The sequence below is a fragment of the Pholcus phalangioides genome, unplaced genomic scaffold, assembly GCF_987345545.1.
Source record: "Pholcus phalangioides strain wild (caught in Gottingen) unplaced genomic scaffold, Ppha-v1.0 ptg000014l_1, whole genome shotgun sequence".
NCBI lineage: Eukaryota > Metazoa > Arthropoda > Arachnida > Araneae > Pholcidae > Pholcus > Pholcus phalangioides.
The window spans coordinates 5,471,266-5,532,987 of NW_028301607.1; the positions used below are offsets into that span (position 1 = coordinate 5,471,266).

The 61,722-nt window shown below is 36.9% G+C and overlaps 2 protein-coding genes across 6 annotated transcripts; both read left to right on the forward strand.

The window, feature by feature from the left end:
- The first annotated feature begins 9,236 nt into the window (after positions 1 to 9,236).
- LOC149078024 (uncharacterized) lies at positions 9,237 to 50,810 on the forward strand. Of its 5 annotated transcripts, none has more exons than XM_089241582.1 (12): positions 9,237 to 9,633; positions 13,024 to 17,009; positions 19,068 to 19,260; positions 23,508 to 24,294; positions 25,250 to 25,561; positions 29,057 to 29,221; positions 30,538 to 30,576; positions 33,904 to 34,154; positions 41,971 to 42,135; positions 43,968 to 44,171; positions 47,230 to 48,748; positions 50,226 to 50,810. In XM_089241582.1, exons 2-12 carry the CDS (start codon positions 13,072 to 13,074, stop codon positions 50,426 to 50,428), a joined length of 7,776 nt encoding a protein of 2,591 aa, XP_089097708.1. In that variant the 5' UTR covers positions 9,237 to 9,633; positions 13,024 to 13,071; the 3' UTR covers positions 50,429 to 50,810. The 5 variants fall into 5 exon arrangements, with proteins under 5 accessions (XP_089097708.1, XP_089097710.1, XP_089097707.1 ...); XM_089241584.1 differs by having other exon boundaries at positions 9,237 to 9,455; XM_089241581.1 differs by having other exon boundaries at positions 9,249 to 9,638; positions 13,004 to 17,009.
- LOC149078025 (heat shock 70 kDa protein-like) lies at positions 50,638 to 55,768 on the forward strand. Its single transcript, XM_089242087.1, is given in 4 exon segments — positions 50,638 to 50,662; positions 54,166 to 54,414; positions 54,417 to 54,515; positions 55,752 to 55,768. Coding segments are annotated over 4 exon segments (390 nt in total).
- The last annotated feature ends 5,954 nt before the right edge of the window (positions 55,769 to 61,722 follow it).

A 61,722-nucleotide genomic window follows, 5' to 3' on the forward strand; every position in this document is an offset into this window, starting at 1 on the left:
AACCAACTTGAGCTGACTATCCTAAATAGTGGGGCTAAAACAGCTCTTAATAACTTACCACTAACATTCTATAACATTACCACAGACATTCTATAACATTACCACAGACATTCTATAACATTACCACAGACATTCTATAACATTACCACAGACATTCTATAACATTGAAGATAAACATATATATACAGTAGATAAACAGATATACACTGCAGAATAAACAATTATTCTAACAGCCGAGAGGATAAGGCCATCAATAAGACTTAGAGCGTTAGAGTTTTTGTTCTACCTGGACTAGAAGTATTTCTACAATATTTTGATATAAACAGCTGAAAGGCATTATATATGCTAATGTTTTGCATTAAAATGCTCTTTTCGCAAAAAAAAAGTCAAATTTTTTTTAACACCGCTTGTTCAAGTATCAAAACATTGTCTCTCTCTCAGCACTGAGGTGTTACATGCTTTCGCAGAATTTTTTAAAAATTAAAATGCTGAAAAGAAATTTTGTGGCACAAGATATGGGTAAATTTTGGTTATTTTTGCAAAAGGTTCCATGTTGTTGAAGTTTATATTCGAAAACAAATAACACCTAAAATTGCAAAAGCTCTCGTTCAACTGTATAAATATATCCACAGAATTTGAGGGGAAAAAATCGAGTTCCTAAAGTGAATAGTAAATTTTTAAATGATTTTTAAAAACTGGGATGTTTCTCATAGGAAAGCATGGGAAGCCACGGTTTGTTTGGGCTTACTTGGTCGCTTTAATAGAGCGATCACTGGCTTCATCTGGCAACCCTGATATTCAATGCTTTCTCAACGGACGCACTAGTCGTGCCACCTCCTGTTATTCTTTCCTCCATGGTCATCACCACATAAGGCACTTCTGATTTTGAAAGTAGATAAGAGCACCAACAATATTTTTAAAAATGAATGTCTTAAAGTATTCTAGAGTATTAAATTAATTTTAATTCCCTTAAAATTGTTAGTGCCATTGTGAATTCGTGACAGATGCTGCAAGACAAAAAAAACCCTGCTATTGGCGGATGGCGTAACGTCTCGAGTCACCCGGTATATACGGGACTCATTACTTCCTAGTAGGGATGGGCAAAGTCGTTCTTTTTACGGAGCCGTTCCTTTTGAGATAGATCTTTTTATTGAACTAGTTCAAGTGAACTACATAGTTCATTTTGAATGTGAAGCTACCAATGAATGAGAGCACCTATAAAAACCCGTAAAATTTATCAAACGTAAAGCAAAATTTAATTGCCAACGAAAATCGAATGGTCTTCACTCTTTGGGAATAAACCCAGTGTGGGGGGGGGGGGCTTTCTATTTCTAAGAACAATTTTTTTCTACGGCAGGTAGAATATTTCTTGAGGATGGGCTAAGGGCTTCTTATTTTCTCCCAAGAATTTCATCTAGGTAGTGGGCACGCTAAAGATGAGGACAATAGGAATAATTATTCCTATTGTCATCAAGGGCGTTTAACTGCTTCTTACCTGGTAAAGTCTGGAAAAAACCAATTCTTATTTGATAGTTCACTGAAATTAATTATGAGGAGAGAGAGAGAGACATATATGGATCAGGTTAAGGTGTAAAAAAAATAACATTGTAGTAGGTGCGAACAAACATTTATTACTTAAAAGTAATGTTATGATAATATGAATTTTACACTTACATCACTAATTACTAAAATGATTTACACTATTTTTCACTTGCACACACTTTCAAACTGTTTAAGAATTACATTGGACAAAAAGTATTTTAGTTAGGTTGTTAGTTTGTTATCTATTTCTTTTCTCAGTCATTATTTGACTCGCTTTAGAAAAAATTCTTTCACAAGGAACTGAGCTGGCTAGTATGCAAAGTCTTTTCATTGCTATTTTGTACTAATAGAGGTATATTAACTTTCTTTGATCCCACCAAAGAGTAAAGCGTCAGACAGCATAGGTAAAAGTGGTTCAGATAAGTATTTATCTATTTCCACGATGCTAGCCACTTTACGGTTTTGTCTTGCTGTTTCTTCATCGAATTTCATCCAAATCTTCGACGAGCTTGGGGAACCCGGGACAAAAATTTGTCCGCTCAACCTCAAAGTTCCTTAAGGCACTTTAGCGGAAAAGGGGGGGGGGGAGTCATTTTGGTTTTGATCCATGGTGATTAATGTCTCGATTTTTGTTATTAAAAAAACTACATCAAATTTCCTTGTGTTTTCAAACGCAGACTTTTCTAAAGCGGTTGTCAAGCAACACTCATTCAGGGATTAATTCGTGCTCCTTTGATATCAGCCTGTCACCGATTTCCTTTAGCAGCTTATTGCATATTTCTTTTAATACAATCGGAAAATTTGGAGTTTTTGACAAAGTCATACAAATTCTTGGACAAAACCATTGTTTTAGGCAAAGTTACACTTTTAGCAGAACTCAATTCCTTGGTTACATCAAAAATTTCTAGAGTATTAATGCTATGTTCAATAACAATCCAATCACTCCTCGAAAGTGTTGTTTCGTCATACTATAAAAGTGCAAGAGTGGATAATATCGGGTCGTTATTGCTAAATAATCATTAACATTTCATAAGTGGAGTTCAACGTGCTCTAGTACAACTTAAATTAATTTTAACTCCGACCATTTCATTTGTTTTTGGGTTTCGTGAAGCCTAGCCAAGGCATTTGAGCTTTTTATAAAATATTGTAGAACCGCTTTGCACTTTTCTGCCCTATTCCCCTACCCGCGAACATTACTGATCCCGCTAATATGCGTTAGGAGGTGGGGGCAGGGCTGACATTACAAAGGGCTCCAAAACGTGATCTTGCCCGGCTGACCAAGCATCAACCCTTTCGCAACCCTGCTTGTGGGAAGGAGCCTACGTGAGTCCACATCCAGGGACGTAGCGTGCCTTCTCGGGGCCTCGGGGCAGACTTTCTTGGGTCCTCTTGAAAAGATTTATTATCATGCAAAATAAGTGTATATTTTTTGTAAGCCCTTCCATTTGCTTGGCTCTAGTTGCCCCAGCCCTTTTAGGGACGTAGCGTGCCTTCTTGGGGCCCCGGGGCAGACTTTCTTGGGTCCTCTTGAAAAGATTTATTATCATGCAAAATAAGTGTATATTTTTTGTAAGCCCTCCCATTTGTTTGGCTCTAGTTGCCCCAGCCCTTTTAGGGGCCATGGTCAACCGAGGGGGGGGGGGACTCAGAATAATAGGATTTGATGAACTTTTTTCGGAGCATTTTTCATACAAATTATTAGGTGAGCATTTCCAGCCAGAAGGGAGCGGTTGGGGGCTTAGATATATCACTTTGTTCAGGTGCCAGGACCGTCTTAAGAGCACCATGGACTCCCCGGGTCAAGTGATTTTTCTGGCAAATTTACCAGGCAAATTTACATATATGCTCCTCGAAAATTTCAACTATATCTCATTGTTTTGAGGCCCCTTTTCTCTTGAGGTCCCACGGGCAGTGCCCGGGTGGGTTCACGCGTTAAGAAGGCACTGCTGCTCCAGCCCTGGGATCCGGGACAATAATCATCATTTTTTCCACGCAATAAATTCATTACAGAAGGACCCTTGAAAAGTCTGGCTTGGGGCCAGCTAAAGATCTCAGCCTAGGGGCCGTGCTTCAGGATGTGGGAAAGGGGATATGAAATTCACAAAAATAAAGAAAAACATTCTGAAACACGTTAGAACAGCATTTGAAAATATAGATTAATTTAAAATTACTGCAGCATATTCCGCTTAACGGTCCCATTTAAAAAGTTTTCTCGCTTGGTAAGACTTATTTTCGTGATCTCCTAACTTTTACTAACACTTTATTGAAATTTCCCGTTTAAAACGTTTTCCCAACAACAACGTTTTTCAGGAGTTTTTGGAAAATGCTATAAGTGGGATTCACTGTCTATGAGCTCTTCAATGTTATTACTTATTTAAAATCAAGAGTTTCTTGCCACAAACGAAATTCAAGATTGCAATTTCAATGTTTAAATATTCGAATTCGATATTCAAAAAGACGCTCTGGAATAGGTTGTGTCGAATATTAACAACACTAGCTGCAATCAGCCTAAACCTCAGATATAATTTAATGGTAGGCAATGAACTACCGGGGCTGTAAGCAACGTAGCCTACATCCTAAATGTTCGGAAATTTGTGCTCTTAAATGTTTTTATGTATGAACTCTCTATTCATGAACAGGGTCGGTTCTGGACATTTTTCAAGTGTAAGCGAATGATGTTTTGGTGATAAAAAAGCCACCCCCTTTCAGTTGGTGCCTTTTGCGACCGCGTAGTTCGCAGGATTCAAGATCCGGCTCTGTTCATGAAACAAAATATCTCTAATGTTGGTACTGTACTAGGTGAATAATTCGATTGAGAAAAAAAAATCAGAGAGGAACGTCTTACTTTTTTTTCCGGAAGATCAGTAGTAAAAATTATCAAAATTTGGAATTTACACATTGTATATCCGTCTTCCGGAATATGTGAGAGAATGTTTCAGATGGTAATGTTTACGACTGAAATATTCTCAAGCTTCCTTAGGGAAACATAACAGTTCAGAGGTTTCCAGGAAGGCATGCAATTAACACTCCAGAGGACAGTCGAAGTTGCTTCGCTCCGGGGCAATCGTCATCTAGAGATATCCATGTTACAGTCTACTATGGAACATCAATAGTGGAAGCATCGCCGAATAAAACTACAAACATCATCTTTTGCTCACTATTGGTACCTCCAGACCAGATGGTAACTCCAAAGAGAGAGAGGTTTTCAAGGGGAAAAAATTGCTAGATATCTTTTCTAGTCCCCCTTTTCGTTTGATGCTCTAAGCATGTTTTTTTTTTGGTTAATATAGCCCTGTTATTCTTTAACGGCAGAAAGGAAGGCCAGACTTTTTTAAGGGATAAAGAATGCGACCAACTGCATAACATACACTTTTTTCTTTTAGAAATAAGCTACTGCCATACCTAATAACGCTAAAAATAATATTGTTGGGGCTTTAAACTGAAAGCCTCTTTTCACAATCAATAATAGTTTAATGGGGAAAAAATTAAAAATTTTAATCAAAAATTTCCAAAGCATCTGCTGAGAAAGGAAAAGGTTTCTTTTGAAAAAATTGTGGCCCGGTGCGACAGCACCATTCGCACCCCTCCCCCTAAGTCCTGTCCTGATCGGAGACAAGTTGGAGAAAAGGCTTGTCCCTTAGTTTACTGTTCTTTCCCAACTTTTCGCAGATTTTTGTGTTTACAACAACTTTCTAATTGTGTTTTTTAGGACAGGGTGTCCATGTAAAATCACTTTTTTTTATTTTGTCGCACACTGTATTTTCATTCTTAAAACTGAAACAGAGTGGTTTCTGGACACATTTTTAGCTTTTTTCAAATTGGAACCTTACCTCTACGACAAATAGTTGATGAGATGAAGAGCGATTCAACAGACCCTATATAGTAAATCCATGGTCCATCTAAAAAAGGTAAAATTCACATGCATGTCTCTATCTTGCATAATTTTGAAAATTAATCTTTTAACAAATTTTTCGTGAGAACTTTTCATCAAGAAAAGTACAGAGATAACGCTGAATTTGGGGATGGAAAAACCAATCAAATTTAACATTGTAATTTCGAAGCTAGAATCAAAACACTGAAAGGAAAATTTAAGATGCGTTGAGTTAAGGCAAATAATGTGTAAAAAGAAAAAACCTTTTTGATTGAGGGTCCATTTCCTCGATTAAAGTATGTAGAAATACATGATGGCTCATATCTCTACTAAGTATAGACACAAATGTGGCAGGTAGCATTAGTTTTAAAGAAGTTGTCAAAGACTTTGAACTAGAAAAAAGTATACTTTTTTACTCACTTTAGATAAATAAAGTGAGTGCTCAGAAATATCCAGATCATATATTCAACCTAGGGCCCTTTATTATTATTATCATTATTAGGGCCCTTTCACACGGAGCGGATGCGGGTCCGGAAGAAGTTTTAACAATTGGAATATACTGCGCCTTTCAGACGAGCCGAAAAATCTCCGCACCTAGGAAATGTTCATGCGGGTCCGGACGTCGTCCGCATGTGTCAAAACCTAAGTGCGGGCTCCGCATCCGCACATAGAAGTTTTGACAATAGGTTTATTCGGAGCTATTCAGACGATGCGGATGCGGAGCGAATTCGTCCGCATCTTTGGCTACTTTTTGAAGGTGATTTTTCACGGAATTTTTTTAATTATTTGCCATAAATACCCTTAAAAACACCATATGATGGTCCCTGCTCATTAATATAATGTACCTACATACGTGTATCCCTTCGTTTCCTTCTGAGATTGAGATATAGAAACTTCAACTGCCTTTTGTCCATATTTCACAATTTCATACAATAAAACCTGTCAACAACGGCCACTGACGGGACCAAAATTATAAGCCGTTCTGTTCATTACGAATATTTAATTGACTACATACTTTAATAACTTTTAAATTTAATTTAAAAATTTTAATTTTTTTTTAAATTTTTAAAGTTATTTAAAAAATATAAATATTTGAAATATTATTTTAAATATTTGTTATTTTTTTTAATTTTTAATCTGTTAATTTTTTTAAACTTTAAAAAAAATACTTTTATTAAACAACGTTATCCACGTACGGTGTTCACTCAAGGCCGGATTAAGACGTTTGAAGACCCTAGCGCTTGAATAGTTTTGGTGGTTCCCCGATACCTACAAGTATATTTTACTCGATATTGAGTCTATAAACTAAAAAAATGAAATTTTATATTTCAGAAGTGACTAATCTAAGGATGGGATTTCACTCTAAAAGGTTTATGAAAGTTATTTTATAAAACTTGAAAAAAGCAACTAATAAATTGCAAGTGCAACCAATAAATTTATTAGTTGCTTTTTTAAAAGAATTATTATAAAATTTTTATAGTGTAATCCGTACTTGAGGCCGGGATTATACTATAAAGTTTTGTAAAAGATCTTTTATAAAAGTTAAAAAATTCAACCAATAGACGCATTTGAATGCAACCGGTGATCTTAATGGTTGAATTTTTCACGTTTTATCAAAGAGCTTTTACAAAACTTTTATAGTGTAATCCCGGCCTAAGACAGAATTGTGATGTGAATATTTCTAAGCACAGACATTTTGAAAGTCCCAACCCCTCCTTTTTTTTATACTTGCAAATTCTTTGATATCTGCTGAATTTTTTTTTTTTTTTTTTTTTTGAAACATCGAATGTTTTTGGATTGGATTTTTCGAACATTGGATGTGTTTTGGGAATTTTCTTTCATATTTTTCCGAAAAGACAGATTTTTTTTCAAAATTTTTTGAAAATATTTTAAGATATTTTCTCCCATCGACTACTTGTGAGGGTCGGAATGGAGGCATCTTTAGGCTCAATGATAAAAACCACCAAAGAATGCCTCTAGGCTGCCTATGGGCACTGAATCAGGGGTGAAGGAGAAAAATAATTACAAAAATTGCGAAAAAACAGTTTTTATGCACCAATTACGAAAAGATGCGGGCGATTCGTCCGCATCTTCAGTGCTCGTTTGAAAGGGTATGCGGACCCGCATCCGCTCCGTGTGAAAGGGGCCTTAGACCAAAGCTGCATTAAGAGTTAACTTACAAGCGGCTTTGCCTTAGACAGAGCGATGAGTCAGGAGGGGTGGCTAATTGTGTAAGATTGTAAGATTATCCTGTCTTTTACGGACAGGCCAAGTTTTACCATATTATCCGGATTTTGGGAGGGGTGATTACTCCTCATCCTACTTTTGGATCCACAGTTGGTCTTAGATTATAGTTACTTCTGAAATACAAAGTTTCATTCAATGGTTTTTTTTTCCATTGATAGATTCAACATTGTGTAAAATATACGTATAAAGCGGGGGGGGGGGGGCACAAAAATCATTTAAGTGCTTAGGGCCTTCAAACATCTTAATCCGGCCCCGCGCTAACGTGACATATCTTTAAGTTATAAACCTATATATATATATATATATCGTTATAATATCTTTAAGTTGGCCCTGTATAAATAGTTGTGGTCCTGGACATTGAGAAGAAATATGAGGTCCTTATTTCTCCTCTAAGGTCGCGCATTGTGGCCAAAGGTTAATTTAACCCAAGGTGACTGTTTCTCTCTTGGGAGCTGTGAAGTCAAATTTTGCAAACAAAACACATGAATGACGATTTATGAGTGTTGCAAAAGATATTTTCCAATAAAAGAAAAAAACCCTTCAAATATGGGGGGGGGGGAGGAGAGCATCGAGCTTACATCTCTTTAATTGGGCAATCCTTACCTGTTCAGACGTGAATAAATAAATAAATAAACATTACTGGAGGGAGCATCCAGCCGCCGCGGCAGCATAGCTTCCATCAAATGCAAGGAAATCACGTGACTCGGTGAAAACAAAGTTCGTTTGCCCATTGCCCATAGAAATGTACAGTACAAAAACGCAGACGCGTTCAACACTGTGCAAGGAGCAACTTCACTCCCCCCGACACTAAGATGTTGTTAGCTCTATCTATCTAGAGACACTGACATAGAAACTAACTGCTAGTGCATCGTCCAGCACAAAACGAAGGAAATATATGTTTTTTTAACAAGAAAACTCAACTGAACTTAAAAAGTGCCGAAATCTCTTTTCCAGCAACAAACCCTTAGCTTAATTTTGATTAATTAAAAAAGTCCCAGAAAAAACAGAAAGACGGGTTGTATGGTCACGACTTTTATGTAGAGTGGGAAGACGTCATAGCCTCTTGTTTAGGCTGACCATATTTCCTCGAGAGAAATACGGGACATCGGGATTCCAAATACGGGAAAATACGGGACATCGCCAATTATCACCAAATACAATGCCAAAGCTAAACAAAGTTGCCAAATATTGTTGAAATTACGAAAAACTCACAATGGCGGGAAATGATGCATTACTGCAAATTGTAGTGGATTAAAATGTATTCCACGAGAAAAAAAACGTTTACCAAAGCAAATGTGGAAGATTAATATCCCATATATAGTTGTAACTATCATAAAATAATTTATGAGTTGAAAAATAATCTCAATCTTCGACTTCAGTAAAGAATAAAAATTCAGGTAGGTGTCGTGTGAAATACGGGAAAAACCGGGACACTTTTGCCAAAAAGTCGGGACGGCCAAAAAAAGAGAAAATACCGGGACTGTCCCGGGAAATACGGGATGTATGGTCACCCTACTCTTGTTTGAATGTTTATGCAATAATTACAAAACAACGGTAACAACAACTACTACAAAGAACCAACCAAAAGCATGGATACAATATTTTGTTGTGAAAATTTCTCCGCGTGTAATTTGTTTAGTTTTTTTTTTTTTGTTTTGAAAACGTTTAATGTGCGTTTCGTTGGAAATATTAATCGCGGTCACATTGTAAACACGAAATTGTTTATTTTCTGACTGTCACGTGGTTTCCAACACGTTTTGCATTGTGGAAAAAAAACTACAGTTAGTCTTGCAATGTGGGTTCACACGTAGTAAATGCACTCATGTTCAATTAGAGAGATAAATTTCCGATCCATGTATTTGATAATTACATTAGGATAATCCATGTGTTACAAATGTGCTTTATATTACTTGCTGTAGCGTTTGATGTGTTAGAAGATCTTGCTTCATCATTAGGAAGCCATGACAAAGATTGTAAGGTCTTTATTTCCCTATATATTTAATCCCCTATGTATTTAATTCGAAACAATTAGCCACCAGGTGGAGAATACTGTGGTCTATATGTTATTGGCAATAACTAGTTAGTATGTTACATCTAACTGGATTTCCACACATACACAAGTCCCATTTTGCTAAACGTGTCGACAAACAGAATTGAATTTATTTGAACCAATGGCCGTTAACTAGTTGGTCATGGTAAAATGTATATCATTGCCTTTGTGAAATGGCCTATTGACAGATGTGTTCTTGTTGGAATTGGTTTTCCAACTTCGAGGCACGAATGCAAGCCGGTCTTTCGTTTGAGGAAGTCTTGTCCCAGAAAGCTAGTAGACCCATGACACTTGAAATTTCTGGGATTTGTGGTGTTAACATTTTTATTTAAGACAGGTGGCAGCAGCAGCACTAAAATGAAATAAGCATAGCTCTATCGTTATAGACAGGGCTGGACATATCCCAGGTCGACTTAAAAATTGGTATTGGCACCTAAAATTTTCAGCAACTTAGTGTTGCAGACCGAGAGCAGCACCAAATGTTTGGAATTTATAGCAGCATATCTTCCTACGTGGAAGAGGGTCAGTATGCCGTGAAAACATCAAAAGAAGCATTAGTTTTTACTTTTTTTCACCGTGTAAAACTTTTTATTTTGGCACCTAAAAATGTTTTCTGGTGCCTAGATTTAGTTTTTAGTAATTTGTCCAGTCCTGGTTGAAGGCAGAGGATACATATACGAGGCTGGATGTTTATTGGGTGTACGCGAGAAACTTGCTGTGACGTCATGCACCTTGCCAGATCTTTTGGAACAGGTGCTGTATTATCCAGAGATTCACAATTTTTGGCTACTTTTTTGGCGCGAAACATGTCAGACGAACTGACTAAACTCACCAAAACCATTAGACACTAGGGACACGCCAAGAAAAAAACATTTCCAGCATAGAAAACAATAATAAAACCCCATTCAAATATGAAAAATATCACGAAAGAGGAACAGCTTTGGTATAAGGGACAGATTGGCGATTTTTGGCGACTTTTTTTTCTGACACCAAATATGTCCAACGGTCCGAGAAAAAGCCGCCAGACACTACGTGCGCCGGAAAAAAAAATCGCCAGCATAGAAAACAGCAAAAAACAATAAACAAAAATAAGCTCTGGATTGTTTAAAAAATAAAACTCTGGATAAAAATAAATCAATCAGGGTTTAAATAAAACCCGGGCATTGTTTAAATAATAAATCGATCTGGATTTAAATAAAGCCCGGACCGTTGTTTAAATAATAAATCGATCTGGGTTTAAATAAAACCCGGGCATTGTTTAAATAATAAAGCGATCAGGGTATAAATAAATATGGGCACTGTTTAAATAAAGGAAAAAAAAGGGAACAATACAACCTGACCAGCGACGAAAATGTAATCCAAACACTCGACACAACCGACAACAAGCACAAACGACAAAATGGCTGTATGGCTGTTTGAAAAGACGCGCTACAACAACTAACGCCGCCTGGCAGAATTTTAAAGAACAGCGAAAACCCAGCAGAACAACACCGAACCAGAGTGCGCCAACAATGGCAACTTATAGCCGGAAAAAAGTCGCCAATTTGGCGTGTCCCTTATACCAAAGCTGTTCCGGCGATGTAGATTATACTGATTTGGCAGTCATCATTGTACTGCACCTGTTCCATAGCATCTTTTGAAAATAATAAAACACACACATAATTATCACATCTATATTGAAGCTAGCATAATACCATTCTGTTTCTATTTTGTCATGACTCGCTCAGGGTGGTAGGGTATGTTTTGCTCACCAATCCGCCATCCGATGCAGCAAGTACAAGACAGCTTTGGTATAACCTGGCACTTGGTAACTTTTGGCTACTTTTTTTCTGCTGCCAAACACATCAGGCGGTGGATGAAAAGTTGCCAGGGCTATGGTCTAGTCTACTGATGCTATGTACGTCAGGAAAAAAAAACACAAGCATAGAAAACATTATAATAATGAAAACCAACAAGCATAATAAAAATACTCTGATTTCTGTGTTAATAAATGAATATTTGCATATATACAAACGAAGCAGCGATGACCAAAAAGCATATAATCGTCTTGAGGAATATTTTGAAATCTTCCCATTTGACATCCCTAACTGTCTCCAAAAAAGCATTGAATCTATCATTTTTGTTTTGGTGACTGAAAACCAGTTAATTACTCATATAGGTGCCAAGACCTAGGGTTGCAACCCGGCGCATAACATAGGGAAATAAAATTTTCTACCGCCTGCCTGGTTTTTTTTTCTTCCTTCTTCCTCCATGGTACACACCAATAACTGCCATCTTAATGCATGGGTCCACCTGGGCACTGCCAAGGGGCCTCAGAAAAATGAAAAGTAGTTGAATTTTTCGAGAATTCACCAGGTAGGGCCTCAGAAAAATCACTTGGCCTGGGGGCCCATGATGCTTGTAAGACAGCCCTGACTAATAAACCGCATTAGAAATTGAAATAAGCAGCTGCTATGGTGGTGGAGTAGTCATAGTGAGAGACTCCCATCGCGAGGACTCAGGTTTGAACCCCATCGTTGTCATAGTGATAGTCGACTGAAGTTTGTTTTCTGTGGTTCCCAACTTCAAGGTGCAAATGCGAGTCAATCTCCCCTTTAAAAAGTCTCACCACAGAGATCAACGGACCTACAAACAGTGCAAATGCAATTCAATCATAACACATCACTCACTTCGCTTCTGAAATATAGATGGCGGCAATGAAAAATCGAACACAACACTACATATGGACTCAGACTTAGGTGCACACACAGTTACACTTCCGGCGCAACTCACTAGGTAGTGAAGGGGGTTTATAATGTGATAGTTTAAATCGTCAAAAACCTGCCAACCCTATTCTACAGGATATGGCTTCTAAAGTTCATGAATAAAAATAAAACATTGTAGAAATAGGCAATTAATTTCATTACGGCAGGAATATTTCAAAAAAGGCATTTTCAGAAAAAAAGTAGGCAAAGAACCTGGGCTACGGTCATGACAAAATGTTGTAATCGGGAAAATGCTACAAACAGGAAATCTTGATGAGTATTAATGAAAGATGGGATCATGAAAATCATTTGTACTAGATGGGAAAATGTTCTAAGAGAGATTCACTGTATAATCGTAGGCAGATACGGAGGAGGGCATAGGGGGCACTCACCCCCCCCCCCACTTTCTCTGAAGAATGCTTATTATTAGCTTAAGATGGAGGTGGAAACTCTGCCTTTCTCCCGATTTGAAAAGCCTGTATCCGCTTATGGCGTATATGTTTTAATATTTTTCTTTTGTATTAACTTATTTTCAATTTTTTGAAATAGGTTTCTCTTCCTTTCCAAAGGTCGAGAATTTCTGAGCCCGAAGTCGATAGACAACCATCCATCCTGGTATGATCGGTAGAGTAACATCCTTTTTCGATCATATATATTCATTTGTAAACAATCCTGATGCCCTCGCCAATGTTTATGCAAAAGTCAGTAACTTGAAGAAACAAAACTACATGCTGGATATGCTTCGAGTTCCTAAAACTTCCCGAAAAGTAGAGAAGCATTCTGATGTGCAAAATGTCAGAAAGCGTAAACGCAAAACATCTAACTCTATCAATGTTGTGGAAAACAAACGGCCCAAAACTTTGGTCGGGAATGAGGAAACAACCGATTCTGATACATTGGCTTTACTTAATCAGAATTCCGAACTTCAGAATGGTCACTTGACTAGTGACAGTGACAATGAGGAAGAGAATGAAGATGTTCTTCCAAAAAAGAAAAAAAATAAAGTTGCGTCAAAACAAAATTGTACAGACAAGTTCATTCCGAGAACTAGAAAGTTACAGGCACTGTCGGTTGTGAAGGGCAAGAAACTGAACGGTCAAATTCGTGATATGTCAACCATCAGTGGAACTGAACAAGTACATCCAGAACATTCCTCTCATTTGGGTTTGGGTGATTACGAGATAGAATGTTTCAACTTCGGTGACAGGAGTGTAACTTTGACAGAAGAACTTCTAAATTCATCTACTGTAATTTCACAAAAGGATTTTCTACTTTGGTGGAACTCAGTTTGTTCACAATTTCAAACTTGTGATGGTTTATCCAAGGCTGATTCATTTCCATCAGCAGATTCTTCTGATGTTACAAAGGAGCAAAACTGTGAAAACACAATTTCGGGAATCCCAGAGAATTTAACTTTACAACTAAATGATTGCAATGATCATCAGTGTGGTTCAGATATACATGTTAAAGATGTTGGACAAATATCTGTTGAAAGATACCAGAACTTTGCTGATCCAGGAACGGTGAAAACCATGACCCCAAACAAGAGTATACTTGCTGTCGAATTGCAAGACAATTGCTTAAGCTTCATGAATATATCGGCGTGCAGTTCTATAGACTTTGAAATCGACCCAGATGTAATAAATACAGAAATGATTTTCCCTGATCTCTCACCTGATCATACTGCTCAGGTCCCTAATGAAATGTTGGGAGAGAAAACACTGCTCGAATCTCCACAGAATCACACCACTTCCTCAGTGCAAGAACAACAACAACAACTGAATTGTTTAGGACCCCGTCCATTGTTAGAGTGGGCAAACTTTCCACTCTATAAAAATTTGAGGGTGTCCCTGAAAACTTTGCCGGACTCTATCCTAGGCCCCTGCCTTCTTAGTTACAAAGCCAGTGATAAAGGTTCAGAAGAGTCTGGATCCTTTGTGACTGAAAGCTGTGACAGCTCACCCAACATTGTCCCGAAGCCTTCAGAGTGTGACGATGAACAAATTTGTCCTGTGCGTGAATCTTATTTGACTGGCGTAGCTTGTGGTTCAGGGAGTCGAACAGTTATCAATGATGAAATTATAGGTGGAGGTATTTTAAAAGTTGCGACAGCTTGTATAGAAACTGGCAAGTCGGAAAAAAAGAGCTGTCCCAAAGAGGCTTTGAGGAAGGTAAGCCAAAAGGGAAAAGTACTTAACGCAGAGAAAGGCAGCCAAAGTTCTACTCCCAAAATAATGAAAGTGAATCGTCTTGTAGATCAAAATACTGTAAATACATCCGATTCTGAAAATAGCCAAAGTTCTCAAATTCTGAGCAATCTGGGATTAGATAATCGGGAAAGTTCAAAAAACAATAGTCTGAAGGATTCTACAGTTGAAGATGATTCAGCTGACAAAGAAATCATACCTTTACGGCTGGATAAAAAAGCTAAGAAAAGTACAGAAGAGAGCAAAAGCAGAAAATCGAAGGAACATTCAAAAGAAGATCTTGGTGATAGCCAGTGTTCAGCTTCCAATGTTGGACCAGTTTGTGCCGAAAATACATCTGTAAATAAAACAGTTCATGCAACAAAAGGTGGTGTTGACAACTCTGTACAAACAAAAATTTGTGGCACTCAGGAAGTGACGAGCCCATCCAAAAAGAAATCGAGTAAAACAGATAAAGACAAAGGTGGTGTTGACAACTCTGTGCAAACAAAAATTTGTGGCACTCAGGAAGTAACGAGCCCATCCAAAAAGAAATCAAATAAAACAGATAAAGACAAAGGTGGTGTTGACAACTCTGTGCAAACAAAAATTTGTGGCACTCAGGAAGTGACGAGCCCATCCAAAAAGAAATTGAGTAAAACAAATAAAGACAAAGGTGGTGTTGACAACTCTGTGCAAACAAAAATTTGTGGCACTCAGGAAGTGACAAGCCCATCCAAAAAGAAATCGAGTAAAACAGATAAAGATAAAGGTAATAACAAACTACAAAAAAACGTAACAAGCTCAGATACACTTGCAGAAAAGTCCCCTGGGAGTAGTCGAAGCACCACCAGCCAAAAGGAAAAAGGTAAAACGCCAAAGAAAGCTTCTCAAAAAAATTCCAAGAAAGTAATGGATGTTTCAAAGACACTGTCCCAATGGTCTGAAGCCAAACTAAATAGTGTTTCTGTAGACCAAAGAATTTCTGATAGTTTATACCAGTCAAAACATTCAGAAGGACCTTTTACACACATTCAACCATTTTGTGATGACAATGAAACCTCAAATGATATAAATGGTGTTATTAGGACTTTGTATCCAACACGTGTCGCACCCGAAGCTGCTAATGCTGAGAATAAATCGAAATCAGCTGCCGCTCACGAATCCCACCACTATCTCTCTCCTAAAAGCAATTTCAGGTCTTATTCCGAATTGCCGGCTAGATCCAATGGTAATTCACATAATTCTCCAGCTGCCGAAAGCGCCACAAAAATGGGATCATTACTTCCCCAAACACAATGTGAAAATCCAGGGAGCTTTGAGGCAAAGTTATCTGCTGGATCCAAGGTGACGACAGCGAGTTCTGCTGCTGCTAAAAAAAGTGATTCAAAATCAGCTGGTGCTCAGAAATCTCTCAAAAGTAGTTCACAAGCAAAGAGTTTGAAGCTTGACTCATCAAAATTCAAGAAGAAATCAGAATCTTTTGGACATGAAAACTCTCCCAAGTCAGATAAAAGCAAACAAAAATCAAAACATCTTAGTTCCAGCTCAAAGAGCCCAAAATGTCAGAGGGCTGATTCCAATGCAGCAACATCCAGTCCTAATGTTGTGGGACAACATGATAAGTCTCAACAATGTGATCCTGTGATTAATTCAGAAGTGAATACAGGGGTGTGTGATCAGCCAAATGCTTCACTAGCCAAGAAAACAACAATCAGCAAAGGATCGAAATGCACAGATGAAAGATCATCTTGTGGTAATACAAGACCCTCGTCAAATGACCCTAAACAGATGGAAGTTGTTTCCAATGAAACAAGACAAAAGAAAACTGTCGAAACGGAGCTCGCAACAGACCTCGACAAACATCTTTCTGATGGAGTTTCTAAAGTGATTGGTGGGAGCTCTGAAAAATGTACAGAAAATTCAAACAAACCAACAGGATTATCACCCGTAGAAAATGTCCCGATGGATGTGGAAGAATCGGCTCCACATGATGCAGAAGAACCTTATTTTGAAGTGAATGTGCGTGATGAAGAGAAATGTCTTATTGGTCTGCCAAATAGTCTTGAAGCATCTCCAGAAGAAGATATGGACCTACTCGAAACAGAAAGTGATCCAGATGCTTCATGCCACAATAAATTAGAATCATCTGGGTGCAGCTCCAAAAAATTAGAAAATTATTGTCGCGCTGAAAATGCCAGAAGTAGAGAATATTTGGATCTGTTGAGGTGTGCAACAAATTTAGGACAGGGGAATGCATTGAATTCGGTGATGAATGATGCTTCGAAAGAGAAGAAGACAGATGAACCCAGTTCTGCGGAAGAAAGCAGCGAAGAAGAAGACTCTGACCAGGAAAGATCTTACAAAAGGTAACTAAATAAACAGCATACCAGAACAAACTCAAATTCAAGAAAATATCGCAGTCCCTTAATGTGGATTTGTTGTCTACTTTTTCAAAGGTCGAAGTCCCTTAATGTATTATTGCCTATTTAAAAAAAGCCAATAGCAAAGCAATAGAAAATAACTTATTTCATTGAATAAATAAGTTACTTTATCTTAACAGAAATATCATTAAAAATGGTGATGTGTAACTACATTTCTTTAACCCTTTCAATTACAAACGGGAGATATATATATATCCCAGTAATGTAAAAGAAAAAATCAGTCTTGAAAGGGTTAAAGCAAAATTTTGAAGGTGTTTGGTACTCTGGTTCCTCGTGCACAGGGAGAGTGCTCTACCATTTAGCTAGAGGAGACAGACATTTTCTTTCCTTAGAGCATATGTATGCACTGAATGGGACATGGGCAGCCTTCCAACTCAGCTGTTTGCTTTTAACGACAATAGCCTTTCTCCCTTCCCAGATAGTGATGTGATGCAAAAAATGATGTCACTCTGTGCTATTCATACAAAGTAAGAATGAATTTTCTTTCCGAAACTCATCTTAATCTCTGCTTGGTATTTTGAACTGTGTATAAATAGCAGAATGTTACATAGTGTGTTTCTCTCTGTTCTGGGACTCATTCTGGTGTGGGCCGTTAGCCCCCAAAGCAAATTGTTTTGTATTATCTGCAACAAGCCCTCAGCTGAATGAAAATGATCTGCTGCAGTGAAAGTTCCCATGATATATTTTCTAGGCAAAAGAGTTTTTATTTTAATTCTTCCAGAGATTGTTGTTATGCAGCAGCACTGATTGTCCTATGACACACTTCACTGTTTTTGGCATATATTCTGCTCCTGGGGCACCTAGGTCAATTTTCATTTACAAATGAAGTGTATTGTGTTGTGAGAGGTTTTGTATGTATTGTAGAGGGCAGTCATGTGGCAACCTTTAATTTCGAACACACTGTACGCAGACTTCCTATAATATTCTATTGCAGACATATCTACCGGTACAAGAGATTTCCAATTCATTCAGAATTTTCTTTGAAGACGCTTTTTTTGGCTCACATCTCAAATTATTGCTATTCTCTTCAGCCGACCTGTTAAAGAAGACGGACCTTACTGTACTTTTAATATTCAGAATAACATTTGCTGTTCTTTAAAAAATTGCTAAGCAGTGTCATAGGCTACTTTACCACACACCAACTCTGGTTATATATCGCCATATGACAATTTCCAACCAATGGAATTGAGCGGGAAATGAAGGTACCATCTATCGGTTGTGGCCTTAGGATCGGTAGGTAAAGAACTTGATTCTGATGTTCTTTTGCTGGATTTCAAACCCATGGACCTTGCTGGTAACCTTCATAGTTGAAGATGAGCATCTTACCACTGCACCACTCGGGCCAGTGTCTTAGGCTGGGATTACACTATAAAAGTTTGATAAAAGATCTTCTACTACAACAGCCCATGAGTTACATTCCCTCGAATGTAACTGATAAGCTTATTGGTTGTATTTTTCAAGTTTTATCAAAGAACATTTATGAAACTATTATGTTGCAATCTCGGCCTGAGACATATTTTATCATATTTCTCGAGAAATTAATCCGCATACCTTTTTATATATGAGATAGCCTTTTACCTTGTCCCATCTTTGCAAATCAAGTTTCATGGGAAAGCAACCATGTCGAGACACTCCTGCAAGGGATATTTTGCTGTAAGGACATGCAGATAAGGAAAGTGATGTGAGAAAAGGGGGACTAGTATAGTTCTTTACAACTGCATTACACTAAATTGGGGGAGGAGGAAATATTCACTGAAAAAGTATCGCAAATTTTTTAATGAATTTTTAAGATATTTTTCACCATTTTCATCATTTGTTAAAATTTTTTCTAAAATTTCTGACTTGTACTTTCTTTAATCATCCTTTTTTTTTTCCCATCTGGTCTTATAGTCCCCCCCCCCCCACACTGCAGTGATATGTGTTGAAGAGTTCATTGATTTGTATACCTACATTAAAGAAATGTCTATTGGTTCTTTTTAACAGGTGTAGTAACAAGAAAGTTGATGATGTTGCTAATCATGTTATTTGTTCTCCAACGGATATTGCAATTTGGGGAAAGCGAGGATATTGCAGACAGTTTCTGACCGATCAGAAATGCTCATCAAAACCATGTCGATATTCCCATAAACTTCCACCAGCTGCTGGAAACCCAGACGAAAATAGTGCTCACAATCACGTAAGTTATCTCTATTTTGAGGACTTATAAAGATTTATTTATAATGTTGATTTTTTTTTTAATTCTCTTAGAATTTCAATGAAATTTTTCTTATCTAGAGGGTGCAGTTTCTTTTTTTTTAGTCTCATAGACAGCTTGAAAAATCCCAGGTGCCAGGTCACTACATCAATCAGAAAATCGCTATCAGTGCCTAACATTCTGTATGTGCGGTTGCTAAATTGAGTCTGAATGGCACAAAATTTTCTGATTTCATGACAGTATGTCTTCTAATGTAGGAAAGGGATATAATGACTCGGAAACAGGGATGGTCTCATTTTGCCCAATCCGAAAGAATCTGAAAAACCTACCAAACATCATACCTTAAAACTGCACTTACTTGCAAACACTATGCTTTCTAATCATGTTATAGCATTGTTCTCCTCTATCTAGAGAGAAATACAGTAAAACACCTCGTAATGGACACCCTTCATATGCAATCAACCCCCCCCCCTCCTTTATGACCAAATCATAATGTCTCCTTGTACAATAAAAGTAGCAAAATCATAACATCCCCTTATACAGGATGATTCAGAAAATATGGGGAAACTTCAAGAGGTGGTAGTACACACAAAAACAAACAATTTTCATCAACGAATGCATGGTCTAAAATGAAATGCAAACATGCTAGAGGGTGCACTATTATCCCGTACGTTACAACTGTTAGAACGGTTGCACACTGGAATAACTTCACAGGGCTTTGGCATCTGCAACTTTTATTCACTGTGATGCAGATTTGCACATGGTTTCTTCTTCTTCCCCATTTTACATTTGCACATGCATGGTGTTCTTTTTCTCCCGATAAATTTCAACAGGGATGTCGTTTTAACATTTGTGGAGCGGCCGTTTCGAAATGAGCTAGTGCGTTCACGCTTCATGTTAGATCATGCATTCTTCGATGACAATTGTTTGGATTGGTGTGTACTATCACCTCTTAAAGTTTTTCCCATCTTTCCGGAATCACCCTGCATAATAAAAGTATGTATTTCAAAGCCAACGGTCAGCCCTCTTTTATGGAAAAAATTTTTTGTCCCACAGGTGTCTGTTTTTACATACATTAATAAATTAATGCATTCAATGCTATTTAGATTATAGGGGTTAGAGGAAAAACCCCCACCAAAAATTACACCTTATAGCTGCATTTACTCACAAACAGAAATAGTATGACAGTCCAATAACATCATTAGAAAGCATACTGTTTGTGAGTACGTGCAGTTCCAAGGTGTAATTTTTTGTGGGTCTTTTCAAGGGTTTTCTCTAACCCCTATAATTTAAATAGCATTGAAATAGATAGATTTATTAATGTATTTCTCTCTAGATGCTTTCTAATGATATTGTATTGAAATCAAATGGCTTTCTGGATGCTATGCTTAAGTGAACAGGAAAAATGTGACATTTCTCTCCAATGGGAATAGACCCAGGACCTCTTGCATACGGGCGGGGCAAGCGTACTGGTCATTCTACTATAGAGAGACAATGTTTTTTTCCCCTTTAAACATGCACAGTAGTTTAATTTGCTGAATAGAGACATAGTAGCCTCTTTTAACTTCAGCTAATGGCCTCAAGGCAGCAGTAGAGATGGATGATGATTTTTTTTGCTCGGCTAAGATTCACCTCAACATAACATCCAGAAAGCCTATTGATTTCATGTACCTTAGCTGAGTGAAAAAGAAAAATCATCATCCATCTCTACTGCCACCACCTGGCCATTGAGTGAAATTTAAAGAGGCTGCATCGTCTGTACTCAGCAAGTCATGCTATTGTGTATGTTTTAAGGAAAAAGCATCGTCTCTCTATGGCAGGCATCTTCAACCTGCTACTCACGAGCACAGCAGTGCTTCCTGAAGCACCCATAGTGTTCCATGCCCATGTCAGATTTCCTCCTTGTGAGCACTTAACGTCCTGATTAAACATTTTGTGCAAATAGTATTCAAGGATTAAAATCCTCCTGATTTCATGGATTTGTATGTCAAACTTGTTTCTCACAAGGGTGCTTTTCATTTGATGATGGTTACAAGCAGTGCTCCTGACTAGAAGAAAGTTGAAGACCTCTGCTCTATGGTATAATGGTCAGTGCACTTGCCCGATATGCAAGAGGGTTCCTGGGTTTGATTCCGAGTGGAGAGAAATGAAATTTTTTTCCCCTATTCACTTCCAGAAACCTATTGATTTCATGTATCTTAGCCGAGCAAAAAATCATCATTCATACTATTGCATTGGCATACTCTATTTGGAGAGAAATACATAAATAAATCTATTTGTTACTGTTAAAGCATAATAATTCAGTTATTTTACAGAATAACTGGTTATTTCATGAAATAACTGGTCAAGTCAGTTGAAGTGTGTAATAGAAAAATAATTCCACACTTTAACTAGTTATTCTATGAAATAACTAAAATGATACACAGTTAAAGTGAAAAATAAACAATTTGACATGGAATTATGCAGCATGCAAAATGTTGTTTATGTTATTCAAAAAGCCTTACGATGATGGTTAAAAGAAAGCTAAACATAAATGTGTTTCTTTTTTTTGCACTTTATTGAAGTGTAAATTGTTATTTTATGAAATAACTAGGTTAAGTATGGAATACAATTTAGTTTCACACTTTAACTAACTCGATCAGTTATTCCATGAATTTCATGGAATAAAAGTAGGAATAAGCGTGGAATCTAGATATAGAACACCTAGTTATTTCATGATGAGATAACTAGGTATTCTATAAAATAACAGATTTCATACTTATAACGGTAACATTCTTTTTAACGGTAACATATTCAATGTTATTTGAATTATCTGGGTTAGGAGGAAACCCTTGGAAAAAAAAACCCCACCAAACATTACACCTTTAAACTGCACTTACTCACAAACGGAATGCTTTCTAATGGTGTTACTACTGCATTGTCACTCTATCTAAAGTGAAATACATTAATAAATCTTTGTATTCAATGATATTTTTAGATTGGTTATAAACCCATTTATCATAAGATGCAAAAAAAACAGTTTTGCCCCCCCCCCCCTCAGAATATTTTGTAATGATAACTACTGCCGTTAGTTAATGCCACTGATATAATAATTACATAATTATTGTCATATACTAGGTCTATTATATTTATGTTGGCTACAGTATATATATATAACTTTCCTCATGCTCCAGTATCATAAACCCCAAAATAACCCAAAAACCCTGAAAAAAAAAAAAAAAAAAAAAACATGCACCACGGGCCACTTAAGTGATTTGAAAATATACCATATGGATCACTTGAGTTATCAGAAAATGTCCCATATGGCCATCAGTTGCTCTGGAACTGTACCACAGTCACTCAAGTGATCAGGGAATACTACTTAAAGGATCTAGAAATGCACCATGGACCACTTAAGGGCTCAGGGAAAATGTTCAGCAGACCACTTAATTAATCAGGAAGTATGTCATGGGGCCATTCAAGTGCTGTAGAACTGCATCTTGGGTCACTTTGGTGATCTGGAAATGTGCTGGTTTCAATTTTACTTAATCGGGTTTAAAGTTGTGGGCCACATCAGATGGCTCAGAGGGTCACATTCGATCCCACAGACCATGGGTTGCGCATATATGATGATGGGCCAGCCAGCCTTTTTCAAAGCCGTGTCACAATCAAGATTGTTTTCGATGAAGTCATAACATAATTATTATTTTGAGGATGCTTATCATACTAAATGTATGTTTCACAGCCTACAAGACCGTCATTCACGAGAAAAGGATTGTTCAAAAGTTTGAGAGAATTTCTTTGATTGAAAAATGAAATAGGATTTCCTTAATTTTTGAAAGCGTTCACGTGCCACTCCTGATACCATGGTGTGTCATGGGTTGCAATTTTGCTTATATACCCGGTTTAAATGATAGGCTACTTTAAAAGTCCATCAGAGCGTGGTAAAATGCCTGAGATGAGAAAAAAAATTGTAGGGAAACAATGGTCCGTAGGCCTCAACAATGATCTTCTGAATTTTTACTTCATTTACTGTGGTTCCCCACAATACATTTCAGGCATGTTTATTCCTTTATAATGGTTTGTCACTTCTTTAATGCTGCCAGTACATGAAGAAAACCCCAGGCTGCACTGGGTATTATAGTTAGTTATACATGTTTGTACTTTGTTTATCGATGCACGCTTTTATTTTTGTGGGCTGATTGAATTGATTTGTCTTTATTTATGCCATCTGTATTCATTTATGACAGATGCAGCGGCCTGAGCCTCTATTGAAGAAGATCAAATGTATAGATTCAAGTTTCAAAATCGTAAGCGTACTTGCAGAGTCGATCCAATCACTTAGGAGTTTGCCAACGAAAGCTCAATGTGATGTAACTCTTGGTTTCTTCGAACGTGCAATAAAAATTGACAAGTCTTGTTTGAGTAGCTTATTTAAAGTAGCTCAGGAGTTTAGTGTCTTAGATAATAGTGAAACGTGTTCTGAACTCATTCGCTTGTGCTTTGATTGTGCGGATGATGTACTGTCATTAATAGTAAAGCCTCTTTCCGATTTTCTATGTAAAGTTCCGGAGCCGATATTCGTAGATATTGACCGAAGTCTAGTCGATAGATTCACCAAGAAATTGCATGGATATCCACGTTATCAGAAATCTGTTATGATTTTGGATGAGCGTATGAGAAGATATTATCGAAATGCTTCATCTAATGTTTCCAAACATCAAAGTGAATCAGAAAATCAGATGGCACCTGACGATGGATATGCAGGGCAAATGATTCCTCATGCAACAACGAGGCAAACCTCTGTTCGCACTTGGAATGGAATCAGTAGTTGCAGCTTTCACGGTGCATTGCCTGATATTTGTGCACAAGTTGCCTCTGCCATCAGTGAAAATAATGAAAGTGTCATGGCATCTATTTTTCAACATATAGTGAAAAAGAACAACAGTTTGTTGATGTATGCTTTACAGAAAGCTCTTTGTTCTGACATGCTAAAAGGGCACCAGAGATATAGAAACCTTATTACTTCTGTCTGTGGTAAGTCTTGCTTTTGTTTATTTAAAAAAATTTTTGTGCATGCATACACAGGGGTGGATTTATGAGATTATTTGCCGTCTGTGGGTGACACAAATTTTGCAACCCTTCTCCCATTCAATGCCAATTTTCCTGAATGCTCAATCCTTAAATTTGCATCCTTCAGCTATAGCTCCACTCCCTGCCCCTGTAAATACACCTCTAAATCATTCTTTTGGTCACTTTCATTCTCATCCCCCACAAAGCAATGTTATCCAAACTGGGTTTATTTCAAAATGAATTATTTTTAAGGCTTCAATGTGTGTGTGTGAAAATGTTTATTTTTTATGTTAAAATTTTTTTGTCGCACTGGTGTCCACAAAAACACATAAATAATATTCATCGCCAATAATTCACAGCAAGGAAAATTCAGGCTGAAAAATTTATTGACAAAGGGACATCGTGAATGAGTGGCTGTGCAAGTGAGTGATGGATGACGCGAGTCAGGGAGTTGATGAGTGAGCAAGTCACCCATACTGCCGTTCCCTCACTCAATCTTCATTCCTTGTCACTTCATACTATTTGGCCACTCGTATGGTTACTCACTCACTCTATCACTCATATGAATGACCACTTGTTCACTTATTCGTTCATTCATATGACGACTCACCCTGTCACTCATGAGGACTTACTCATTCGATCACTCATAAAGTTACTCACTCACTCATTCAGCAACTCATTTGCTTGCTCACACATTCAGTTACTTTCTCAATCATCACTTACTCACTCACCAGTGGCAAACTATTATTGGCAAATTTTCTCAGGAGTGATTTTTCTGTCTGTGAATTGCATGGCGATGAATTGTTGTCTGTGAATTTTCTGTAAATTCTACAAAAGAGGGGGTTTTATTGTATTAATCACAAATTGTTTGTGTTTTAACTTGATTTGAAGTTGTTTTCTCCCTCTCCCCTACCCGTAGCTGACAAGAGCGACATAAGCTGTCTTCAACTTCAACCAGAAGAAAGAGTAATGCTTGCACAGATTGGTGTTTCCCTGATGTTGGAAGCATATAGCAGAGAACTCCATGATGTTGCATTCAATATACTTCACAGCCTACATGATGCAAACATGAGCTACTATGAATACCAAATTTCCGTATTGAGCAGGAGCAAAGACTTTCTTTCCAGACTCCCAGACATGCATATAATACACCCATCTGGTGTTGCTCTAGTTGCCATTGCGGTATGTCTGGAATGTTCCAAGCCTTTGGAAGCTCTCAAAATCTTTAGAGGTACGTTCTTATTCGTAACAATCAATTTTTTATTTTTGAAAGAGGAATTCCTGGAGCAAAGGGCCGTTTTTGGTATGAGTTAATTTTTTTCTCAGTGTTTCCTCTGCACCAGTGGTTCTCAATCCTGGAAAACCTGTGACCCTGTAGATTTCTTTTTGTGAGTAGTGCAAGGTCCGGTCATATACACGACTAATAGGAAAAATGGAATGCCAAGTCACTCACGGCCTAGTTTGACTGATCTCAGGGCTCAATGAGATCAGTCAAACTAACTCAGTAAAGATAACTACATCAACCTCTTGTAAATTCAAAAGTAATTCTTTTTTTCCTGGGAGATCCAATAATTACTGTTTGAATTTGCAATTTCAATTTTGTCCAACTTTTTCAAAAACATTGAAAGAGTAGATGGAGATCGACTCTTTTGTTTTTCGAACTCTAGTTTTCGAGTTCCTTATAACAGATTTTTCATTTCGTTATACCAGAATTGCACAATACATTGTTGCTGTGTGAATTGATTGAAGTATTGGGAAAGTTTTCTTTACAACGAGATTTTTGCTTTAACAGCATTCGTTATAACGGGATTCGACTGTATACTCATATGAATTATCTCTCAAAATATTCAAAGACATTTCAACTCAACATTAGCTACAAGATCAAGACTTTTTTATGACAGCCCTTTGGCTTACTGAAAGTGTGATGATTTTTTACATATTTACTGCTAATATTCATTAAATTTTATTCATTTTATACGCGAGTACGTTTTTATTGAATTTTATTAATTTTATATATTAGATTTGTGTTATTTGATACATGATATTTTGTTTACATTACCTGGAACTCGCTGACAATGTGTAAAAACTTGTATTTGCTGCCAGTGATGGTCTGCGGTGTCATTTTCATATTTTGATAGGCCTCCAGAGACACTAGAGGCCCCCATGTAACAATGTGCTGAAATCACCTTGCGTAATAGAGATTGGGTGTCTCTCTGTTCTCTCGTCCTAGAAAACCTATCTTTTTAAAGTCTCAATTTACACTAAAACCTTATCGGTTAGTTTTCGTTCATGGAATCCAATTTCCATATAATGAACACCTTTGAAAAACTGCATCAACGGGGGGGGGGGGGGTTGTTTCAAATTGTTTACTTCAGTAGCTCTCCTAAGATTCAATAGAAATAAACCACAAATTGTGACAAAGTTTCTGCATCAGAAAAAAAATGGTGATGTATAACACAAATTTCACCAAAGCTGAATTGGCTATGGGCTTCTCTCAAATTGCACATCCAATGATTTTGATATGTAATAACACAATACAATGCATGGTGAAACACAACATGAGAAGATAGAAGGGAAAAAATAAATATAGAGAAAAAACAACACAAACATAATAAAACCTCCCAACAATGGCCGCTAACAGGACTTTGAAATTGTGGGCGCTATTGGAAGAGGGTAGTTTTATTTCTGGCAACGAGCAAGAAAAAGTGATATGAACCAAGACTGTACCAGCAACCCCAAATAGCTTTGTTCACACTGGACCTTCAACTAAACCTTCTTTTCAGGGCATTCCTTGTCCAATTGATAGCTGAAGACATAGGGTCTGACATACGTTCTTGTTAAAAAAAAGAAGAAAAAGATTGACACGCACATCCCCTCAAAAAAATTAATACCCTGGACATTTCTATTTGCGAGCGCCATTTTTTTGGACGGAACCATCCCTTGGAGCAGGGAGTGCAGAATTAATAAAGGGTTTCTAGTAATCAGATTACTTGCATATCCCTCTAGTGATTAGAGTGCTACCAACTGGTCTTCTTTTCTCCCTTATATGATCTCTAAGTTTTTTCCCTCTCCACTGCCTTCAATATACCTGTCTAGAATTTGTATCTAAGAAAAAAAATCATCCACAATCTTTTTCCCTCCATAAAGTTCGGGGAGGTGGGAAAACTCCCTTAAAAATCAGCTTGAAAATTCTTTTTTTTCTCATCGTGATATGCTTATATTTTTCTCGACTCCATGTCCAAAGTCGACGTTGTTTGGAAATTGTTGTTTGGAGGTTACTTGTAATGTCAAGTCCATAGGACTCATTCTGTTCCAACAAAATGGAACTGTTGTTTGGGGATTACTGTTGTTCGAGCGTGGCTGTTAGAGGAAATTTTAATATATATATATATATATATATATACAACCTCTGACAATAAAGTTCGGTGAATGAAGTCACAATGGCCGATCTGGCAATACTGGCGAAGCAAAACGCTGCACATACATAGCGGCAGGTGTTGACCATCTGCCGCCACTGTTGTTCAGTTGAGCGTCGTTTGTGTTCCGTGAAAGACTTGTTTTACAAAGTGCTTGTTTAGTGCGTTGGTTCTTAACTGAGAACAGGAAAATCCACAAAGAATTTCTACCTGAGGGAACGACGATGAATGCTGCAAGGTACATTGAAATTTTGACCCATTTCATGAAACGTCTACGCAGGGTACGACCTCAGTACGCACAACAAGGTTCATGGTTTCTTGTTCACGACAATGCTCGCCCTCACACAGCCAATATCGTCAAACAGTTCCTGGCAAAAAAGGGGGTGGTGCAAATTGAACATCCACCATACTCGCCAGATCTCAATCCTCCAGACTTCTTCCTATTCCCACGACTCAAACTCGCTTTGAAAGGAAAGATATTCCTGACATCCAACGAAACGTGACGAGGCTTTTGAACTCAATCCTAAAGAAGACTTCTTGCAAAGTTTCCAGGACATGTATAGGAGATCTCAGCGGTGCATAGTAATGGGAGGTGACTATTTCGAAGGACAGTAAGGTAACTTTCGTTAGCATTTCATCTATGTTAATGTTACAGGACTATTCACCGAACTTTATTGTCAGAGGTTGTATATTTCACCAATACATTAAGGTACAATATTAATATATAAAAACAACGCACAAATACACATACAAAAACAAATGTGTTATAGCACAATGAATTCCTTTATCTGCACCTCACAGGTTACTTTATTCTGCATTACACTTGCACTGGACATAAGGAGCATCTCTGAAAATTGTCCAACAGTGATTCAGCCAGCATTGAGGTTGATCATTTTTCCCGCTAACGTTGTTTGATGGTCCTTACCTCTTTTTCACAATACAATAACGCTTGTAAATTTCTTTTTTCGCTGTTAACATGGTAATACCTCCAAAATGAATGCCAATAAGAAATTTTCATGCTGATATTAGTGTTCAGCAGATCAAAATCATTCGCAGTTGTATATTTTTGTGTCAGATGCAATTTCATTGTTGTCCAGTGTAATTTGCATGTGTCTGCCAATGAATGTTTTATCCTCAGAAGATGACACCTATTGTTTGTTGAAACATACATTTTTATTATGAGCTTCGGATTTTCCATTGGTTACAATAAATTGAATAGTCTAATGGAACTAGACCGATCAGAATTACTTGAAATTGTATCAACTATGCTATTTGCTTGCATGATCATGTTTGTGATTTCTTTTTATTAGAGTTTTCATGGGTGGTGCCAGAAGAATTCGGAGAACAATACAAAACAAAAATTCATCTCGAAAGAGCGGATTTTTTCGAACGTCTAAGTCGAGCTCTTTGTAAAATGAAGCGTTTCAAAGAAGGTGTAGAAATACTTACCAAGCTGTACAAAACAATTCTGAATGGTGTGTTTCTTATATGATTTTGACTACAGTTTATATTTACAGTAAATGCGATATTCTGAAAAGATATTGACTCTCAGTTATTTAAATTATTTCTAAGAGGGTGATGACTTGTGAGGAGATTGACTTGAAAATTATTTAAAGAGCTGTGTGAGAATGTTTGATACAGGGTATCTTGATTTTAAAAATCACTGACTTTAAATCATATACTTTTGATACTTCAAACAATTTTGAATATGATTTTTTTAACTTGTATGATGTAATATAAGAGAGAGTGAGATTCATACTTGAATTGTTTACACCTTAATTAATCTATATACAAAACTGATTTTCTATGCGTGTGTCTGTCTGTGTGTATATTCTGTATACAAATCTACAATTTTAGATGTATTGTTACCAAATTTTGCATGTATACCAAACAGATAAACTTGAACGGTAGGTTACTTTAAAAGTTTGTCAGAATTGGGGAAATGTCCGAAATGGGCAAAAACTGTCGGGTAACAATGGTTTTTGGGCCTCAACAATCACTTTCGGAATGTTTATTTTGGTTAACGTGGTTCCCTAGCAATGCGTTTCAGATGTGTATGTGCCTTTACAATGGTTTGTCACTTCTTTAATGCTGCCAGTATATATGTATAATAATTTGTCTTTATAATGGTTTGTCACTTTTTCAATCCCCCCAGTATGAGGCTTGTTGAATAGATGCCATAATCTTCATCAGCATCACTGAGGGTCAGGCAAAGGATGATCGCCATAGAAATCAGTGTTGAAATTGCAGATTTTCCTGTAGAAATGCAGAAATTTAGTGGGTGACTGAAAATTATATGGGCGACAAATTAATTAACAACATGTTTTAGTCAACTAAAACATGAATTGTACACCACACTAACGTCATAAATACTTAAAAGGCCATGAATGAAAGTAAATATAAATAAACGGAAAACATTCAGGCATGCACCAATATATCGAAATTCCCCATCAGAATATTTATGAGTTGTGGAAGGACTTCTATTGAACCAGAAATACTAAAACCATTTCATAGAAATATTTTTAATTAAAATTAATGAAAATTATGTGCAAATCAACATGACAGTGAACTAGTTTATAACTGGTTTCTGCCATCAAAAACCCATCACAGGCTAGGGTATTTCAATTCATATTTTTGAATATGTTCAGCTGGCATATTCTATTTTCTTGATATTTCATGACCATGTGGTGTTGCATTTTTTTTCCGTTATAACACATTAATTATAAATACTGAAAAAATCTGATTTTCACTGAAGTTTTGAATAAAATTTATTTGAATATTTTTTTCCCAGATGTTACGGTGGAGAAGACTCCTGATGAATTGGCCAACAGTAAGATGAATTTCTCATTTTATTTTTTCTTTCATCATGATCTTTTTCAAGTTGTATTTCGAAGCAGTTGCTTGTAAATCATCTTTTGAATGTCTAGTCTAATTTTATGGCATTCATATGAAAGTTGTAGCTTTAAGTTTTACTGCTTCTCTCAACTTAGCATGCATATATTTGATTTTTTTTTTTTGGCCCATTAATCTATAGTTTTTCTTTATTTAACATAGAAGTGTCGTTGGGATCATTTTGACCCCTTTTCCAATTTCTTTTTTGTTATCTCAGCACAGAATAGAATGTTGAACCAGATATTTTCAGACTTTTCTTCAAATACTTGAGGGAATACTGTGACAAATTTTTATATTTCTATGTTAATTATTGAAATAAATAATCATAGAAATACCTAGAACAGCTGAAGGGTCATTTTAACCCCCATAAGAAAAATGATCGATTTTAAAGTAAATATCTGTGGATGGTTTGTGAAACAAGTAATGGGGTTCACCTGTATTCAAAGAAATAATGTCACACAATTGATGTCGTGAAATCATGCAGTATTTTAGACTTGACGTCTGAAGCATCAGAGCTGAGCACCTGGCTACTAACAGATTTGCTCTCGCTTCCGACATTTAGTACAAGATGACGGAAAACCTGTTATTGTCCTGGACTAAAAACAACCATTGATGAGAGCAATTGTTTCCATGTAAATAATGATGCAAATTCTTCCAATACATAGCAGATAAACCAGACAAGTTTGGCATCAATCTCTGGTTAGCAACTGTGGCATGTGATAATTCAGTTCAATATTGTCCTGTTGCACTGAGAAATGCAAACAGCCCACTCATGATATCCGAGCGTATAGGTGAAAGAGCAAAAAGAATGTAATTTTTTCTCAACACCTTGCACACGGCTGTCGCTGCAGATAACAGTGCAAAAAAAAAAAAAATTCTTCTAACACGCCACTTATTACAATAGAACTAATTGTAGCATTGATGTTGCAGACGAGATGCTAGGATATAATTACTCTGATGTGGAACTCGCAGGTGGCATGTTCATGCATGTTACAACGATCTTGGCATTGTCACACTTAACGCTTGCATACTTTTCAAGGAATCCTCAGGCTCCACAGTATCAGGCTGAGGATTTCTTCTTGTGTTGGTGCTTTGCGCAACAAATCAATTCTCCCACACACCAAAAAACTAAAGAAATGTGCCTTTCAACTGTGCAAGAGACAGAATAAGGCTTCTGTCAAAGACAGCTGCAAAGGATGCTAGAAACCATTTTGGGGAAAACGCACTTCTGTCTCTGATTAGTGCGCATATTTTTCAACTTAAGCTAATGTCGAAGGAACTTTAGAACATATTGTGGATTCATTCATAGATTTTGTTCATAATTTCGCTTTGAAACACGTACTGATTTATAATATGTATTGAATCATATCGCCCCTTTATATCTCTATTATAATTTGTACTCATGCAAAAGCACATCGTGAAACAGTTAAATCTTATACAGCTAGACCTCGATATAACCTCAATTCTAGACACCAAATAAAAATGACTTAATGAGCAGGGTGATTTAATAACGAGTAAAACTTTTTGTCCATTATGCTAGCAAAGCTTTCGAAAACTGATGTTTTGGGTAGATTGACGTTATAACAAGGTCTTACGGTATATTGCCAATTCTCCATCATTCATCAATCAAGCAACAATTACTTTTAATAGGGCTTGAATTTCTTATGGGGGGTCATGCTGATCCCTAACAGCTGTTTTAGGTTAGTTGAAAATTCATCTGTTCTAGTGTTAAGACTACATGCTCAACCTATGGCCTGCAGGCCAAATATGATACTCAGAGTCATCCAATGCAACCCATAACCTCAAACCTAATTTTGTAAAAAAAAAGTTAAGTGGGCATTTCCAGATCATTTAAGTGGCATATAGTGCAGTTCCACATAACTTGAGTGGCTTCTGATATTCAGAGATCACTTAAGTGACCCATGGCGTATTCCTAGATCACTTAAGTGACCCGTGGCATATTCCTAGATCACTTAAGTGACCCATGGCATATTCCTGGATCACTTAAGTGGCCAACATCACATTCACAGATCACATAAGTGGCCAGCAGCACATTCACAGATCACATAAGTGGGCAACAGCGCATTCACAGATCACTCAAAGGGGCCCTACAGCACATTTTCAGTCACTTTAGTGACCCACTGTACTGTTCCATACCACTCAAGTGGTCTGCGGCACATTACTTGATCCCATGGAACCTGTGGAAAATTTTTTCACACTTGAGTGACCTGCGACACATTTACTGATCCCTCAAACAGCCCGTGACACATTCCCAGATTCCTTGAGTTACCCGTGACATATTTACAAATCACGAGTGACCAGTGGCACAGTTCCAGAGTGCTTAACCAGTCAACTGTCCAATTAATTTCTCCCAGCGTTACCCGCAGTGCCCAGTTTTTTTTGAAAATGTGCGCGCTTTTCCCCCTTTTTTTTCCTTTCCTTGGAAGTTTGAAATATTAAAATATTTTTTTTATAGCATGTTTTTTTATAGCTTGAATGTGTCGAGACATAATATGACACCCTAAAAGTGGGGAGGGGTGGTCATAATGTCCTGTGACTAAAAGAAATGCTGTTGATGGATTTATGTGGAACCATAGTAGTTGAACCTTTGCTAAAACATATATGAGTAATAAAACAGATGCATCTTCGCAAGGCAGTTGGAAATTGAAACAAAAGCGTTGGGGATGCAGCTTTGCAAAGCATGACAAAGATAATAGTAATAATAATCTCAGACCTTGAAATATAATTGTCATCTCCATCTAGTGATGAGATAATAAAGTAGAAGGATGGCTGTACAGAGATGGCAGCACATGTATGACAAATTATTTCGTCATATCTATGTGAAAAAGAAAAAAAAGTCTGTGTCTGCAAATGCCGTCGTAGGCAATACCATTACGTATGGCAGCGACGGCAAACGCTGTCGTAACCACTTGACTTGTTAAGCGACCTGCAGTGCTTTTCAAATCACTTGATTAAGTAGCCCACAGCACGTTTCTAGATGTTTGTGTGACGCACAACACACTTCCAGAGAGCACTTAATTAAGTGGCCTGCGACACATTTTCAAATCCATGAAGTTGCACACCCGTGATTTAAGAGAGATGATGGTTTAACACACTGCATTTATTCAGCATTATAGTTTTATTTTTACAAGTTGTTAATCTGAATGAAATTAGAGGTTTTCTGTGAATGGAACCCAAAAAATTTTGTAACCTAAAATTCCATTTAAAAAATTGACGTTAATTTAATGTTTTTTTATTCTTCCAGAAATGAACATCAGTTTCAATTGTTTTCTGGCTGAAATGATCAACGACTGTCAGTATGCTGCAGTAATTTCATTATACGAGAACTTCATGATGTTACTCAAAAACAGGGAAAAAACAGATATGAGGATATTTGAAATCAAAGATTTTATTCGCAGAGGTTTGGTAGTCAGTGCATGTGAGCTTGGAGATCTGTTGAAAGCCAAAGATTTCTTACATTCATTTCTTTTACGGGGCATATATCGGATGAATGTGGTAAGTAGAGAATTTCTTTTCTTCTCATATTTCTCAAATTGTACCTATTTTTGTCTTATTTTAGTTTGCATATTCAATGATTAATGATAGATGGTTTTTGAAAATAGATGTATGAAAAATTGCATGACTAACAAAAAATAAATTTTAATAAAAGTTTTACTTTATAAATTAAAATATTTAATAGATGGAGATTTTTTAAAGGACATTTTTTATGCATGGATTTATTCAATTATAACCTATGGATTATGTGCCTGGGGTGGGGCTTACCTAACCAATATTACGAAATTAAATAACACTTACAACAAAGCAAGAACACTAATAATACAAACATGTAACACGTACGATAACAATATCAATTGCCATACATTGGACATTAGACAGGTATACATTTACAGACTTATAAATTTTGTGTTAAAAAACAATAACTGGTTAAAGAAGAAAACAAACAGAACTTCGGCAAGAATCAAACATGAATTTGAAGTCCCAAAAACAAATAAACACCTTTTTCAAAAATGTTTCTTGTTTACTGCTCCAAAAATAATGAATTCATTTCAGTCGACAGCTCATAATTGTAACAATAAATATGATGCTTTCATGTACGCAAAAAGTGTACAAAATTACGAAAATATATTTTAAGATTGTTTTCATAAAATACAATATAAATAGTGACATCAATGCGAAATATTGGAATAATTTAATCATAGCTGAAATAAACAAACATTTATTATGATGTCATGATACAAAAATAAAATAAATAATAAGAAAATAAAAATAAATAAAAAGGATATGTGTGTGTATATATATGTATATGTGTATCTCTATGAGCATGTACGTAGTCATGTGAGTATGTATGTGTATATATGAAGGTTTTGTGAAACGGAAAGGAAAATTCATTTCATAGACTAGTTATTTATACAAGAAATATCGTGATTCAACAATTTCAGATCTCACAATTCAAATTTTTAGTGTGCATAAATTTTTGAAATAGTCATATACTATTACATAACATTTATTAACATAACGTACGGTACTTAGAAAAAAAATGGCGGCAAAATATAATAATTTAATCCATAGGGCTGCCTGGAAGGACGTTATGTCTCTTGGGGTCCAATATGACTATTTATTGTGTTCATGTGTTGTTCTTTCTATGTGCTTTTGTTCTGTCTATATGTATTTTGTGGTTTTTTTTTTGTTCTTTTTTTTGCAAAAACAATGGGGTCACAAAATTGGGGCTTGAATTGTGTCCCTAGCAGTTTATGTTTAATGTATTTTGCACAGAATTCCCCCCCCCCCACATTTACTATTTATATTCCAGTTTCTGATAAGTCACCACTCCATTTATAATTTTTTTCATCAATAGATTTTGTAAATTTGCTTAAATTTTCATCTATAAAGAAAATGTCCTTCCCCTGGCTGTTTCCCCAGCCCGTTTTTAAAATTTTAAAATGGTGACTATCTATCTTCAAACAAAAATATATTCTTATTTTTGGATCTGTTTTTGGATTTTTCATATTTTTTATCAATAGTTTTTTAAATTACACAAATGGAAAGATATGTACATATACAAGCATGTATGTTTGTATATATGTGTATACATACACAGGAATTGAAAGGAATACACAGGAATTATACATACACATATAAACATATAATGAACACAAACTGTTGACCTTAAAAGACTTGAATATGTAGAATCAAATAAAAACTTTCCTCAGTTTTTTTTTTCATTTGTAACATTTTGAAAACATTGTTTCCTACAATACTAGTTGACATCTATTAAATTTTGTGTCGAAAAGTTTAAGAGAGAGAGAAGAATATATCCATCACACAAACACACTTGAACTTCCTTTCAAATCAATTAGAATTGTAAATTAGTTCATAAGTTTAGTTCATAAATTAGTTCTAATTAGATTTATTCATGGAAAAAAGAAATGAATGCAGGAGTGGAAAATCTGCTACAAACTGCTATGATTTCTGACGTTTGCTACATTCTGCTACAATTTTGACAATTTTCTCCTCGTTTGCTACATACTGCTACAAAAACACAGAAATTATTCAATTCTGCTCCATCTTGCACCACGAACAAAATTTTCTTTTAGTAAACTTTGAAGTTGCGTCACAATAGAACCCGACTTTTTGATGATGCCATTTGTCCTCTTCATAATTTTATTTCTTTGGGGCCCTAAATGAAATTATCTTGAGGCCCCCAGGATTTGGCGCCTAAGCTTCCGACAACGTATAAAATGGGGTCAAACTAAGCTAATTACTGCTCACCACAGAACAACAACAAAAAACAAAAACCCTTCAATCGCTGTTTCCAGCTATTTTTTCAAAAAAACAAAATTATTTTCACAAAAAATTCAATCCAAGTACATGTGTTTTCACTCCCTATTTTTAACTGATTTGTGATTGCTGCATGTATTTTACTTTCCAGCATCTTTAACAGATTTTCAGTCTCTTGTTTTACTTCCAAGTTTTCTCTATTCATTTTCTGCTATTCTTTTCCTGTGTCATTTCCTTTTTACACCATTCACCAGCATGTCTGGTGTTCAATGGAAAATGGTTTACATCTGTGCATTAATTAAAATTACTTTGTCTATACCAGTGATTCCCAACATGGGTGTTAACGTCCCCCCCCCCCGGGGGCGATGGAAATTTCCAGGGGGCAGTAGAAGCTAGAGGTATAACATTGGATCCTATGGGTTTGATTGCGTTAGGGGCGATGGGAGAAAAAAAATTGTGAAGAAGGGGGCGATTTGTACGAAACTGGTTGGAAACTATGATCCAGACCATAGTCATAGTTGGTTTGAAAGGTAGATTCCAGCAAAACTTATTTAAGAAGACAAGCAGAGGTCAACAAAAATTCACAAACATTTTCTTTGGGTATGTGGTAGACACTCTGATAATGAAAATGATACAACAAGCTAGCAAGCATCTGTGATATCACCTTCCAAGATCTGAATAGCATGAAAAAAATTGGTCTGAATTATAAAATACGAGATGATCTAACAAACCTATGAAATAAATTGCCCTGGACCTATCCTTTTTTTTAACAGTCATCGCACATAGGCCACAGTGCTTTTAGATAGAGCAGTTATACAGACAGCTAGGGGCTTCCACATCTGGAAATGTGGTTTGCCTAGGTCGTTATTTTCTATTGGCATCCGGGTCAATTTTTCACAGGTCCCTTTATTAAAAAAAGATATAATAGCCCCTGTGCAATATCATGTGAAGGAGCAGGGAAGGCTTGAGACAAAATTCTCACCTGTGCAAGATATCATTATGGTGCCACTGGCATATAAGCCGCATGATTAAAATTAACTGGGGGAAACCCGCAGATTTGTACATGCCATGAGTAATATGGTGAGAGATCAGGGGCAGATCTAGAGCTTGGTGTTGGGAGGGATGTTTTTTCTCCAGTTAAATTGTTGTGGATGGGGGTGACCATACGTCCTGTATTTTCAGTTCAATTATGGTTTTTTCTCTCCCGACTTTTTTGAGAAAAATTCCCTGGTTTTTCCTTTTTTTATTCCAAGTTTTCTTGAATTTGTTATTTAATCAAAAATATTGATACAAGTAATTTTCAACGGATTTATTGAATTGCAACATTACCATATTTACATTTCGCTTTGGGGATGTGATCAGGGTGACCAACCCCCATTCCATAGGTCTGGGTCTGTGAGAGATAACATAGGCAATTTGGTCATTAAAGCTCTTATCCTGGGTTTTATATTCACTTACTTCATAAACTTACACATATTTATTGTATACTATCTGAGTGGTGTTCCAGCTGGATGAAATGAATCAGAAATTACAATGGTTTCAGCAAATTATCCCATCCAAAACAGTCATAGTTTGAAATTTGCAGAAAAGATTTTAATTTCCATTCTCATTTTTGATTTGGAAGATAGATCACAACACTTGAACACATAACAAGTGCAACACTTACATGAATTATCTTTTCATTCTTTTGAAACCAACCATGACTATGGTCTAGACCAGTGATTCCCAACATGGGCGTTAATGCCCCCTGGAGGGCGATGGAGCATTCTAGAGTGCGGTAGAAGCTGTGGGTATAACATAGGATTCTATGGGTTAGGTTCCGTTGGGGGTGATGAGAGAAAACAGTTTCTGAAGGAGGGGGGGGGGGTGATGGGGCAAAAAAGCTTGGAAAACTATGGTCTAGACTAGGGGTCTTCAACCCGTGGCCCGCCGTCACTATTTTGGTGGCCCGCCGAAACATTTCGATCGATTGACGAAATATCGTTAAAAAATAGGGTAAAATAGCGATTTTTTTAAAATTAGTGATTACCAAGTCTACAAGCTAAATCTAAAAACACTCATTTTCAAATTATTTTTGAAATCTGTCTGTATGTTAAAAGCCTCTCATTTGTTGATATTATAGAGAATGTAAAAATATATAAATATCAAGAGGTCTCTCAAAATTTTTTTATGATTTAAAAATTTAAAAAATATATAATTATTTCTTCTAAATGAAGTCTCTATGTACTTTGTACCTTGTGGGGGCACCCCTTTCTTATGAGCTAAATAACACAGTTTCTTGAAGTAAAATGTAATCCTGTGCATGTTACTGCACAGTACTGTATATAAAAACTTAATTGTCGTCGATCAACTGATTTTTCAAGGAGACACCAGTATCGTTTAGTAAGGAACAATTCTTGGTTATGGTTAAGCAGAGAATTTTTCTCTAATAGGGTTGTTAATAAATGGAATAGCTTACCCCCAGAGGTAGTAAATTCTAACACAATTGACACATTTAAAAAAAAAAACAATAAACATGTTGGGGTAAATCGAGAAGCTATCCATGCTTAGAATAAGGCAACTATAAGTATTCTTTACGGGCATTCTATAATATTTTATCATGTGTATATATATATTGTCTGTAATTGCATTTTTAATTGGATTGCTGTATTTTTGAAATATATGACATCCATATTTGTTATCGGAATCTTTTTATCAGCCACTTCGTTGGGCATTTTTCCTGTTGTGGCATGGTTTTGTGTTTGTATTTATTTTTGATAATTTTTTTAAATTTCTTGTCTAATGTTATAAGAATGACTCACATAATATTTTCTAACCTTATCATCCTTTGACTTTCTGATGGTTTGCATAGGTCTCATAAAAACCTACTCAAAGAAGTCTCACATTTTGTAAAAAAACTATTTTAAAAATGACAAAATGCCTCTGTCATTTCTCTTCCATTAAGTAGGAACAGCTGGACTTTGTTGGTTGACATTTTTGAATTCAGCTTTTTTGTAAATCAAGTCTTCTATCATGTACAGGGTGAGTGTGACATGTTCTGCCAAATGAAATGATCACCCATTTCGTTTGGAACCCATTGGTTTATATTCGGTTATGGAAGAAAAATTTGTCAAGTCTGAAAAGATCCAAATTTGTAAAGTTTCTGAGAGGCCTACAGGCAAACCAAACACATTTAAAAAGAACAGAAAAATTCTATAATATGACACCAACTTCATTGAAATATCTGGATTTAATGGCAGACTACAAGCACTGAAAGATTGAAGTTCAAAGCAAATCTTCATCAAAGTTTTTAATTGCTAATTCCGCAAACACCCATCTGGCTGCAATTGGTCAAATTTACCAAACACTTGTCCATTGCACCAGCTTTCAAAAGAGCCTACAGTAAACCATATCAGTGTTCTAGTTCAAGAGAAATTCTACCTTTCGTTTGTAATACATCACTGAAATTGGCGTTCGTTGAAGTGCATATTTGATGAAAATTCTGAATTGGCTGTTGCATATTTTGGTGACAGTTTGATTTTGCAGAAAAAATCCTATAAAGTGACACCATTTCTATTAGGATACGTGTGATTAATGTTGAGCTACAAGCGCTGAGAGATTGGCGCAGTGGAAAGTCAAATTGTCTGCAAAATATATAAGGTGTCTACTTCGACAAACGCTAATTTCAGGGATGTTTTCCCAAACAAAAGGCTAAATTTCTCGAACGAGAAAACTGATATGGTTCATTGTAGACTCTTTCGAAAGCTGTTGCAATGAGCAAGTTTTTGCTAAATTTTGCCAATTGTAGCTACAAGGGTGTTTGCATAATTGATGATTAAAAACTTTGGCAACAATTCAATTTTCAACTTTGCTAATCTTTCAGTGCTTGTAGCTTCCCATTAAATCTAGATATTTCGATGAAGTTGGTGCCATGTTATAGAATTTTTTTCTGTTCTTTCTTTGTGTTTTGTTTGTTTCTTTGTCTTTTCTTTGCATGTAGGTCTGTCAGAAACATCAAAAATTTGGACTTTCTCAGACTTGACACATTTTTCTTCCATGATCAACTATCCCCCTTTAACTCAAATGGTTTGAGATAGTAAAGGGTTGGTAGGGTGTTTCATGTTCCACTTGCGCTCGTCTCTATCACCTCCTTTCGTTTGGTGGGAACAGGTTGTGTTCACCCTGTATGCCAATGGGACCTCCCAAATTCGAACACTTCCGCTGAAGTTTTTTTTTCTGCTAACCAGGGATTCTTCATTTACTCATTCTGTTCTGGTCTTTTCTAATACGTCAGCCATTTTATTTCGTTTTTGTATCACTTATTGTAGTGTCTGCTGCGATTTTCAGGCTTCCGGTTTCCCAGAAGCCTGAAGAAGGTGCCAGTTGAGTGTGCCTCAGTGAATTGTTGTTAAGAGCAGAAAGTCAGCTTTTGATCAAAAGAACTTTTCTTTCTTTATTCCATCTATTTATGGTTAATGGATTTTGTTTGTACTGCAATTTATGATTTTGAGGCCTGTGCCGTTTTGTCTGCCCTTTGCTTGTGCCTCAAATTTTGTCACCCTTCTCCCCCACCAGTCTAATTTTCTTGACCATTCATTCCTTATATTTGCCACACTGGTCTATAGCCCTCTTCTGTAAACATGGCTCAGTCTCTAAATCATTCTTTTAGTGTTTCGCATGCTGTCACACTTTTTTGTTTGCTCTTTTAATTGCTCACTGACCTGGTCCCTCCCTCCCCCTCTCTCTCTGTCACACTTTTGGCCATTCACATGCTTTTTTATGTTCTGTCACTCTTTGTGTTACACACTAAACTTGACTTTGCTCTCTAGGTCACTCATTTGGTTGAAAACCGACCTGGCTCCTCCCTCTCTAGGTCACTCTTTTCTTTTGGTCAGTCACTACCCTTTTCCCCTTCTCTCTTGGTAACTCCTTTAGCTGCTTACTGGCCTGGTCTAGTCCCTTACTCTATAGGTCACTCATTTAGTCTCCCTCGTTCTCTAAGGTAGAGGTGTGGTTTTAAAGTTTTACTGCCTGTGTGCTGTGTAAATTTTGCCGCCTCTCTCCCATTCTGCTAATTTTTTTGACGAATCATTCCTAAATTTTTCTGCCCTTATCACCCTGCGCTACAGCATCACCCACATAAATATACCTCTGATTAGGAAACTAGAATTCTCTCTTTTTTTTTTATAAAGTAATTTTATTGCCGTGAAATGAAGACTCTAATTTTGCAAATTATGTGGGGGATACAAAGGAATCCTTTTCACGAATTATTTTACTTTTTCATACCACATTGCCATGTCATCCTTGGCTGCAAATTTGTGACTTCCCCCCCCCCCCCCCATGAGAAGAATTCCCATCATTCAAAAGTACGTACACAGAATTTGGCTCTATTTTATTTACCAAATGATTTTTTTAACCTATAAATCACCCAAACACAATCTCTTCGTTTATGACCTCCCTGTAAATGAATTACAGAGATGAGATCTCCTGAACGAGTGCCACAGTTTATGGTAATTAACCTTGTGTTTGAACATTGTTTGAATTTTTTTTTCAGGATGCCGTGAATAGGTGTCCAAGATGTATCCGTTTACACTCATACCTATCAAAACATGAGATACGTTTGCTTCTGGATCATTTCATGGATCATTCCTTCACATTGATAACTGATGAGGTACTTGGAATTCAAGAAAAATGGTATTCAATGAAAATTGTTCTCTTGGTGAGCTCGATTCTTTAGTTTATTTGAATGTAAATGATAAAAAAGTATGAAATTATACATGCTCACACAGTCTCATATTGTGTTTAAAAATGTAGAAAAATACCAAAATTAAAATATTAAAAAAAGTAGAAATGTTCACTTAATAGGGGAAAGTACTTCACATGCAGATCCAGGTCAAAAACTGATTGTGGAAGGAAAGCCTGTGTGTGAAGTACATACCAGGCTTGATGGTAGAATATTCCAGATTCTTCCGGCCCAGTATGTATGCCAGGGTTGGCAGGTTTTTGATGGTTGGTCAAAAACCTCAAATATTGCCTCTCAATATAAAAATTCCTATTAGAAATACACACATTAAATGCATGTAAGTTTGACTATGATATGATATATTTAATAGCATTTAATAATGTAATTAATGGTTTCCCAATTGAAGCTTTGTCCGAATGATTGCATGCAAAATAATGCTTTGGGTTAGCATTACCTACTTGATTGGGTGCATCAAGTCTTGCCAGCTATGCTTTTATTGAAAATACTCTTCAAAATTCGGGATTTTATGCAACCTAAGAAATTTTTAGGTGAGAATAAATAATTTTAATTAGTCTATCTATTAACAGATGCTGTGCGAGAATTTTTATATGGTTTAAAATTTCGGACAGATCAGAAAATTTAAAATATCAAAATAGATATTTTCGTGATAATTCAAAATATTAAACACTTCAATCTTTACATGAGTGTGTTATTTTATTTAACGTATTTATCAGGTTTAAAAAACTATTTGACAACATTGACAATAAGTTTTGACTGTTTTAATACCAAGTTTCTGAGGTCAAAAACCTAACCCTGATGCCCTATCACACATATTTTGCATAAAAAGGCTCAATTTTGCTTAGCAAATTGAACACAGGTAATGAGTAGTTTTGATAAAATGTACCATAAAGTTATATATTATTCTGTTCTAGACTTTTTATGCTGGAAAACTCAATTGATATTTTGTTTTAATTACTGTAATAAATCAATGTTTAAAAGTTAAACATTGTAATTTACAAAGAGATAAGTTCTTCATCTTGTTATGTACCTATTGTGTTCAAAACATCATCCAAAAGCATTCATTTAGGTTTTTGACAGTTTAAACCAGTTTTTTATACTTGTCATGTCAAAAGCCCAACTCTGACCAGGGCTTGACAAATCACAAAAATATTTAGGTACCAGCCAAATTTCTTGGGAGCCAAGCATGACTTTTGCTAAAAGAAAATGGTCCTAACTAATGTTTTTTTTCACCTCTTACACAGCTTCATAACCTCTTCCCATTTGTTAAAAGACGTGTAATGTAAAGAATTTTGTGTCATCCCCTTAGACTCCAATTTAGCAATCACACATGTGAAATTTTAGGTTTAAAAGTGCAATATTCACTGAGATACTCAAATTTGAAATCAGAAAAGTTGGAAAAGAACAGCATAAACTAACGGACACAAGCTCATTAAGCTATTCTGTACCAACTTTTCTCCAATGTTTGAATTCAAAAGCTCATCAAATATTGCACTTAGAAATGTGGATTTTTTTTTTTTGTTAGCCTCAAAAACTTTCTGATTGGTTTTTAAAACAGGGTATCATATAAAAAGAACTTTTTAATTTTAATAGCTGTACAACTCTTTGCAATATCAATGATATATCTGAGGCCTACACATTATTTGGATACTTTTAACTAACTGTAAGTATGCGTTTGCATCAGGGGTTTGCCTGTAATTTGCAGCCTTAACAGAACACTGCGTATATATAGAAAGAAAAAATCAGTTTTAGGCTTTTTAACTTCTCACTCTGATCATATTTTATTCCAGGATCATTCCAGTATGAAGGAAGATCAGACACCACATATAAATGTTATCCACGAAATTCCAACTTCATTAAAGGAAGCCAATCAGAGAGTGAGATGCGTTTTAAGAGAGCTAGGATTAGATATTGACGAAAAGCAGTCAAAACTAATGAATGAGATATACCTGTCATCCGAAAAAGTACAGCAGAAGCATCTTCAATGGCAAGCGGTGAGTGTGCATTGAAGTAACCTTTTTTTTATTTACTTGAGTGAAAGTTTGAATTTTATTACTTCATGCCTTTTATCAAACACAAATTTAATTGTTGACTCAGTAATTCAAACTATATATAAACTGAAGAGCCAAAAAAACTGGTACAGGCATGCGTATGCAAATAAAGATATATGGAACCAATCAGATTACTGCACTGCGGTCGGCAACGCCTATATAACACAACAAGTGTCTGGCATAGTTGTTAGATCGGTTACTGCTGCTAAAATGGCAGGTTATCGAGATTTAAGTGCGTTTGAACGTGGTGTTATAGTCGGCGCACAAGAGATGGGACCGAGATGCATCTCCGAGGTAGCGATGAAATTTGGATTTTCACGTACGACCATTTCACGAGTGTACCGTGAATATCGGGAATCCGGCAAAAAATTAAATCTACGCCATCGCTGCGGCCGGAAAAAGATCATGCAAGAACGGGACCAACGAGGACTGACGAGAATCATTAAATGTGACAGACGTGCAACCCTTCTGCAAATTGCTGCAGATTTCAATGCTGGGCCATCAGCAAGTGTCAGCGTGCGAACCATTCAACGAAACATCGTCGATATGGGCTTTCAGAGCCACTCGTGTACCCTTGATGACTGCACGACACAAAGCTTTACGCCTCGCCTGAGCCCGACAACACAGACATTGGACTGTTGAGGACTGGAAACACGTTGCCTGGTCTGACGAGTCTCGGTTCCAATTGCTTCGAGCTGATGGACGTGTACGGGTATGGAGACAACCTCATGAATCCATGGACCCTACATGTCAATAGGGGACTGTTCAAGCTGGTGGAGGCTCTGCGATGGTATGGGGCGTGTGCAGTTGGCGTGATATTGGACCTTTGATACGACTCTGACAGGTACGTAAGCATCCTGTCTGATCACCTGCACCCATTCATGTCCATTGTGCATTCCCACGGACTTGGACAATTTCAGCAGGACAATGCGACACCCCACACGTCCAGAATTGCTACAAAGTGGCTCCAGGAACATTCTTCTGACTTAAGACACTTACGCTGGCTACCTAAATCCCCAGACATGAACATTATTGAACATATCTGGGATGCCTTGCAATGTGCTGTTCAGAAGAGATCTCCACCCCCTCTTACTCCTATGGATTTATGGACAGCCCTGCAGGATTCATGGTGTCAAATACCTCCAGCACTACTTCAGACATTAGTCGAGTCCATGCCACGTCGTGTTGCGGCACTTCTGCCGGCTCGCGGGGGCCCTACACGATATTAGGCAGGTGTACCAGTTTTTTGGCTCTTCAGTGTATATAGGGTGTTTCAGAACTCCATGTACGAACTTGGTGGGGGCATAGAATAGAGAAGGAATCATAATCACACATAGAAAAGCATGATTGAAAATGCCACCCTCAAATGATAAATTACATAAAGACACAGTAAGAATATAATACACAAAGCAGTGTAAAGCTCTTTATTACCCCCAAAAAAAAAGAAAGTGCATGGTTACAAGCATCACAGAGGAGGGGAGGGGGTGTTAAAAATTTTTGCCTATTGGCATTGATGCATGCATTATGTCTACGCCACATGGATTGTCTTACATTTTCAAAGACTCCGGGCATTTTGGGGGATCGCAGCAGCAGCGATGGAGATGTGTACCTCCAAGTCCATGTCTTAATCTACTGTTTTTTCATAAACAATAGCCTTCAAGACACCCCAGAAGAAAAAAATCCATGAGATAAATCACGTGATCTCTGCAGGGCCATGCGATGGGACCACCACACCCAATCCATCTACTTCCAAATGTCTACAGTTCCACCTGTCCATTTCTGACCATGCTTTCTTATGAGATTATGATTCTTAATGATGTTCTCTACCTCCCCTCTAAGTTTGTACGTGGAGTTCTGGGACACCCTGTATATAGGGTGCATAACAAACAGATATGGCATTTTACTGTTGAACCCTTGATCCTAGAGGTCCACTTCCAAATAATATGTAGCGCTTAGATATGCCATTCATGTTTCTAGCAGGTTGTATAATTATTAAAATAAAAAATTAATTTTTTATACAGTCCTCGTGGGCCCCAAATCCCTGTTAGAAAGTTGTTGTCCTGCCTCTCTTGATACCAACAAATTAAAAAACAGTCCATATTTCTGAGTGCAGTATTCATTAAGATATTCGAATTTAAAAAATTGGGAAAAATGACAAAACAACACTTGATTATGTTGAACAGTTGAGAAAATTTGGGAGAAAAGCAGCATTAAATGCGAATAAAATGACTTACCCATATTTTTGACGATGTTTTTTCCTAACTTTCCTCAATTTTTCAAATTTGCTCTGTGAATATTGCACTCAAAAATATCCAATACAACTCAAAGTTGTGAAACCTCAGAAAATTGTATTTAACCACCCACCACTGTGCATTATTGGGTCCCAAACCCAGATTTTTGGGATGTGGAACTCACAACTGCATAGTGATTAGATGACAAAACTGTGGATAGTTAATTTACGCTTGGAAAATTCTGTATTATAGTCGCTCACATTTAGGTACAAAACTAGATTTTGTTAACCTGCTTGTGGTAGTTCCCCCCCCCCCCCCCTGCAGGGTTTATATATTTTATACAATACACACTACATTACATCAGTGAAAATACGAGAATGCAGCAAAGTAAATGAACCCGCTGCAGCTATATATATTCAGTCTTTCCGGAAATGATCTCAAAATAATTCTTCTTTTGACTTTTTCAAGCCATAGTGATTCTCTTTCACGTTGGCAGATATGCTGCTATAAATTCCAAACATTTTGTGCTGCTCTCAGCAACTATACAAAGAAATGGCTCCAATACCAATTTTTTAGTCACCGTGGTGACCTGGAGTCTGGGATTTGTCCAGCCCTGCACTATGGTGACATAGGGTTCAGTTCCCCCCCCCTAAACAACACAAATAGTTGAATTTGGATTTGTATAAGGAAAAAATAAAAACCTTTTCTACATTTTTATTTTTGTCATTTGATTTTAGATTTTTTTTCTCTTCCTTTCTGGAATGTTTTAGCAAAATGACAACGACATATCTATAGTACAGAATCCTAGTCAAAGATACCATTCCAATCGAACTCTTTTTTACGGCCAAAGTGATAACGATAGCAGCAATTTCAATATTCCTGAAGCTACGGCTCCAAAAGATGTTGGAAATCCTCGAGCAGTTGGTAGCAACTTCGGAGTTCCAAAAACTACACCCTCAACAGAATTTGGAAACCCCGTAGAAAGTATGAAAAAAGCTACACAAAATCAGTGTCCCAAATCATCTCAGATATCTAATCCAGTCGGTACTGAAAATGAAGGCATACATGAAAGAACAAATGCTGTTTGCAACATTGAAGATAATGAATCCTATTCAATCGATCCAGCATCTTGTTCATTTGAGAGTTTAGCGAAAAGTCATGGCTCTAGATCACTGGATAAAGAGAAATGCAACCCTTCTTTGAAATCAAATTCATCACCTGGAAACTTGATGAGCAAGGAAGATATGACTCAACATTCCGAAGTATCTGAAACTATTTATAATCCTAATCCCTCTTTAAATTCTCGTCTGAATGAAGTCATTTTTCGCAATACATCATGTCCCGTGGAAGCAGCGGAAACAAATAGTTCCTCTGAGACTATGGTTGGAAATGAGATACCACCAATCACCAGTTCACAGAAAAAATCATTGGAGGGGATCGACGCTTCCGTTATCAACCACCGTCTGAAATATTCATTGGGCAAAAAAAATGCTGTACAGACAAAGAAGAAATCAATCAAGAAGTTTGATCTGAAAAGCATGGAGAAAATTAGCATATCTATCCCTAGCAGCAGCTGCAACTTTGGTCGAACAGTGACAGTAAAATCACCGAAACTCAGTGGTGCTGACAAAGCTACTTCTTCTGTTCAAACTGTATGTGGTGGAACGACCACTCTCCAAAGTCAGCCTGCAGCAAAAAAACAATTATTAGATATGACTAGTCAGTCATCAATCAGTTCTAAGCCGCAACGGGAGATCAATGATGTCTCATGTAACAACCCTTCAACATCGCCCTCAAAACAGGCTGTTTCGAAACATGTCCAAGCCATGGCATGTTCAGATGCTCGAACAACGATAGTTAGGACCTCTCCCAAAAAATCACAGATGCCACAGAATCCTACTGGTATTTCAACTAGCGACATTAATATTCGAAAAACTAGTACTATCACCAGTCATTCAAATGCTGTGACATTCTCTACCACCTCTCAACAATCTGAGCTTGTATTTTGTAAACCAGACCCGAAACCAAGAAAAATTAACCGAAAGGGTTTGGTTCTGCCGAGTTCATCAAAACTTCCGCAATCGATACCTGGACAGTTCGGATTGAAATCTCCTTTGAAAAGCTCAGACTGTCGGAAGTTATTTTTTACATTCAAGCCTCCTTATCCCTCTAAAGCTCAAACCGGTCCTCGAGTTGATCAGTTCTCGAGTCAGTCCTCGTCTAGCTATTCGTCGCCAGAAAAGTGCCAGAACACGGGAGCCGCTATTGGATTGCTCACGTCTCCTAATGGTGAGTGGTATCTATTTTATATTCATGCATCAATTTATTATTATTATTTTGAATTTAGAGGGATTATGGTATCCATCTTATGATGAAATGATGTGGCCGTGTTAGTGGTCGCAACAGGGGCCAGCCTCCTTGTTGGGCATTTTGCCTGTTGTGCTGTTGTATTTGTATAACTGTTTTCAATCTGTGAGTGGAGAAATTTTTTCAGAGCTTCTTAAATAAAATATATTTAATTTAAAAAAGGAGTGGAGGGAAGAGCAGGTGCAAAGTATATGGAGAAGCGAATTGGCCAGATGACTGGTGAACAGGCTAGCTGAGCGGAGCAAAAAGGCAGTTCTGCATTATTGGAGGATTTTATTTACTCTGTGTTGTGGACTGGGGAGGCAAGTGCTTGGGATGTGGGCATTGCGGTAGAGATATGGGAGGCAAAGGATATGCACATGATAACGGAAAAAAGATGAACAATTTATTTTGTGAGAGCACATTATGTATACAAGTTCTATATAAGCGCCACTTTATGCAAATTATTTTAAAGCACTATTCGTCGATTATGGTCGAACACTCTGAAATTTTTTTATTAAATATTTTCATTAATTCGTGAGTGGAAGGCCGGTCACCGGTGCACATGACTAACAGGAAGTAAATGGGAAAAATAAAATGGCTGATGGCCCTGCTTGACTTGTGTCATTACCTGGTAATGACCTGAAAATGATTTGGAACTGTGTCGTGGGTCACTAAAGTGATATGAAATAGTGTTGCGGACAACTTAGCGATCTAAATGTGCCTTTGATCACTTGAGTGATCTGGAACAGTGCTGCAGGTCACTTAAGTGATAACTGAAAATGTGTTGTGGGCTACTTGAATGTAAATCTGGAATTGTACCACAGGCCACTAAAGTGATCTGTAAATGTGTTACAGACATAAGTGATGTGGAACTGCATTGCAAACCACTCAAGTGATCTCTAAATGTGCCTTGGGTCACTTCAGTGATCTGGAATTGTGATATGGAACTGCACAGTGGCCATTTAAGTGAACTGGTAATTTGCTGCTTAGTTCATCTTCTACAAAATTAGGTTTTAGGTCACGACCCATATCAGATGACTCTAGGGGCCGCCAGTTGAGCATGTATGGTCTAATATTCAGTTCAGTGGTTCCCAAACTTTTGTCACCAGTGGCTCCCTTGCCCAACTCATGGTTCATCCACGACTCCCCAGAACAGTTTGGTAGATATTTTCCCATGTAAAAAAACTACTTCAAGGCCTAAATAGGGGGCACAAATCAATACCTCCAGCTCGCAGCGACACCTCTAGTAGCCGTAATGATCACTTTGAGGAAACACTCATTTAATTTGAAGCATCTATATGACGTTGGGTAGCACTTTCAAAGTAACGCTTTGCAAAAATAAATGTCTTCTTATGCATAATTGTGTTTCACTCGCCATTAGTAATATAAATCTTGTCTTCGTGTTCATTCGTTGCAGAAGCGGGGAAGAAGATTCGAAGGTATCTCTATTCTCGTATGCTTCAAATAAGGAAACATGCCTCGAAATCCGAAATAAACGAAGAAGTAGAAGAACTCGCCAAAGAATTCATGTTCACTAGAAACGTTCCAGAAGGAAGCGAGTTCAAGAATCGTACTATCATGAAAGAGTTGATGCAATTTGCAAATTCCCGAATTCAGTGAACGTTAAGTTATTTTACGTAACTTGTGAGCGATGTTATTTTTCTTTAATATGCAGTATGTGTATTGCATATTGTTTGTTTTTTTTCTCCTTTGTTAAATTGAGCTTACGCATTTCTTTTGTTTTTATGTATATGTGAACAAAACTTGTTGAAATCTACTTTGTGCATTGTCGTTTCTTTTTAAAAACATGCATGTGTTGTGCAGTGACAATGGAGCAATATGTGTTGCGATTAGGTTTGGGAAAGAGAAATGTTATTCTAGAGTTGTATTTTACCATCATGTGGAATCCTATACATTGTACAGAAATTCTCATCATTTTATGTTTATCGAAAAAAAAAGTCAGTATTTTGTTATAAGAAATTAAAAAAGTGTTGACGATGCATTAGACGTGAAAGAGTTCATTGGTGTTGTTTGATAATCAAGTGGTTATTACTAGAGCTAGAATTTTTATGGCTTTGCATATTTTTTTTATGCATTTTGCTATTTTTACGCAATAATGCCTTTTTTCATGATTTTCAGTAATTTTGGGGGTATTTTTCATGAACCTCTATGTGTCGTGAGCCAAACTTGGGTTGATGGAGCTCCTGAGATTGGTTGCACAAATCCACTTGTAATAAGTTCATTCAAATAAAGTGGCTATAAGTTCATTTTTTACTGCGCTGGTTTCAGTGGCGTCTTAACGATTTCCTTAGGCCACGCTTGTTTTGGTCACCCTCTGCAATTTTTTTTTTGCATTTTTAGGGAGAAGTTGGCATCCAAAGGGCATAATATCATTACTAGGGCTAGGATTTCTATGAATTTTCATATTTTGGATGTTTACGAAATAAAGCATTTTTACAGGATTTTCAGTAATTTTAGGGCATCCAGTCTTATAAAAGTTGTTCCAGTCGAAAAGTATTAACACATACACGATGTGTGATAACTGACTTTTTGAAGCAATATCATGATGATAATCATTGAATGACAGGGTGTGAGTGTTTTCAGTGAATATCTCCTGAGAACAAAATCAAGCATCCATCCTCAATGGTTTAAGTGAGCACCATGACCCCCGCCTTCGTTCCACAAGGGTAGAGCTTTAGTAAAGGGTACCAAGAAAAATATTTTATGTTTTTTTTCTACGCTGCAAATTCATTATATAGGAGGCCTTGTCTCCAGGAGGGAGGGGGAACATAGTGAGCACTGCAGATGCTCGTGGGGAAAGGAAAAATTTGTTTCAACATAAAATGTTAAAGTCCTGTTTGCATGTGCATGATTGGGGGTTGCTTTGGTGATTGTTACCTGCATGGCAACTTTTCTTTCCTTGTAGGGATAAAAAAAGGAGGGACAGATTCCTCAAAAGAAGCCCATCTTTTCTTTTCTTTTTGTGGGAGGAATGATGGGTGACCCTGAGTCATCCTACCACTTTTCCTAGGCTTAGTTTGTACTTATCTAGAGTACAGCCTACAGTTTTGGAGACCCTACCTTCAGAAGGATATATACTTGGTTGAAGGGGTGCAAAAAAGGGCCCTTAGAGCACTGGCGGGTATGCAAGGCTTGAGGTATGAAGAAAGACATGATTTGTTAAATATGTTTTCTTTGGAACAGCGTAGGCATCGCGGATATATGATAGAAATATTTAAGATTTACAAGGGGATCGATATGATGGATGAATGGACGACATTTCAGTGCCGACAATTCAGTTCGAGACAATTTAGCTCAGCAACAATTCAGCACGGGCAGTCTTATCACAATGTAACCAAAGAGGATGCTTCTTCCAATTTCTTGCTGTGTTTATGGCATCGAGTGCAGACAAATGGATTGCAAATTAAATATTCGACATAGTGATTTGGTATTGAATATTTGTAGCAAATTAGTTGTATTAACATTTGTACCAGTCAGAGACGTAGTTGAAAAGCTTGAAGATTTGTTAAATAGTTAATGCTACGGCGACAACAAAGATTTACATGATATTATAAATAATTTTGAAGACACTTGGATTGGAAAGCCAACATGAAGAAATTGTAGGGGAGAGATCCAAAATTTGCTATAGAACTATGGAATGAGTTTGACGCCACTATATATTGTCGGCTTAGCAAAAACATAACATTAAGGGCTTGAACTTGAAATACCAGACAGATACTTACATTAATATTCCTTATGGAACCTGTAACTTAAAGGCTATCTGTGGGAAAAGTACCAACACCCTCCCAATATTAAGGGCTGGCATAACTTGTTCAGTAGCACTATTGAAGTCCATCCTCCCAATATTTGGAAATTCTTAACAGCTCTGCAGAAAGATAAGAAGCTAACAAAGAAATTAAACTAGAGCAGATAAATTGTGTTGTTTACAAAACAATCACTGCCCTGCATTTTCGTCGCTGAATTGTCTCAAGCTGAACTGTCTTGACACCTTATGGATCGTGAAGTATTGTTACGCCGCCTTCAAATGTTTCGACTTGGGGACACCAGTTTCGATTAGTTAGGGGATAATTCTCTAGGTCGTTGTGTCACAGGAAGTTTTTCTCCAACTGGGTTTTAAATGCATGGCATAGCTTATCTGCTGATGTCGCGAATTCTCCCACGATAGACACCTTCAAGAGAAAACACGATAAGATGTGTGGGAGTAATCGAGAAGCGATCATTATTTAAAGAATGACCACCACATATTATTTCTATGGGCAGATATTTTAGTTGTTTAGTTATTTTTTCTGGCTTATTCCTGGGTAGCCGCATATAGACCTCTGACAACCATAGTTTTATGGGTGTTTATCTAGCATTGTTCATTTTTATTTTCTCCAGCCATCTTGTTGGTCAATTTTGTATTTGTGACTCCGACCTCCTGAAATTCAAGAATCCTCACTTCTAGTGGATAAAAAATTTCCAAAACAAAAAAAAAGAATCGGTTTTTACAACTTTTATTTTCCTGATGAAACGTGAAATGATGTTCATGAACTTCTGGTTCTACAATTGGATATGAGGAAAACGTGATGTTACCGTTTCCAAGTTGTTGAGTCATCCAAAAGAGAATTCTGCTATAACTTTTCATTAATTCTGGGGTTTGAGAAGCATACTTTTATTATACACGGGGGAAATTATTATTCGGACGTAAAACCCCGGGGGCAACCGCATCTGAGGGATGTTTGTTAAGTGGGGTTTTACTTTATGGTTGGTAAAAATTTGAAATAAATCAATGGGGAAATAATATTTTTGACAGTATTTCTACATAAGAAAGTTTCTTACCATTTAGGGGCAGACATCATAAACACTCTAATATAACTATTTGATGGTATTTTTTTCATTAAAATCATGATCTAATTAGATCAATGTCTATTTATATTTTTTCTCTCATGTTCACAATCCCAGTCTTAATCAGGGCCTCCGGCAACAATCAGGAGAGAGACCCTTTAATTTATAGCGTAAAGAAATTCTTTACGAGGTTTGATTTTGAAATTTTCAAAACCCTGGTTTCGATATCCATTAGCATCCTTGTTACGGGTGTTCTACGGGTAGTTCTGGAAACCCACGATCCCTTTAAAATGTCTCGGGACCGCCAGAGATTACACAACTTTCTCGATCTTTCTCTGTTGCTTTATATACACGGCGGGAGCAGCTGTTGAGCATCAATCGAGTATCGCTCTTGAATCAGCTAATTGCTCTTGACTGTCTACCATTGACTGCGCTTATTTAATCGTTAATTTTCGATTATTCTAGACATTGTGAAAGCTGTTTGAAATAATCGGATTTTGTGCTCATTCAAGTGATAAGGACTTTGAATATTGACTTGGCTTCGAAATCGCCGGCGATTGGCATCGACCTCGAGACGACGTACTCCTGCGTCGGAGTTTTCCAGCACGGACACGTCGAGATCATAGCCAATGACCAAGGCAACAGGACGACTCCGAGTTACGTCGCCTTCACCGACACCGAGAGGCTCATCGGCGATGCGACAAAAGCTCAAGTGGCCCTCAATCCCGAGAATACGGTCTTCGATGCGAAGCGGCTCATCGGAGGAAATTCGATGATCCCAAGATCCAGGCCGATATCAAACACTGGCCGTTCAGGTTGGTCAATGAGAGCGGCAAACCCAAGATCACCGTCGACTGCAAGGGTGAGAGAAAGCTGTTCAATTTTTTAGGAGAAAGCCACGAATCCAAGAGATGTTTCCGGAATTCCGTTGATTTTAAAGATCAGTCAAATTTTTTTCCAATTTTAAATTCGCAATTACAATGAACAGTGAATAATTCGGTTGATTTTTATCCTGCGAGTTTCCAACAAAAAGTGAATAACGCAGGTCTACAATACTTTTTTGAAAGCTTTTTTTAGTTTTGATAATTAATTTTCAGTGATGATTCATATTATTTTCAGTGATGATGATTAGGGTGACCATACGTCCCGTATTTCCCGGGACAGTCCCGGTATTTTCTGTATTTTTGGTCGTCCCGACTTTTTCGCAAAAGTGTCCCGGTTTTTCCCGTATTTTACACGACGCTTACTTGAATTTTTATTCTTTATTGAAGTCAAAGATTGAAATTATTTTTCAACTAATAAACTATATTATGATAATTACAACTATAAATGAGAATATTTATCTCCCACATTTGTCTTGGTGAACGGCTTTTTCGTGAAATTCATTTTAATCCACTGCAATTTGCAGTAACGTTTCATTTCCCGCCATTGTGATTTTACCGTAATTTTAACAACATTTGGCAACTTTGCTCGGTTTTGGCGCCATTTTTGGCGATAATTGGCGATGTCCCGTATTTTCCCGTATTTGGAATCTCAATGTCCCGTATTTCTCTCGAAGAAATATGGTCAACCTAGTGATGATTGGAAAAATGCAAGGAAATAAATCCAGATATTTTGGAATTTTGATTTCATCACCATCATAAATACATACTTCACATTTATATCCTAGCTCTATCATTACAATGATTGGCCCTAAAATCAGTGAAATATCTCAGGCAATGATTTGCTATATTTATCCCTAACGCACAGTTTTAATGCGATTCCTATATACATGCTGCTTATGGTATTACTATTTTATTAATTTTACTTTATCTCAGAAATTTGAGCTGATGTGACAAAACTAATGCCAGATTCGAAATCAAAACGTTTCCAAAACCACCCTAAAATCAATGAATTATCTTTGGCAATGATTTACTATACAGTCGAATTCCGTTATAATAAACTCCAAGAGATGAGAGAATTCGTAATAACGAAATTTCGTTATAAAGGAATTCCAGATGATTGTTCTTATGTAAACTTATTTGTGGGATTAAAATAAAGCATAATGGCAATTGATGGTTGTTTTGTTGATTCATAATCCCGATCTATTCTCCTTCAGATCAACGAGACAAGTAAAGAGGGCCCGGGGGGGGGGGGGGCTTACACAGGACCTACCTTTAAAGGGGGGGGGGCACAGGGTAAAATATTTCCTCATCACAAGCTTACAAGAAACATTTTTAATTTACAGAAATTAATCAAAACAGTTTTTCTACGATATTTCATTATTTTTAATTATTTGAATTTAAATTTTTAAATTCAATTTTCATCTCTTGGAGGTCACGGGGGGGGGGGGGAGTACGGAGTACATTATACAATATATTATATTTCCCCCCCCCCACCCGCGTATCTCTCTAGAATGGGGAGGGCAGCCGAAGCTCCCTTGGCTAATAACGGTACTAATCTAGAAGGTTTTGGTCCGGTTTACTTGATTTTGCTGACAAGTGGGATTGGGGGGGGGGGGTAAACAAAACCATAATATTGCTTAAGTAATGCTTGAACGGTCTATAGTTACTTTTGAAACTATTTTAACTTTTCTCCACAGCTCTGGAGGTTTCACTCTGTTGTTTACACCTTAGTGTTTACGCCGCTAAATTTACGGTTTGAGAGTAACTCATTCCCGCTCCTCTGTGATTGATCGAGTTCACTAGGGAATGTCGGATTTTTAGCCGCTAGTGCCACAACGGCTTAAATTTTCGTTCCTGACGTCACCTCCTTGTATTCTTTCCACCATGGGTGATGACGAAGCTCAGGTATAAAAAACTAAATTCTTCATTCAGCTTTGCTCCTTATAAACAACGCTTATGAACTGACCTGAAAGATCAAACTTCTAGTTCAGTAATTTTTTCAAGACCCAAGGAGACATCCAAAACAAAGAACCTCCGAACAAGCAGACGACAGGCGAGATTGCAAAAAGTGAATTTTTCCACACTCCACTTTACAGTAATGTGCTGCCATCTAATCTCAAATTTTAAAGTGACTCATATGGTGACGATGAAGTATAAAAATAAAAACTATATTCTTTATTCCGCTTTGTTCCTTGTAAACAAAGCTCATAAACTGAACTGGAAATTCAAACTGAAAGTTCGGTTATTTTATTTGAGCATAAGGAGACGTCCGAAATAAAGACCCTTTTAATGAGCAGACGACAGACAAGGTGTCGGTTTGTTCGGTTCCCTAAAAGTTAGGCTCACAAACAGAACTGGAAGTTTGAACTGTCAGTTCAGTAAGTTTTTCAGGGCACAAGGGGACGTTCAAAACAAATGACCTGGAGAGAAGCAGACGACAGAGGTTCTGAGGCTTGCATCGAGCTTATATTACTGGAGGGAGCAGTATCAACACCTTCTAGAGCAAGACTCTGCTTTAGAAGGTATTGGCAGTATCCAGCCGCCGCGACGGCAGCGCCATCGAATGCAAGGAAATCACGGGACTCGGTGAAAACATTTCCCGCCTGTCAATTCGCCCATAGAAATGTACAGTTCGGTTTCTAAATATTGGGTTTTAAAGATAAAAAAAAAAGGATAGAGAACTCACTTAAAGGTGAAAAAAGATTAAATTATTTATTTTTTTCATTTATATTGGAATCATTTCTTTCATCAATCCTTGAATTTTCCTCCATTATTTCTTATTATTAATGCTGAAATTATTTCTTTCATTAATGATGAAATTATTTCTTTTATTAATGCTGGAATTATTTCTTTCATTGATTCCGAAATTATTTCTTTCATTGATTCTGAAATTATATCTCATTAATTCTGGAATTGTTTCTTTCATTAATTCTGGAATTGTCTCTTTCCTTCTTTCTGGATTTATCTTTCATTAATTTTGGAATTACCACTTTTATCAATGCTGAAATTATCTCTTACATTAATTCTATAATATTTTCTTTCATTAATTCTATAATATTTTCTTTCATTAATTCTATAATATTTTCTTTCATTAATTCTGGAATTATTTCCTTTATTAATTATTATTTCTTTCATTACTTCTGGAATGATTGCTTTCATCAATTCTGGATTTGTTTCTTTCATTAATGCTGAAATTATTTCTTTCATTAATGATGAAATTATTTCTTTTATTAATGCTGCAAATATTTCTTTCATTAATGATGAAATTATTTCTTTTATTAATGCTGCAAATATTTCTTTCATTGATTCTGAAATTATATATAATTAATTCTGGAATTGTCTCTCATTAATTCTGGAATTGATTCTTTCATTAATTCTGGAATTGATTCTTTCATTAATTCTTGAATTGTCTCTTTCATTAATTCTAGAATTGTCTCTTTTCTTCTTTCTGGAATTATCTCTTTCCTTCTTTCTGGATTTATATTTCATTAATTTTGGAATTACCACTTTTATCAATGCTGAAATTATCTCTTACATTAATTCTATAATATTTTTTTTCATTAATTCTATAATATTTTCTTTCATTAATTCTGGAATTATTTCCTTTATTAATTATTATTTCTTTCATTACTTCTGGAATAATTGCTTTCATCAATTCTGGATTTGTTTCTTTCATTAATGCTGAAATTATTTCTTTCATTAATGATGAAATTATTTCTTTTATTAATGCTACAAATATTTCTTTCATTGATTCTGAAATTATATATAATTAATTCTGGAATTGTCTCTCATTAATTCTGGAATTGATTCTTTCATTAATTCTGGAATTGATTCTTTCATTAATTCTGGAATTGATTCTTTCATTAATTCTGGAATTGATTCTTTCATTAATTCTGGAATTGATTCTTTCATTAATTCTTGAATTGTCTCTTTCCTTCTTTCTGGAATTATCTTTCATTAATTCTTGAATTGTCTCTTTCCTTCTTTCTTGAATTGTCTCTTTCCTTCTTTCTGGAATTATCTTTCATTAATTTCATTATTATCTCTTTCATTAATGCTGAAATTACCTTTCATTAATTTTGGAATAACCACTTTTATCAATGCTGAAATTATCTCTTTCATTAATTCTAGAATATTTTCTTTCATCAATTCTGGAATTATCTCTTTCATTAATTCTGAAATTATCTCATCGATGCTGAAATTATTTCTTTCATTTATTGTTTAAATTCCTGTGGATGCCATAAGAAAATAACGGGGGATTGTGTGTGGGTTTCACAGTCACGTGATGTTCCGACGAAAGATGTAACAAATAAGTGAAAAATACTGATTATCTGATCTTCAGATAGGGTTACCAGATTCAAAACTGAAAAAGGAGGACGCCTCGTACGAACCGTTAGTGTATACGCGCCTTTCATCTTAACGCATGCCTCGCCCGCCCCGGGCAGTGCCCGAAGGGCCTCAAGATAAGGCCCTTTGAGGTGCCTCAGAAAAACGACAAGTAGTTGAATTTTTCAAGAAGGGTCTCCAAAAAATTCCTTGGTTCGGGAGGCCTATGATGCTATTACGACGATCCTGCCTGTCAGCCCCCCCCCCCTCGTGGGGATGATGGAATTCCAGTACTTGATTCCTTTACTGCTATTAATTTACATCAATTAAACAAAAACAGCAATAAAAAAATTCGAAAAATGATCAACGCGTTCCTGAAATAATGAAAAAAATTGAGTATAATACACTCATGTCTATAAATTAGGATAATTCAGAATCGCACGGAAATCGAAATCTAAAGTAAAAATTTCACCTGTAGAATTATCACACACATCTGCAAGAATGATATGCAAATTTCAGGAAGCCACCAGATGATACCGATAGTACGTCACAACGACGAGAGTGTAAGAGAGGGGTATATAAGGAATGGTGGCAAAGAAGTGAAATTGTTCACAAGAGTTCTGTAAGGCGCTCAGTGCCATAAGCGAATAGTTATGACACAGAGGACGCATGTGGATGATTTTTTACGTGGTAGAATTACCGGCCGCCTGGAATGTGGGCGTACTCAGATGGAAGTATCCGAGGAACTTGGAATTGCCCAAAGTGTCATCTCTAGGCTTTGGCAACGATTCCAACACAACGGAAATGTCAGTAGACGTTACAGTACAGGTCGCCCCCGAGTTACAACGCCGAATGAAGACCGGTATTTGGCAGTAACTGCCAAAAGAAGCAGACGGAGCACAGCATCCGACCTGTCTCGTCAGCTATCCGCAGCCACGGGTACCACAGTTTCAAGGCAAACCGTGTACAGACGTTTGGGAGATATTGGTCTATATGCTCGCAGGCCTGTCAGATGTGTTCCGCTCACGGCAACTCACTGTCGGCAGCGATTAGCCTGGAGTAGAGAACATGCAATGTGGACATCGTCACAGTGGGCTTGTGTGATGTTTTCCGACGAGTCCAGGTTTAGCTTGCAGTCTGATTCATGTCGGACTTTCATATGGAGAACGCCAGGTACCCGTTACCACCAAGACAACATCATTGAACGACACCGTTACGGTGGTGCAGCATTGCTCGTTTGGGGTGGAATTATACTGGGTTCCAGAACAGATTTGCATGTTCAAACCGGAACCATGAAAGCCCAATTTTATCGTGACATCATTCTGGAACAACATTTACGTTTGTTCAGGGGTGCCATGGGTGCAGAATTTGTGTTTATGGATGACAAAGCCCGTCCTCACCGAGCAAACATCGTAAACGAATGCCTTGAATCTGAGGATATAACCCGTATGGAATGGCCAGCATTCTCACCTGACTTGAATCCGATAGAGCATGTGTGGGACATGCTTGGCCGACGAGTTGCAGCCCGTCAACCACCTCCTACATGTGTAACGGAACTTTGGAGAGCATTGCTTGCTGAGTGGAGTGATCTTGCCCAAGATCAGATCGATAATTTGATACTCAGCATCCCTAGGCGTTGTGCGGACTGTATTTCATCGCATGGGAGACATACAATGTATTAACCATCATACCAACCATGTAATAGTAAGTTTTTGTAAAAGAGATATTTTTTACAATTGCTCCAGGGAGCAAAAATCGTAGTTTTTATGAATGGTATCATACATACACCATCGTTTTTGTTCTTTATCTTTTGTTTAATAAATGGGCTTTATGAATAAGTAACGTTTGTTTTGTTTCTGAACCTTTATTTGCCGGAGCTGGCATTATCCTTAATTTATGGACATGAGTGTAGTAGAATGCGTTCTTTCTTTCTTGAAAAGTTTGTAACTCGGGGAGCAACTACATAAAATTTTTTTAGAGGGGCCGTAAATAATTTCTTTTTTGCATTGGGCCGCGAAATTCTCCTAAGCCCGGACCCGTCTCTGGTTTTTGAATTTAAATATCCCGAGAATAATGCAGTTAAAAACATGTAATTTGATTGTTGGGCTCAGAAGAGAAAGAGCAACAACTGTCTAATTGAAAGTTAGAGGACGGGAGGGATCGTATAAAAATTTACATTTTTTATTTTGGGTACACTGTATTTTCATCTTCAAAACTCGTACAGGGTGATTTCTGGTCACATTTTGAGAATTTTTAAAATTTGAACCACACCACTACGAGAACGGTTGATGAGATAAAGGCAGTAACAACACTCCAGGGAGAAACTATTGAATGTTAGAATGGCCATAATATTACCAATAGGCATGGCAGCAAGTCGTGGGGAGGGAGCAGGCGGGTTCCACAAATACAGTATATAGGCTATATGGTGATTGCAATATGAATTTATCACATTCAGTCCGTATTCCTAGTAAACTGGATATCATAATCGAATGAATCAGATTTACCGGACATAATGCATAGCAAAGATAGCCAATGAGCATCGAGTACAATAGATGCAATGAACAATGGGTACTTGCCATGTCATCCGAAGTGGAGACACTCCACGGTTTTTATCAACTGAGGATGAAAAACGGCTCTATTTTCCTGAATAGATCAAATTGTGTTTTTTTTCATCGGACGTCATCCCCATAATCAGTTTCCTAGAATGCATTGTTGTCGGTCGCAGTAGAGAAAACAGGAAAATCGATCGCATAACATCAACTAAAGAACCATTCGCTTGACAATCGAATTCCTCCCATTTGCTGTTTGTGTCAAGATGGCAGAGGCCGATGTCGTATTTCAACACAGCCTTGGCCATAA

Excerpts from the sequence above, each read along its gene's own strand:
- LOC149078024 (XM_089241582.1), top strand. The coding sequence starts at position 13,072 with ATGATCGGTAGAGTAACATCCTTTTTCGATCATATATATTCATTTGTA. Across the intron at positions 44,172-47,229 it reads AGCATCTTCAATGGCAAGCG|CAAAATGACAACGACATATC; the intron begins GTGAGTGTGCAT and ends GGAATGTTTTAG. Across the intron at positions 48,749-50,225 it reads ATTGCTCACGTCTCCTAATG|AAGCGGGGAAGAAGATTCGA; the intron begins GTGAGTGGTATC and ends CATTCGTTGCAG.